Genomic DNA, 72,089 nt, shown 5'->3' with positions numbered 1-72,089 from the left:
TCCTTGAGAATGGGAGGGGCCTTGAGAATGAGCAAGTTTTAGAGAGGAGGAACCCCTAAGAGAGCAGGATAGAGGGATACAGTTAGATAAGGAGGGATGTTACTTGCTATTTCCCTGGCCACTAAGATAAATCCAGAGATCCCAGGTAAAGCGAGAGAGAGAGAGAGAGAGAGAGAGAGAGAGAGAGAGAGTAGGGAAAGAGAGAAGAGAGGAAAGAAGAGAGAGGAGAGGGAGGGAGGAGAGAGAGAAAAGAGAGTAGAGGGAGACAGAGGAGAAAGGAGAGAGAAGAGAAAGAGGAAAGGGAGAAAGAGGGAGAGGAGATAAAGTAAAGGGGACACAGATAGGAGGGGTGGGAGAGAGAGCAGAGAGGACAAAGCAGGAAATCTAAGCAGAGAGAGAAAGAGAGAGAGAGCAGGTACAGTATCCCAGAGAGAGCAGCTGGTGGCTAAGGTCACAATTGCTAGAGGATAACTGGAGCAAGCTATTCCTGATGAAAGCTAGATAGAGCCTGAAGCTCTATCTAGAATGGTTGCTGACTCTTGCAATTAGCTGAAGTCACAGCTGTCCTGGACTCCTGAAACCCTGAAGGTATCCTTAAGAGCTACAGTCCATCCCAGCCTAAGAAACTGCTAGAGAAAAAGGGGCAAACTTCAGGTCACCTGACTTCCATCAGGACCCTCTCCCACCCTTGTTCTGATATGGCTGCTTCTGTTCTAGGATCCACAGGTTCCTGGGAAGGATCAGCTGCTCCACAGGTAGAACTACAAATCCACAACTCAACCCCATGCTCTAAGCTGCTCTCAACTCTGGGAGTCTACACTTGGCTCAGATTTAGCAGATATTGGAGGGATGAGATGGATATTGAACATTTTGATGCCAGGCCCTGGAGAAGTGGGTGACATGGTGGGAATGGGCACAACCAAGCAAGGTATAGAGCACCTATGGCAGAAGTTGAGCTGCTGAGGACTAGCATTACGGGGGTAAAAGAGGGAGATGTGGAATGCATTCTGAGAACAGGGGTGGAGGGAGGACAACACTGGTGGTGGGAATGCCCCTCACTCATTATCACTATGTGCCTCAAATATTACTGTGAGAGAATTGTAATTCACTTTGACTACAATAAAAAAAAAAAGACACGGGAGGATTTGCTCTCCTCCACAAGACCTTTCTTGGGAAGGTAAAAGCTCTGCCCCATGGCATGGTCTATCTATGGCCTCCCTAGACCCTACTAGGACAGACAAGGTTCTCTGGAGGCCCCTTTCCCTCATCTTCTGTGCAGACCCTCAGTTTCCCCCTGGTCCTGCTGGTAAGCCCCCATGCCTTATCCACAGGCTATGTGTCTCTGCAGGACTGTGAGGGCCCAGAAACCAGAGCGATGGCACAATCGGTAGGGTGTTTGCCTTGCACGTGCTAACCCAGGATGAACCTCAGTTTGATTCCAGGGTGTCCCACATGTTTTACCAAGCCAGAAGCGATTTCTGACTGCATAGCCAGGAGTAACCCCTGAGTGTCTCCAGGTGTGGTCTCCAAACCAAAACCCAAAATCAACCAAACAAAAGAAACCCTCTTTTCAGGAGGAACATGAGATTCTCAGCAGTATTCAGAGCCCAGTGTCCAGTTGGTTGAGCTGCCATTTGATGGCTCTGCACAAATTTGGGTGGGTCGGTGTCACATTTCCCACAGGCCAGAGACCCAGTTTCTGAGAGATTGAGGCCTGCAGGGATCCCCTTCCCACTACAATTCACTCATGAGAGTTCCCTCTGAAGAAGGCTGCCTCCTGGTTAAATAACTTTATGAGACCCTTCGTGTGGCATGGGAGCAGCTGCCCCTGTGGGGATGTCTGGGTATGAGGGCCACAGGGGGAGCAAGTGCTGGGAACAATCAAGGCCTGCAACCTGAGACCTTGGGCATATGACTCATTGTCTCAAGAATTCTGTTTCCCCACCTGCTCAATGGAGCTCATGGTAGGGCTAAAGGAGAGTGACTCAGGACCTGGCTTACGCTTCCTCCCACAGGAAAGTTGCAGTCATTAAGAAGCCCCTTGGTAAACCTCACTTTATATCACCTCATTGGTTTCTGGGTTTTTCTGGAAGCTGGGAACATGGTTGGTGGGGGAAATCCAGGTCACAGTGGCTCTAAGAGTTTGAAGTGAGTTACCCAGTACTGTTCAGAGACAATGTGGGATCAACCTTGTCAAGAGCAGAGGCTGGGGCATCTCTCCTGCTGGCCAAAGGAAAGGGGTGAGTGAGCATTTCCAATTCTCATTTCCCACTAATCAAAAAGAGGAGGAAAGTGGGAACAGATCAAACTTAGCAACAATCTGTACCAAACTGGGTACAAATGAAGCTGACATTTGAGGCAGAAAAAACAGTTAAATCATACTTAACACTGGAAAGGCATCAACCACTATGTTTTTAGCTATAATTACTATTTTAAATATAGCAGTAAGTAATGCTAGTGAACATCATTACTGGAAAATCATTTCTCATCCACTGCTAATGCAGATATTAGAAAGGGGAGATAGACTACCTTTGACATTTGTTAATGAGAATGTTTGAATGCCCAGTCCCTGGGATCCCAGAGGCCCAGAAAAGCCCTCCAAAGAGAAACATTCCTTTATAATTATACTCTGAGTTTTCCCACCTTTCCTATCTGTTTTGGGGAAGGAGAATTTTGTCTCAAACTAGAAAATCAGGCCTGGTTTCAAATCATTCACAGCACAGAAGGAAATTTAGCATTTCAACTGTTATCTAGCTACTTGTTAAAATGGTCTGAGAGAGTTACTAATACTGTCTGATTTACAAATATCTTCAGGCCACATTTAAGGGCCTAGAATTTTACATTTGTTCACTCTAGATTTTAGATACAAAGGGAATATTGTATGGGCAGTGTAGGTATAGCTTACTAAATAACCTTAAAGAAAAAATCATTCATTGAAATCCTTTTGGCTCAATTTATGCCAATGGAAACTCCCTTAAATGGGAAAGGAAGACTTATGACCAAAATTAAACTCTTACAGCTTACTCTAATTATACTGTACAATGGAATATAGAAAGATTTTCTCCTCCAATGCTCAGTATTCCATGGGGACCTCAGCATTTAAAACAATGGAGGATCGCTACAGCTTTAAAGTCTATGATGGGGTGCATAGAGAAATTCCAGAATTTTAAAGACGAAGTTCAATCTGGTTTCAGCTTCATAAAAAAATGACTCTCATTATATATAAACTTGTGTAAAAATACCTTATGTTATCTTGATAGGAAAGAAAAAAAGGAACGGGTCCCTACCTCTTTGCAGACTTGCCTAAATTGGAGCATATCATTTAAAGCTACAGATTCCCTTTACTTAAAAGCTTTAAATGATATGCTCCAATTTAGGCAAGTCTGCAGTGGGCTTAAAAAGAAATGCTGAAATTTGATGAAAATTTACTAATTAGAGGTGATTCATTTCTACATTAATGTTTATGCAAGAAATATGTTCTTTCTCCCTTCCTTCATTCCATCCTTCCTTTCCATCCTTTTTTCCTTCATTCCATCTTTCCTTTCCATCCTTTTTTCCTTCCTTTCCATCCTTTTTCCTTCATTCCATCTTTCCTTGTCATCCTTCCATCCTTCCTTTCTTCTTCCTTCCTTCCTTCCTTCCTTCCTTTTTTTTTAATTTTTTTTTTATTTTTTTGGTTTTTGGGCCACACCCGGTGACGCTCAGGGGTTACTCCTGGCTATGCGCTCAGAAGTCGCTCCTGGCTTCTTTCTTTCTTTCTTTTTCTTTCTTTCTTTCTTTCTTTCTTTCTTTCTTTCTTTCTTTCTTTCTTTCTTTCTTTCTTTCTTTCTTTCTTTCTTTCTTTCTTTCTTTCTTTCTTTCTTTCTTTCTTTCTTTCTTTCTTTCTTTCTTTCTTTCTTTCTTTCTTTCTTTCTTTCTTTCTTTCTTTCTTTCTTTCTTTCTTTCTTTCTTTCTTTCTTTCTTTCTTTCTTTCTTTCTTTCTTTCTGCTTGCTGCAAATCTGCTGAGTAACAAATTTAACATTGATTTGTTGTTTCTTGGACCACAATAAACTAACATTTTTGTGCCAATTCTCTACAAAATGGACAATTCGGACATCTTGATGGAGAGCAGTTCCAGCAGTAGCGGCAGTGGTAGTTAATGCTATTAGTCTGATGATTCTCAAAGTAAGCATTGGTATAAATCTTCAGGAGCTTTTCAGTATCTTATCTATAAAACTTTCAATGATATATTTTGAGGGAGTTCTTTATGCCCTTGAAAGTTTAAGGCATCCATATCCTTATTTGCATAGATTTAGTAATGTAGGATCTCTTACTGAAAGATGGTAAAGGGACCTAGGAACTCCAGAATTCAAATGTTAAAGGTTGTCTTACAGAACTCTCAATATTTGTCATATTGGCTTGACTTAAGGTTCAGTTACTCTAGATTGACCTCACATCTGGTACTTGAGGACATGAGAGAAGGGCCCTGGGCCAAACCTGTGGCTTCTGTATGAGTGACGCCAGGACATAGAGTGGCTGAGATGCAAACTACAGGGCCTCACTGGTGACTGATGTGGCCAATGAGGAGGATAGGGAACAGGGTGGAACAATGAGTGTATGCTCTCCTAAAGAGAACCTGGCTCCTTGGCCACATGTTACCAGACCTAAAAGAGGGGGTAAGGGTTTTCTGTAGATAGTACCACCTCTGGAGTGGGTTTGGTGAAAGAGCAGGACCCTTCAAGGAGCTAAGGAGATATCTGCCATAAAGGAATTGAGAAATAAAAAGATAGGCAAACTTGAGAAAATTGAAATCATCTCCAAGCTCAAGAGTGCTTAACTCTGGGGTAGCTACTTTTTTTTTGGTTTTTGGGTCACACCTGGCAGCACTCAGGGGTTACTCCTGGTTCTACGCTCAGAAATCGCTCCTGGCAGGCTCAGGGGACCATATGGGATGCCGGGATTTGAACCACTGACCTTCTACATGCAAGGCAAATGCCTTACTGCTGTGCTATCTCTCCAACCCCAGTAGATACTTTTGAAACCTTTGTCCAATTCATTAAAGCTGGATCTTTTCCATGTTGGCACTGTTGGTTCAGTAATAATACCCTGGAACCCTGGTCTTTGTGACACCAGGGACATATCCCAAAATTATTCACAAAACCGGATCTTTCTATTGATATGACACTGGGGAAATATGTGTTCACAATACATTTTCCAGAAGATGAACACTTTAATTTCCAATATTTGCTCTTTGAATGGGAGACAATACACGTTATCATTTTTTCCCGCCACACCTGTTTGATGCTCAGGGGTTACTCCTGGCTAAGCGCTCAAAAATTGCCCCTGGCTTGGGGGGACCACATGGGACACCGGGGGATCGAACCGCGCTCCGTCCTTGGCTAGCGCTTGCAAGGCAGACACCTTACCTCTAGCGCCACCTCACCGGCCCCACACATTATCATTTTAAAGAAATAAGAGTTCCCAAATGAGAAAAGTTCGAGGTAGCATCAGTTGATTGTTCTGAGGGCTCAGCAACAACAAAACAACTCCTGGAAGTACTTGAGTTTTTCTTTTTCCCAATTAGGTGAAAATACAGCTTAGTATTAGCTGAAATCACAATGATGCCAAAAAAAAAAGGGGGGGGGGTGGGGGCGGACAGGGAGAGCAGGGATTGGAGGCCAGAGCAGTGGGCTTAAAAAGAAATGCTGAAATTTGATAAAAATTTACTAATTAGAGGTGATTCATTTCTACATTAATGTTTATGCAAGAAATATATTCTTTCTCCCTTCCTTCATTCCATCCTTCCTTTCCATCCTTTTTTCCTTCATTCCATCCTTCCTTTTCATCTTTCTTTCTTTCTTTCTTTCTTTCTTTCTTTTTCTTTCTTCTTTCTTTCTTTCTTTCTTTCTTTCTTTCTTTCTTTCTTTCTTTCTTTCTTTCTTTCTTTCTTTCTTTCTTTCTTTCTTTCTTTCTTTCTTTCCTTCTTTCTTTCTTTCTTTCTTTCTTTCTTTCTTTCTTTCTTTCTTTCTTTCTTTCTTTCTTTCTTTCTTTCTTTCTTTCTTTCTTTCTTTCTTTCTTTCTTTCTTTCTTTCTTTCTTTCTTTCTTTCTTTCCTTCTTTCTTTCTTTCCTTTCTTTCTTTCCCTATTACTCACTCCTGATCACCTCTGTGGTGTTTTGGGGAACCAAATGCAGTGCCATGGATTAGGATGGGGACAGTTTGTGCAAAGCAAGCACCTTAAACTCTATATTATCAATACCATCTAAGGCATTTAGAAAACACAGGAAAATTAACAAAGTATAAAGCCATGTGAGATCTTGGGTAAGGTATATTAGGGAGGCTAGAGGTTCTTACCCAGAACCATGTGCATTGAGCATCTACCTGATAAAAATAATTGTTGAAGTGGTTAGAGGGACAAGAGTCACTCGGGAAATGGAATTGGGAAGAGCAATAGAGTACTGGAAAAAAGTCTCAGACTCAGCATGGAGGTGGGGGTGATCAGAGAAGACTTCCTAGAAAGGTGGTAGTTAGATCTAAGTGAAAAGTATAGCATGAAAGAAGGGACAATGGGCAGGCACAAAAATAAAAGTTTAATTTGTTAGGCAGGAGTTTTATTTTTTTGTTCTTAGCAGACCTGCAACAAATAAAGGCCTTAAAGAGCCTTATATATCTATATCAGATTTTATTATTGTCATTAAAATAAAACTATCTCTGAGAAAGTTTGAAAATGTCAGTGTAGAGAACCTTGGGCACTTTGGTAGTGGTGAGATGAAGTAACTATATATGCCAAAACTATAAATACTAACACTATTGTAAACACATAATTTGAATTATAATAATTTTTAAAAGATAGTGATGGAGGTGGTGATGCAATAATGTAGCATATCAAAACTAAAAACGTGTACTATTACATCTATGTAACCTAAACTATCATAACTGTAATTGACTCAATTTTTGTCAAAATTATATATATTTTATGAAACCTAACTATACATTATAAGAACAGAATTAGTTAGAGGAATGTCCCTTGTATTTTTTTTTCTGCTTTGTGCTGGCCTTACATAGATAAAGCAGGTGCTTTATGAGCTACATTCTCAGCCCTATCTATATCTATCTATCTATCTATCTATCTATCTATCTATCTATCTATCTATCTATCTATCTATCTATCTATCTACCTATATCTTATATATATCTGCTAGATTTTCACAAATGCTTGTTATTCAGTCTGCTTCACTATCAATTGCCATCTAGTATTTAGAAAATTCTGCTCTGTACTCCTTATAAGAGAATGAGAGTGAAAGGCAAACAATGTATTTATATTGATTGAGAAGGGATTTGGAACAATCCTGAAACTCTTTGGGGGAAGTTCAACTTAAGGACAATCTTGCACATTTCATATTTTCAGAACCATGGGAAGTTATGGAGAGCTTCTGTGTAAAGGGAATAATCTCAGCTTTTGCGTTTCAGGAATTATTCTGGCAGCTCAAGTGTCAGGTGAATGGGATGAAAGAACTAGATGGATTCAATTCTAGGAGTAGAGTGGGTGGGGACAGAAAGACAACAGTTTTCCAGAAGGGGTTGCTTATGAAAGAGGGACAGACTTTGATAGATTTTCTAAGGCTCTTTTGTGCTGAGCCTTTACCATCCTGAATCCTCATATGAAGATCTAGATTCAGGGCTGAGGCTGAAGTTTCTCATCTCACACTCACTTTGGGAGGAAAAAAGAAGGAAGACACAGTTCTAGAAGAGGGAATAAAGGGTTCATCTTTAGTTCTTTCAAGGTCAGCAGGCAAAGTCAACATTTGCCCATGCTGTACCGCTGACACTCACCATTTTAGCTGACTCTCCACCTGTAGACGTGGCCATCAAAGAAACCAGTGTGCTGACAAAGGTACCTATGCACGAAAACTTCCAGTCATATGACATGACTGTAATTATGCTCCTTGGTATTTACTCAACAAATTTGAAGATTTATGTACCGAGAAAACTTCAAGTAGATGTTAATCACAACTTAGGAGACACCATCAAAGTTACTATTTGATTCTAAAAATGTGACATTTTTGAAATGACAGCATAAAGACATATATATGTAAATAGAGACATATAGAGACAGTAAAAAGATCAATGGCAGGAAAGGAGAAGAAGGAATGAACTGGCAGCACACAATAAGACAATGAAATGGTTCTGTATATGAGGGTGGTGGGTACATGTCACTTTGTACAATACCAAAAAACACTACTGTAAGCAGTGGACTTTGAGTGAAAAAAATGTGTCAAAGCTGATTTATTATTATAAGTGTCCAACTTTGGTGAAGAATACAAGTAATGAGAGAGACTGTGCATGTATATATGGGGGCTATATGAGAGCTTTCTTTATATTTTGCTGTGAGCCTAAAATGCTAAAAATTAAAGTGCATTAAAAACCTTCTTGAAAGGAGACTCCAGGCCTGAAATGGTGTTTTCCTTACAACTGGAACCCCATCCACTCTTTCAGTATCATCAGTTATGGACTTCCTTGCCTACATTGTAAAATGAGCAGGTGAATAGTGATGTTTCAGTAGACATGTCCTGGGAAGACATTTTCAAATGATCCAAGCTAAAAAAAGGTTCTAATTTATGCCAAAGAATAAAAAATGTGCTAGATAAAGTTGGATCATGGTGAAGAACTATCTCTGGGCTTTGCCTCCTGGATGTATATCTTGGCTTTTCCAGGGACTAAAGGTAAATTACTGGGCATCTTGGAGCACAGCCTCTTTTCTGGTAATGTGAGACTTTGTAGTGGATGAAATAATACAAAGTGTACAAAACATGTAGCACCTGACTTGGGAAGACAGCAAAATTTAAACATGACTTCTAAGAGATGACGAATAGGAGACAGACGCTGATCTTCTTAAACCTGGAGCTCATCAGGGAAACAAGTGTCTAACTTTGGGGTCAGATATAGACTTATCTCTACCAGAGAAGCTTGTTAAAGATAACACCAGCGCAAGGTTTTCAAATAGCGCACCATGCATTTATTCATTCTTTATTATAGATTGATGGAGCATTTTCTGTCTTTTAGGCAGCCCACAGAACAACTTGAGCAAAACTCTTGCTAGAGAAGGAGACAGAACATACAAGGGAACAGAGATAACAGTGGAGTTAGGAGATGCTGGGGGATGATTCATGGGAGTCCAGCAGGTCAAGACCCCAGTAGCTATAATTCAGTAGAACTATCTGAACTTTGCCCCAAATGATGAAGCGAATTAAGGTGATATACTGCTCTGTTGTCTCTTCTAGAGATCTGCTACAAAGAGTGTGGTTGGTTGACCATGTATTTACAACTATGTCCATATCTAGTGACAGAAAACTAAGACCGGAAAGAAATGAACCAAAGTGTTGGCAGGTATTGTCTCTAAATAGACTGTTTTTTAAAAAATGTGCACCTATATTTAAAATATATTCCTTTATGAACATTGATGATCTTGAATAATCTGAAACAAATTTTTTTAATTTTTTTCTTTATTTAAACATCTTGATTACAAATATGATTGTGATTAGGTTTTAGTCATGTAAAGAACTCCCCCTTCACCAGTGCAACATTCCCACCACCAATGTCCCAAATCTCCCTCCATCCCACCCCACCCCCACCTGTACTCCAGACAGGCTTTCCATTTTCCTCACTCACTGAAACAAATTTTAATATTAAAAAATAAAATGAGGGACCAGAGCAATAGCACAGCTGGTAGGGCATTTGCCTTGCACATGACCAATCTGGGTTTGATCCCTAGTGTCCCATCTGGTCCCCAGCACCGTTCTGAGTGCAGAGCAGTAATAACTCCCGAGCACTGTTGGGTGTGGCACCCCCAGAAAAAGTATAATGAGCTGAATTTTAAGAACATGTGGTGAGGGGCCGGGCGGTGGCGCTGGAGGTAAGGTGCCTGCCTTACTTGCGCTAGCCTAGGAGATGGACCGCGGTTCGATCCCCCGGCGTCCCATATGGTCCCCCAAGCCAGGAGCGACTTCTGAGCGCATAGCCAGGAGTAACCCCTGAGCGTTACCGGGTGTGGCCCAAAAACCAAAACAAAAAAAAAAAAAAAAAAAAAAAAAAAAAAAAAAAAAAAAGAACATGTGGTGAAGAATATCTTGAAAGCAGAATATCTTGTGAGCAGTAGTTAATCACAAATGACAAGAAAAGAACAAATAATAAATATCTGATTTTGTTCAGTTTATTAAGGCATACACTATAAGCAATATTAACCTGAGTCTTAAGAAAAAGGAGGGATGATATGGGATGCATGCTGGGAACAGGGGTGGAGGAAGGACAATATTGGTGGTGGGAATGCCCCTGATTGAATGTCACTATGTACCTAAAATACTACTGTGAATGATTTGTAATCCACTTTAGTCAAAATAAAAATTATTAATAAAAAAAGTAAAACAGAAAAGGCCATCATATCCCATGATTTGGTCAAACCACTATCAATAACAGAATGCTCCTTAGCCCATGACTTTTTTCAGTGTTGTTTTTTTTTTCCTTCCTCCACTGGTCCTTTATAAATCCCAGACTGAAAGCAATAAAGTTTGGGAGAAACAAGGCCACCAGTCTCACGGTGTTGGCACCTGAATAAACCAGTTTTCCTCACCAACAGGTATCTTTTAACAGGTGTCTTATAGCTCTGAGCAACCAAACCTTGAATTTGGTAATAGACTTTGGCAAGCCAGGCAGGCTCACTTGAGATGGTTTTGCCTTCTCAGTGCCCAATGATTGGAGTAGTTGGCCAAAGCAGGGTGTCAGGGTTTACCCTATCATGTTATCTGGAGTGGCAAAAGCTATTGTGTACTGGCAACTCAAGATTCATTGGGCCTTTGGGAGAAGTTTTTGAGACTCTAGAATTCCCTTGTTCTAGAAACAAGATCCATTTGTATATGGTTTTCTGCTCTTTCTTTTCCTTCTCTGGACCAGCTTCTCTAAGTGACAAATTGGCTTTTGATTTAGAGAAAGTTAACGGGATCTAAATCTAGATTAAAATAAGTACTTGGTGTGCATAACCAGACAACCTCTCCTCCAATGAGCCCTTTATTCAAATTGGGTCTTTGATTTGTGGAACATATAGGAATATAAGTGATTTTGGGACCTCTGCCTGAGACTTCCTGGGCAGTTGTGTGTTTTGAAATCATTTCATTGGTAATTATAATAAATCTCTGTTTTGTCTATGTGTATCTGGTGGGAGAAGTTTCATCTTGGTACCACCTAAGAACTCACTTGGGGTAAGTGTCTTAGTTGATTGAACCATATATAGTCATAAACATTTCCAAGAAAATAATATTCATCATTCGCCATATATTTTCTCTGAGGAAAGATGGACCCTGAGGGGATCTCTAAATTATCATACTTATACCTGCAATCAACTTATCAAAGATCTTATAAATAGGATGAAATACTATAGTTTAAGTTTTTATGTTATTAAAAATAAAATAAAAATCCCTCTTAGAAAAGATCCTTGGTGATGATACAGAGGGGAAGAAAATATACTAAATGTAAAATACAAAAAGAAAATTAATATTATGGAAAATTTAAGACTTATAGAAAGAGTAGGGATAGAAAGATTTGTGGAGATTCTAGGAAAATAAGAAGGAGAAGGCCTGTAATGAGGACTGATGTATATACTGCTAGAGAGACACTGGGGGAAGGAATGTCTCCAATGAAAAGATGAGGAAAGAAAATGAAGGAAGACACAGGAAAAAGGAGAAATAATATATAGCTGAGATTTACAACCTAGAGCTAAGATTTCAAGGATCAGAAAGAAAAAGAAGACCTTTGTGATTGTTTCCCTATAACCCCACAAACTGGTAGTATTTTATAGCCATTTCTAATTAATTTTGTGTTTAGGATTGAATTTGGAGTGCTGGTATCTATTTTAAAAAAGGCAATGATTTGGTTCTTCACTGTCAATTGCATTGTGAACTCCTATTGTGGAATGTCAATGGATCAAAGAGAGATCCTGGGTCTCCTTAGTTTGTTTTAGGCTTAGTAGTGCTCAGGGATCAAACCCTGGTAGGATAAGTGCAAAACAAGCACTCTACCAGCTTTCTAACTCTCTGCACCTAGCCCCAGGTCTTCTTCAAATAATCTGATTCAAGATGCTACATCCCCATCTATCTCTCCCCTCAATTTGTCTCCACTTCACTCATGGTACAGGCAAGGAAACCACTCAGCCAGACTCAGAAGTGAAGGAGAGACTGAAGAACACATCCTCCCAACTCACTCAGTGCTTTCCAAATTCTCTACATCACTTCATTTGTTGACATTTATGATATACAGTTTGAAACTGGTTATTGAATCATCCTTCAAATACCATAAGTGAGTCCCTACTGCCTTAATTCCTTGGGGCCTTTTCTGCAGGAATGTTTGCATTGAGATTTAGATGGACATGGTGATGGGCATGGTGAAATAGAGGGCTTTTCACCAGTTTCCCAATTGTCTATCACCCAGTGCCACGTCCTCCCCAATAACGAGGGTCATCCACTATTTATAGGGACTATCCACTGCAGAACACATTAAGAAACCAGCAACAGAGACCCAACTCATCTCTGCAGCCTGGTTCATCTCTACAGTGTTTGAGTGTGTGAAACCAGGTGAGCATAATGAAAATTCTCTTTAATCTGCCTATTCTTCAAAGACCAACCCTAACTAAAGCTTTTGATAAAGGCAGCTGCAAAGGAGGCTCAATTATTTTAACACAGACCATAAGTAATAGTGATTTAAATAATTATGAGCTGTCTGTAGATAAGGCATTTTTGCAGATGTCATAGATCCTACCATATCTTCAATCAGTTACTTCTGGGTTGTCATTTTTATATTCATGCTAATAAAATAGCTGCAGAACTCCAGACCACATACTGAGATTCATTAAGAAAGGAAATTAAGGGCCCAGAGAGGTGGCGCAGGTGGAAGGGCATTTGCCTTGTGCATGATACCCTAGGATAGACTGTGGTTCGATCTCCCAGCGCCTCATATGGTCCCCCAAGCCAGGAGCGATTTCTGAGTGCATAGCCAGGAGTAAGCCCTGAGCCTCACCGGGTGTGGCCCAAAAACCAAAAACCAAAAAAAAAAAAAGGAACATAAGCTGACTTAGTCCACTCTCAGAAAGAAAAAGATTATAACTTTTATTTTTTTTTATCTCACTGACTATACTAGGTTATAAAGAAAGTTGAGAGATAAACACCACTTCTGCCTTTAAACTTAAAGTAATCTCTAAATAAAAAGGGATAAATAAATACTTTTAGCACTCTAATATTTCATTTCCTGGTCCTTAAAATAGGTGTAGACAGAGCTTACTTTGCACATAGCTGACCTATGCTCAAATTTTTTTTTTTTTTTTTTTTTTTTTTTTGGTTTTTGGGCCACACCTGGTGGTGCTCAGGGGTTGCTCCTGGCTGTCTGCTCAGAAATAGCTCCTGGCAGGCACGGGGGACTATATGGGACACCGGGATTCGAACCAACCACCTTTGGTCCTGGATCGGCTGCTTGCAAGGCAAACACTGCTGTGCTATCTCTCCGGGTCCCTATGCTCAATTCTTGGCCTCCCATATGGTTCCCTACCCAATACCTCCAGAAATAATCCTGAGCACAAAGCCATGAGTAACAGTTGAGCATTGATGGTTGTGGCCCCTTTCAAATAAAAATAAAATAAAGTAAAATAGGTATAGCAATATTTTTGGCCTGGGACAGGATTGTGGCTAAAATTTAGTATAGACCTTAACACTGTGTATCCAGAGATGGCCCTGGTTATATTGCCCTCTGTCAGATTCTATTAGTCTGTGAATCTCCTAAAGAATTTTTAGGGCCAAGGAGGGGAATGAAAAGAAACAACCTGCAACTCTACTTAAAAGTTAACTTAGCTACTGAACTCAACAGTTTTCAGAATAGTTGTTGAATTCTCATAGTAATTTTTTTTTCGTGAAGTTTGGGGTAGAATACAGACAATTAAAAGGTAGAAGACCCAAGTTCTAATCTAAATAGAGCTGGTGATCTTGGGAAATACATGATCCTGCCCTGCCCTTCAATGACTTATCTGTAAAAAATGAGTATTATAATGGGTGGAAATAAGACATGATGAATTTTTTGGTCCCTCCTCTGGCCCCCAAATTTTTATTTGCTACATAGAGAATTCTTCAGAGTGGATCTGAAATGAATTCCACAGGCATTGCACACACTTGTCTCAGATTTCCTTCTCATCTTCCGTGGGATGCTCTCCCAGTTTACTACTCAATATTCAAAGTTCTTAATCACCTATAAACCTAGTCTATATTCTAATTTATTGTTTTTAATCCATTATTCTTTTTTTTTTTTTCAGAAAATCTGTCTTGAATTTTAAAAAATTAAACAAAATGATAAAAAATTGTAAAGGATCTGAGAGATACTATCTTTTTTTTTCCAAAGAGAAAGATGGGAGGAAGACTATAGGTGAACGGATATCATGCTGTTAAGACTTATATTTGAATTTCATTAGGATGGAATTATCTATGTTTTTCTTACAGATCAGGGTGGCTATTAGTTTTAGTTCATAGTTCTTTCTCCTAGAGAATAGGCTTCTGAGTATTAATTGAAAGTTTAAAGTATTTGCTGTCTTGAAGGAGTTTGAATGTGAATCAATGTCTCACTAAATCTTACAGTTGGGTGAGGAAATCTTTGCTTAGCCTCAAAACTTCCAGCTGCCATTTTCTGCTAGATGCTCTCTTTTTTTAAATCCATTTATTCCCATCTAGACAGAAGTAAAACCAGAGAGAAAGACAAGAAATTAAAACAGATGGGAAAAAGACTGAAACAGAGGATTGGAAAGAACATTGTGTAGGGTAGAAACAGATAGGAGAGCAAAAGGAATATAAGAGAAGAGAAAACCAAGAATCAGGGCATAGAACCCAAGAGACAAAAGTGGGGGACAGGTAGAGGGAGTGAAACAAAGACATTCCTTTTTTTTTTTTAATGGTGCTGGGAATCAGATTTAGATTCTCACAATGAGCCATATTTCTGACCCTGATACCCTAAGAACTTTGACATCAACTACAATGTGTGGGATTCCCCTTCCCCCCAAACACCTTTGAGCAATTTTCTGACACCAACTGGTATCCTGCAGTTCAACTTCAACTCAGTCCTGGCACTCTCTGGAAATGCTATCAGATTTCTTAGGTTAAAGATTCAGTCTCACAAGACTGCTTCCTTTTCTCCTGCCAACTGTGAGTCTAGATGGCAACCTGTGCCTCTAATTAAGGCCCCCTCACCCCTCATTCCTTTCCTTGTGTCTGATAACTTCACTATATGACCCAGAGAACTCAAAGAAACATTTTATTTATTATAACAATAGTTTATTATAAAAAGGCTATGCCTCAGGAACAGTCAGATGGAAGAGATGCTTAGAACAAATATTTGGAAAGAGGTGATCAGCTTCTAGGTGCTTAGTGGGTGCACAACTCACCCCAAACAAAGACCATCAACCTGGAAGCTCTTTGGATTTTTATGGAGTCTTTATCACATTTGCACGATTGATTAACTCATTAGTAATTAGTGATCTGATTCCATCTACAGTACCTTCTTTTCCCTTTGCTAAAATAAGTATCCAAGACTGAAAGTCCCATCTCTCTAATTGCAGGTTTGTTTATTTGTCAAACCAAAGTCCATGCTAAAGTGCTTTCCAAAAGGTACCTTGTTAACAAAAGAAAAATTTACCACGTAGGAGATTCTATACATTTAAGGGTCCTGTGCCAGAAATGCAGACAAGCAATTCATTTCTTTTTCTGAACAAGTGAACTAAAGAGTAGTCAAATTGAGCTGAGGAACACTTTTGAGGCTCCTTCCCTGGGGGTATCCTTCTTTGGGGATTTTGCCCTTTAATTCCCAGCCACTTTAGAGGTCCCAATCCTCATCTTTTTTTATATTCCCCCATCCTTGTCTTATGTCTTATGTCTAATGGCACTTTTTTTTGCCTCGACTTTATTTCTCTTTATTGAAAATTGGAAAATGACCTCAGGCAAAAATTTAGATGAAAATGGATTTAATCTTGAAAGATACTCCTTCCTCAGGAAATCATAGGTTCTCAACTATCATATCTATCTATATTCATTTCTAAAATTTATTTCAGTTAGAGAATTGGTTTGATAGCTCTGTCAGGAATGAACTAGAATTTGAACTAAGATCTTGTTGGCACTTCAGAAACACTCATTTGGGACTCAGACATAAGTGAAAAACTTGAACACAGAAAATGTATCTTCATCGAGTACATTTAATTGATTGATATTTCCAGAATACTCTTCCTGGAAGGTGAGCAAAGAAAAACTTTCAGATATTTTCACTCCAGTGCAGTTTAGAATGATAATGGGTTTAATCTTTTTTTTTAATGGGTTTAATCTTGAAAGATACTCCCCTCAGGAAATCATAGGTTTTTAACTACAATACCTATATTCATTTCTAAAGTTTATTTCAGTTAAAGGGTTGGTCTGATAGCTCTGTCCAGCCCCTCCAGATTAACCCTGATCTATGGAGAACAAGTCCTTACAACTAAATTTATTTCCTCCACTCAGGAATTAACACCTCTTAATCCTTAAATAAGATTATCCTAATCACTGCTCATCCTAGTGAACATGATGTACCATTAGCTGCCTGTATGCAGGCCATGACGCTCCATGCTCACAAAGAGGTTGAAGGGAAGGAGTGCTTAGATTTTATTCACAATTTCCAGATGAGGAAATTGATGCTGCGTGGCGAGTGTGTGTTGTCTGTGTTGTCCATTCTACTTAGCAAGAAGGTCACAAGTTGGGAGTCCTTCCTGGTCCTGTCTGTCTTGAAAGCCAGTGCCTATCACCACCACCAACTTCCTGTAAAATGTGTGTAGTATTTTTGCACATAGTGTCAGGGGGTGGCATGAGTAGCCTCTTGGCTTTCTAGCTGGGAAGAGATTAAACAATGCAGAGACTGATTTCACCACCACAACATTCTGCCTCTCCATAGGCAGAGGGCAACTTGATGAGGGCACGGCTGTGTCTTTGCAGAATTGTCCAGCTATCTTAGGTATAAATGTGTGTCATGAGGCTTTAGAAAGGCGACTTTCTCTTTTGCTCTAGATTAGGAAAAAAAAGTGACTTATCTTCTTGAATGGCAATGACCTTAGCAATCAAATAAGTCCCCTTGATTTTGAGGTCACCTAAAATGACAGTCTTAAGGAGACCCTCTCAGTGAATGACCCCCAACTGATGCTCTCTGCTGTGCTCCCCCACAGGTACCTGCCAAGATGCTGAAGGTCAGCAACCTCATCACTCTCCTCTGTGGACTTCTTGTCTCCACCTCTGCTCAACACAACCAGAACACCATAACATCCACGTTTAGTGATGGTGAGACTCTTCTTTTGGGTCCTTCTATCTAAGCCTTAACTAGCTCATATACCTTGCCTTGAAGTCCAAGTCTAAGCTAGTGTTATGTTCTTATTAGCACAATTCCTGGGACAGAGCTAACAATTCAGTGTTAACTCTTTTGAGCATCCCTCCTTTTCTATAGTGAATCCTTTTCTCTCAAGAGTTCTTTTTTCCAGGGATAAAGGTGATAAGACATCAGGTAAGAGGCCAATCTGGGTTTGATCCCCAGCTTTTTGTATGATCACCCAAGCTTGCCAGTAGTGATCCCTGAGTGCTGAGCCAGGAGTAAATCCTGAGCATAGCCATGTGTGGCTCCAAAACTGAAAAAATAAAAATAATAAAAGATTTCTTCTTCTCTTCCTCCTCTTCCTCCTCCTCTTCCTCCTCCTCTTCCTCCTCCTCTTCCTCTTCTTCTTCTTCTTCTTCTTCTTCTTCTTCTTCTTCTTCTTCTTCTTCTTCTTCTTCTTCTTCTTCTTCTTCTTCTTCTTCTTCATTTTTTACCAATTTCCTTTCCTTACTTCATCTACTGAGACCCACCTACAAAGGACCCAATTTTTCTTAGTCAGGTACCTGCCCACCTCTCCTACAATACCACACTTACACTCCATGGTGCCACCTCAACACATTAAATGTAACCCAGGATCTTTGTACTCACTGTTGCTGCTGCCTGGAATACTCGTCCTTTAATTATTTACACAGTTCTCACCATTCCTTCTCTGCTAAAAATTTGTACTTACAGATATAACTTCTTTGACATATTGAATTTTTGTGCACATTTTTTTACTTTGTATTTGAGTCATACCCAGCAATGCTCAGGGACTACTTCTGGCTCTGTATTCAAGGATTACTTCTGGCAGTACCCAGGGGTCACATGTGGTGCCGTGCCTGGGATTGAACCTAGACTGGCTATATGCAAGGCAAGCACCCTGGGACCTGCTGTATAAACTCTCCAGTCACTTGGCTTATTTATCCCCTCCCAGACCTCTCAATTCCTCTCTCAGTCTTTTCCTTCCATCCCTTTCCTTTTCTTTATGGATCTGGCATTGAAACAAATATCATCTGTGTAAGGCAGGTGTTTTTACCTCTGAGTCACTTCCATGGTTCCCTTTATCTTTTCTTTCTCCTTAATTTGTGAAAATAATATTCAGCAAAAGGAACCAGTATGACAAATAGCTAAAATATTTTTAAAAACTTTCCTATGGACATTGAAAAATGACTCCTACTCAGAAACGCATTATGTGCTACCAAAAACTATCCTGGAATCACCTTCTGGCCTGTACCCATCCCATCCCAAATCTAAGGTGTGATCCTCATATCCTGGACACTGGAGGTCTTTTCTAATTGCTCTGTACTCATGTCCCTGGGTGTTGAAATATTTGGAAGCTTCACAGTGCAGTGTTTCTGAATCTTGCCTATCCTTCTTTTCTGGCTCTTGCATGTCTCCTCCTAACCTCCCTGCAGTCAGAACCACTTGTTTCCACTGGCAAAGCCCCATTTTCTGAAAAGGCTCTGGAATAGTATGTCCCTATAAAAATATACTGAATATTTGTGTCTGAATCTTGGTCCTATACTAGGCAAACCAGAAAGATGAAATGAATAAAGAATCCATGTGGTACATGTCTCAGAAGTCATTTGTGTCTAAGAATCTTGGAGGCCCAAATATCTAATGAAATTGTTGCGTTGGGGGCCTGTTTTTCAGGTATGACCCAAGGACTCCTCAGTGAGGGAATAATTTTGGCATTCAAGAGATTTAACCTCCAGGAATCACTGTCAGAAGTCCTCAGGTCTGTCCCTGAGGTCCTAGGCAAGTCGGGAAATAGTGATGTCAGGTGAGTGATCCCAGATGCCCAAGATCTAGATTATGCTAGTTTCATTTTGTGCTCTCCATGTTTTCTGCTCTGGCCCCTCCTCAACAATCACCCTTTGGCTCAGCTGGATGGCTGGGAGAAATGTCCTATGGGCATTGAGGCTGAGACAAGGAGATGCTGAAAGAGGAAGGTTGTTTCCCATCAGTGAGAACATACCAGTCTCCTCCCATATCTGCCTCCACCTCTCCCTTTGAGCCCTGCTTCTGTGGGGGATTAAGTGATCAAATGTGGAAAATGCTTGCATAGCATACCCCCTCCTCTATGAACCCCTAATGGATGGTCACTATGGCAAACACCTCTCCTACTGGGTAGTGGGGAGGGGTGTCATAATCAGTGACAACACTCAGATCCCTCTCTGCAAACCACCCACTCTTCTCCAAGCTTCTCCCTTCACTCCAACTAATGCCCACTATACCCATTCAACTTCTCTGATACCCTAAACTTGCCCTAGGCTTCTCTCTGCCACCCCACAGCCAGCCCGTGTCAACTCTGCTCCCCCAGACATACCCAGGCATCTTGAGCTGTTCTCTGCCTTCTAGATCTAATTCATGGAAGTCTCTGTAAGCACAGACTATAAAGGCCTCTAAGTTTTGTCCTCACCACTTGACCCTAATTTCCTATGCAATGTAGCCCTGGCTACCCTTCTCACCTCCTACTTCCCCACCTTCAGTGTTCACCAACCGTGTCACTCCTGTCATCCTGCAAACTTTCAGCAATGTTTCAGCCTCAGGTTTCTTCATCCTTCCTCTGGCTTCTGCCAGGCTGACCTCATGAGTGGTCAGGACCATCATCAGTGACTCTGCCCAAATGCCAACTCTGATGACAAGTCTTCTTAACTTCCCTTTCCCTCCTCTTTTTTCACTTTCTATTCTTCCCCCAAAATAGGGGGAAATGTTTACATTCATAAGGTTCTATATGACTCAGGCACTTCTACACCAATCACCTGCCACATTTTCTAGGCTTGCAGTGGCTTATTGTTTAACACATAAGTACCATACTCCCTACGGACACATTCTATAAGGCTTTCCATCTTTTACTAATGATAATTTTCCTTATTTTGACCTACTTGATGAGATGCTTCTTTTGGCTTAGGGCTATATTGCCAGTGTTTACAGTACATGATAGCTGTACAATAAATGACATGTTGAATGAGCATGTGGTTAGTGCAAGGTACCTGCCTTTGCATAAAGTGGAGCCCACCTGGGGTGGGAGCCATGACCTTCCTCTGATGTGCTGTTTCTCTGTCCAGGGTAGAGCTGATAGAGCCTCATCTCCGTTCAGTATCATTTTTGAAAAGCTCTTCTGGAAAAGGTGCAGATGTGCTTATACCATTGGAATATTCTATAGAAATGAAGTAAGTTATAGCTGCCATCCACTCTGGTATCTATGGCATCAATGATGTGTGTATGAGAGAGAGAGAGAGAGAGAGAGAGAGAGAGAGAGAGAGAGAGAGAGAGAGAGAGACCCATGCTGGTCTCTATGGTACCAACGGTGTGTGTGTGTGTGTGTGTGTGTGTGTGTGTGTGTGTGTGTGTGTGTGTGTGTGTGTGTGTGTGTGTGTGTGTGTGTGAAGTATGTACCTCCCCTTCTTGATCCCTTGCAGAATTAGGACCCTGTAGAATACTCGCAGGCTTGGGAACACAGGAGAAAGGAGCAGTTTTCTCTTCCCTACTTCATCCAAGTCTCTGATCCTCATTTATTTGGAGGTCACAAGAGTTCTCTCAGCTCTGTGGCAATATGACCTAAAACAGAAATGTAGGTTATGTTCTAGCTCCCAGCCTGTGGCATAATTGTCTGCCACTGCCTAGAGATGGTGCATTGGTGTGTTAGGCTTTGTTTAAGTAATTTCAGAGGGCAGAGGTGTGGGGGTCCTTGGGACCTTGGATTCCCCACCCCTGCTCTCTGAATTTGCTTGTCTACTTCTTTCATATGTTCTTTCATATGTTTCAACTCTGACCTGTGGTACTTGGAGAAAAGCCTTCCCAAGGTTGTGAGAGGCAAACTTGATCATCAACAGAAACTCCATTCAAGTTGTGGATTATTCACTTTGGTAGGGCACAGTACTTGCAATCAACCTGTTCCAGGGTCAATGGTCACAGGTGTCAGTGAGATACTCTGAATGCCACTTACCTGCTGAGCCATAAATTGGAAGTAAGACTCAGACTAAACTATTCTCTTTCTAGTCTGGAATCACATCTTTTGAAAAATAATTCTAAATTTTTAAAAATTATTTTTCTTCTTATTGTAACTGAGGTACAGTATATTTGCAGTTTTGATGTATAGTTAAGCACCTTCACCACCACTCTCATGCCCCTTCTTTTCTGAGGAAATACCTTTAACAGGTTGATTTTATGAGTCCTTTGCAGATAAGGGAGATGCTCATTCTAGAGGGTGTTAATAAGTGCCAACTTTCTCACCAGCCCAAACTCTTTCCTTCCAAAGGTTTCCAGGTATGCCAGCCCTAAAATCAACTGGACGAACAACTATGAGTGTCAGAGTTTATCTGAAGAAGGATTTGAACGGCAAATACCAAATCGGCTTTGAGAACTGCAGACTCCTGCCTGATTCTGTGAAGGTTCACCCAGCTGCTTTGTGAGTTCTTCACCGTTTTATCTCTGGGTCCAGCTGATTATGAAGAGGTCCCAGTGAGTCTTCATCTAAAAGATATGCCAGTAAAACATACAATTCCTTTTGTGAGCAGGTGGTGTATATATATATACACATAATTATATATATTTTATAGAAACATTTGTTCATTTAAATTTTGTTTCTTAAAAGCATAGTTTCAGGAATGTGAAAAGTAATCTATTATATGAAGGGAAAAAGCAGGATCCTCAACTATTAAGTTATTTCTGAATTTTAAAAACTATTGTAGCTAATCATGTGTCTTTGATATCAGAAAGATCTTTAAAAATAAAAGTATTTCCTTATTAAAAAGTATAAAGAATTTTACAGCATCACATTTCAAGGCATATAATTTTTTTGTTTTTTAGTTTTGTTTTTTGGGGGCCATATTCAGCAGCTCTTAGGGCTTATTATTTTACTCTGTTCAGGGGTCTTACCTGGAGGTGCAGACCATATTTGGGGTTTGCTGTATGCAAGGCAAGTGACTTACCCCTCTTTTATCTCCCCATCCATTCTGGCATACATGGAATTCTAGATCACTTACTAAATTCTTGCCAAAAGAACTGAACTGAGGCATGTACTTCTACATGGTGCTGATCAAATTTCCTCACCCAACTAGCAACCATTTTATGCACCACCACAGCTTTCCTCTTCAGAAGAAGGTGCAAGATCCTAGACGAGCTTTTCTCTTTCTCTCCACTCCTAGCAGAGCAAAGACTTTATCATGGGGTTTTAGAAGAGGTTTTGGTCTACACCCAACTCAGACTCATTGATTTCTTCAAGAGCTGCAACCAGAAAGGAAGTGAATTCAGACTCTCCATTCTCCAAGCACTATCTATTAAGCCCCAATTATTCACCCCAAATTACTGTTAAGGAACTTATTTGGACTTATTTTAGTCACAGATATAGTGACAGTGGAATAACCCTAGGAATTTTTTTGTTTTGTTTTGATTTTTGAGAGGGTCACAACCAGTGCTGCACAGGGGTTACTCCTGGCTTTGCGCTCAGGAAATCACTCCTGGGAGGATCATATGAAATGCCGAGATCAAACTACCATCTGTCCTGAATTGGCTACATGCAAGGCAAAGGCCCTACCGCTGTGCTATCTCTTGGCCCCAAGGAAAGCAGTTTTCACTTGTGAATAAACTCAGCCTGCATGTCTCAAAACAAAACAAAACAAGACTTTTATCATGCATACTCCTTTTGTAGAGTATCAGAATTTTCCCCTTTTTATCAGCAATAATTTTAGTATTTTATTCTAAATTTATACTCTCTTATTTTTATAATTACTTTCTGGAAAATTTATTTAGTCTTTATTTACTTCTTTTGGCTTAAGGTCCATACTTGCAGTGTTCTGGGGACTAGGTGATGCTGGAGATCAAGCCCAAAACTCCAGCATGCAAAGCATGCATTAAGCCCAATGTGCTAACTTCCAAGCTGCAAGTTTTATTTTTATTTATTCATTTTTGTTTGTTTTATGCAAGGGATATACCATGTCTTCCTACTTGGGAAGCCTGTGCTTTATTACTGAGTTACCTCCTGGTCCCATTCAAATTTTCTTTTAATTTAGACCCTCATCCATGATGAACTCTAAATCATGGTCACTATTAATCTGTGTTCCATGTTACCCTTTTCATTTATAAATTTTACATTTTGATTCCTCCCTTGATTATAGTTTTGAGCAAGATTTGGATATAGAAGTCATTCTGGGGCCCGGAGAGATAGCACAGCGGCGTTTGCCTTGCAAGCAGCCGATCCAGGACCAAAGGTGGTTGGTTCAAATCCCGGTGTCCCATATGGTCCCCCGTGCCTGCCAGGAGCTATTTCTGAGCAGACAGCCAGGAGTAACCCCTGAGCAACGCTGGGTGTGGCCCAAAAAAAACCAAAAAAAAAAAAAAAAAGAAGTCATTCTGGATTCCTGCAGGTCTGATAATGGCCTTCTGCAATGTTTAGGCATAAGTGGGAATGAGACCAGAGAGGAACATCATGGAATCCCAGGCAGATATCCCTAGGAAGTTAGTCACTATGATGACTTCCTTTGTGGTAGATCAGTTGCTTTATACACAAATTTTTGATAAAATCAACAAACTTTTGATTTGAACATTAAACCAAAAGGCCCTTCCCTATAAAAGTGAGGCACAGGACATAGACAGTTGGAGCAAAAGAATGTATGTGGAAAAGGAAAAGCTGGCGTAAGCCAGTGTTGTTTTAGTATATTAATTAATGAGTCCTAGAGTTGGTAGGGGAACGGTGAAGCCTTTCTGGGCTCTACCTGGCTCCTACAGACCCTACAGCCTGGCAGGTCTGAAAGTTGCAGGGTGAGGGCAGAGAGATTCACAAAGCAGTTCAGATGAAGTTCCAGGAGTCAGCCAGCTTTATTTCATAGTCCCTACCGCCATGGACACCTCCTCACATGGCCTCCATACTAAGCCTTTTCCTAGCAGCTACTTCTCCCCTCTACTCGGCTCTCTTGGCCTCTGTCTCCCTTTCAGCTGCTTTTTCCAGTTTCCTAACTGGCTTCCAGGCTGACCAACTCCCTCTGGTGATGCTACTGCTGCTGAATCTGTTGCTGAATATCATTGTTGATTCTCACTTCTGCCTATTCTCGCTTCTGCCATTCACTTCTCACACTTCTCTCTCTAACTCTCCTTATCCTCACTCTCTCCCCCCATGCAGACTCCTCTACCCACCCATTCCTGATGTGGGCAGTTCTGGTCATTCAGGTGGGATAAATAAGAAGTTAGAGGAAAGGATACACGCAGCCAGGAAGTGTTTTTCAAAGAAAGTCAGATGACTGAACCCAAAAGGGTGGTAGAAAAAAAAAAGCGACCTAAAACACAAGAATAAAATAGGCACAGAGAAGAAGGATTATAGGAAACAATGAGAAAGGGCAAGGTTATTATTTAATTTGAAAGATTAATTTTAGGGAACCCTGAGACTTGGGAGGGAACTGAAGGGAAAGCTGGGTGATGAAGTATTAAGGGTTTAAGAAATATGTATCAGGCAATTTGGAATCAATTGAGAAGCACATGACATAAAGAATGGAGAGTTGGGGATAAATTAACCAATTTTACAAACTACTTTGATTCTTTTATTCAAAAGATTCTCAATTGTGACTCCACCACATGCCAGAGTTGAGAATATTGTGAGAAACTTGATAACACAGAATTTGGGAGATAAAGTAAGTATGTAAATTTGACTTTATGATTTGACTTTTGAATCTGGGACCCAGACCGTAGCAGGTTGAGTCTTCTTAAATAAAGTAGGAGAAAAACTTCCCGGAAGAAGCATTAGAGAGAAAGTGACACTTATTAAGCTCTTGTTCAGAATCACATCTGATTAAATTGTGTTCCAAAAGTATTTAATTTCTTAAGCCAAAATCAATATGTCTGTGACCAGAGGTGTGTTGATAAGCCTTGCCAAGATTCCATTTCTTTATATGTAAAATAAATATAAGTGTTTGTAATTTAATAGCTAATATTCATTAAGCCTGCAGGCACTCATGGTTATTGTTTCATTTTCCACTTCATTTTCAGTATTCTAGGTTCCAATATTATATCCACTTAAAGAAAACTTTTAAAAAGAGCTAAAGTTTTACTAAAGTGGCTATGATTGCCAAATGTCCCCAGGGAAGTCTGCCCCCACTTTTAGGGGCCAACTGTCTTATGATAGTTGACTTAGAACAGTGCTTCTCAAATAGTGGGGTGCGCCCTCCAAGGGGGTGCGAGGCTCCCTAAAGGGGGGTGCATTTGACCTTAGCAAACACTGTCATAACAAGCTAAGCCCCGTGTTTCTGTTTCTGTATGTCTCTGGAGCTGAGAGTCGCTGCTTCCAACCCCGCTTTGAAAAGCTATGCATTGCAAAACATGCTCATCGTAGCCATTAATCCAGACATCATCTCTGATTAAAAAATCAGCTCAAATTATTTTATATATTTTTGTTTTTCTGGTTAAAGTTTTTTTAAATAAAGATACTATTTACAGTTGTGCGGGGGGATTGCAAAAATGTTTTCTTCTTCTTAGGGGGGCATGACAGAAAATAATTGAGAAGCACTGACTTAGAAGAACTTGCCTTAATTACTCCCACTGAGGAGAATTGTGAGTCCTCCCAACTCTGCCTTTTTCTTTTGTCTTTCAGCTATGCCCCATCATTACCTCATGGCTTAATAATCTGACTCCAAGAGTTGCTGGTGAAATGACAAGTAAGTTTCAAAGGAAGGCAAGGTTAGGAATTCGTTGAGAAAACATCTGAACTCTGGCTACATCCTTCTCTTCTTCCTCATGCTTCTCTAAGACCAAGTCTTAGAGGCAGAAAGGTCCCTAATAACAAACCTAATCAATTTAGCTTCCATTTACTGAGTGCAAAGCGAAGCATTTAGCCTGTATTATCCATTGAGATTCCATCACCACTAAGTACAATTTAATCAACAGCTAAGTTCATTCAATTCCATCTGGTCCCCAATGCCTAGAAAAGCTGACGTATGAATGGCAGCTTTTGTATTCAAGAAAAACTAACAGATGTTTTCTTCCTTTCTTCTCCCCCTAAATTGTATGATGTTGCACCATGAGCAGAAAATTGGCCTAAATTTTGCCAAGAGAAAAACTGTTTTTAGTAATCGTTACCTCCAAACACCCAAAGTTTTCATGTCTGGCAAAATCAAAGGCAATGAATAAGAAAGTCTGAAATTCCGCTAGAGGTCTTTGATGAGATTCTGAAAACCAATTGAATTACTGAGTTGAAAGGACTCATCCTTATTCCCTAGTCCTCTCAAGTGTTTAATGTTGAAATTCTTTATTTTTTAAATAATATTTTTATTTAAACACTGTGAATAAAAACATGATTGTAGTTGGGTTTCAGTCACCAAAAACAAAAACAAAAAAACAACACCCCCCTTCACCAATGCAACATTCCCATCACCAATTGCCTCTATCTCCCACCACCCCCCCCCCCCCGCCTGTATTCGAGACAGGCATTTTACATCTCTCATTCATTTACATTGTCATGGTAGTTGTTAGTGCATCATTTATCTAATTGCACTCACCACTCATTGAGGGGAGCCGGTCCTTCCAGCTCTCATCTCTGGGCATTATTACTAAAATGTCTTTTATTCTTCTTAAAACCCATAGATAAGTGAGACTATTCTGTGCATCTCTCTCTCCTTCTGACTTATTTCACCATCATAATAGTTTCCATGTCCATCCATGTATAGAAAAATTTCATGACTTCATCTCTCCTGAAGGCTGCACAATATTCCATTGCGTATATATACCACAGTTTCTTTAGCCATTCATTTGTTGAAGGACATCTTGGTTGTTTCCAGAGTCTGGCTATTATAAATAGTGCTGCGATGAATATAGGTGTGAGGAAGGGATTTTTGTATTGCATTTTTGTGTTCCTAGTTTATATCCCTAGAAATGGTATAGCTAGATCATATGGGAGCTCAATTTCCAGTTAGTTTTTTGTTTGTTTGTTTGTTTGTTTTTGTCACACCCAGTGACACTCAGGGGTTACTCCTGGCTATGTGCTCAGAAATCGCTCCTGGCTTGGGGGACCATTTGGGACTCTGGGGGATCGAATGGCAGTTTGTCCTAGGCTAGCACCGGCAAGGCAGATTCCTTACTGCTCCGTGCCACCGTTTTGGCCCCAATTTCTAGTTTTTTGAGGAATCTCCTTATTGTTTTCCATAAAGGCTGGACTAGACTGCATTCCCACCAACAGTAAATGAGAGTTTCTTTCTCCCTACATCCCTGCCAGCACTTATTGTTCTTGTTCTTTGTGATGTTGAAATTCTAATTTTTTAAATGTTTCTCCAATAAACATTTTCCTGGTTTCTACTTCTATTCCTCCTATCAACAGGGAGTGTCCAGAAAGAGATAAGAAGCTTGAGGCAGTTAATTTGGGCATGTATTACAGCTACCAAATTCTAGTTTCCAGGTTTCATTCAAGGTAAATGTGAGTGGTAAGCTCAACTAACATCTTTTCTCTATTGCTACTGAGCTGCCACTTGGGTATTTTTTGTTTTGTTTTGTTTTGGGGGCCACATCAAGCAATGCCCATGAGTTGCCCTAGGCTCTATACTCAGCATTCACTCCTGGTAGGTTTAGGGGAATAATATGGAATATTGGAGATTAAACCCAGGTTAGCGGCTTGTAAGGACAGTGTCCTACTGTCTGTACTATCACTCTGGCCTCTGAGCTGCCACTTTGGGGAAGGGCCAGAAAACTGGAGACTCTAGCTGCTATAATGACAGCCTCCTCCTTGGTATCATTTCAATGTATTGATTTTAAGTGGTTTTGGAGGAATTAGTTGTCACCAATTTAAGGATGAGGAAACTGAAACCTGGAACTAGTTAGCAAGGTGATCTCTGATCCTTCTACACTTTCACTGTTTTTTTTTTTAAATAATATTTTTATCTAAACACCGTGATAACAAACAAGATTGTAGTTGGGTTTCACTCATAAAAAAAACACCCCCTTCACCAGTGCAACATTCCCACCATCAATGCCCCCTATCTCCTCCTCCCCCACTCTCTGCCTATGTTCTAGACAGGCATTCTACTTCTCTCACTTATTAACATTGTCATGGTAATTGTTAGTGTAGTTATTTCTCTAACTGCACTCACCACTTTTTTTGGTGAGCTTTATATAGTGAACCCATCCTTCCTGCTCTCATTTCTGGGCATTGTTACAATAATATTTTTTATTTTTCTTAAAACCCATAGAAAAGTGACTATTCTGTTTCTCTCTCTCTCTCTCCCCCTCTGAGTTATTTCTCTCATCATAATAGATTCCATGTCCATCCATGTTTAGGAAAATTTCATGACTTCATCTCTCCTGACAGCTGCATAATATTCCATTGTGTATATGTACCACATTTTTTTCAGCCATTCATATGTTGAAGGGCATCTTGGTTGTTTCCAGTGTCTGGCTATTATAAATAGTGCTGCAATAAATATAGATGTGAGGAAGGCATTTTTGTGTAGCATTTTTGTGTTCCTATTTTATAGCCCTAGGTATTGTTGGATCATATAGAAGCTCAATTTCCAGTTTTTGGAGGAATCTCCATATAGCTTTCTATAAAGGCTGGATTAGATGGCATTCCCATCATCAGTAAATGAGAGTTCCTTTCTCCCCACATCTCCACCAGTTCTTGTTCTTTGTGATATATGCCAGTCTCTATGGTGTGAGATGGTAGCTCATTGTTGTTTTGATTTGCATCTCCCCAATGATTAGTGATGTGGAACATTTTTTCATGTGCCTTTTGGCCATTTGTATTTCTTGTTTGAGATATTGCCTGTTCATGTGTTCTCCCCAATTTTTGATGGGGTTAGATATTTTCTTCTTGTTCAGTTCTGTCAGTACCTTGTATATCTTAGACTTTAGCCCCTTATCTGATGACTATTGGGTGAATAGTTTCTCCCATTCTGTGGGTGGCTTTTGTATTCTAGGCACTATTTCCTTTTAGGTGCAGCAGCTTCTCAGCTTAATGTATGTCCCATATGTTTATCTCTGCTCCCACTTGTTTGGAGAGTGCTGTTTCCTCATTGAAGATGCCTTTCGTCTCAATGTCATGGAGTGCTTTCCCTAAGTGTTGTTCAATATCCCAATAAACCTTATTGTTTCGGGTCTGATATCAAGGTGATTAATCCATTTGGATTTGACCTTTGTGCATGGTGTTAGATGGAGGTCTGAGTTCACCTTTTTGCAAGTGGCAACCAGTTGTCCCAATCACCACTTGTTGAAGAGGCTTTCCTTGCATCATTTTGCATTTATTGCCCCTTTATCAAAGATTAATTGATTGTATGTCTGGGGAACATTCTCTGAATACTCAAGTCTATTCCACTTATATGAGGGTCTGTCTTTATTCCAGTACCATGCTGTTTTAATGACTATAGCTTTTAATACAATTTAAAGTTGGGGAAAGTGATGTCCTCCCATATTCCTTTCCCCAAGGGTTGCTTTGGATATTTGTGGGTGTTTATTGTTCCAAATGAATTTCAAGAGTGCTTGATCTACTTTGAAGAATGCCATGGGTGTTTTTTTTTTTTTTTTTTTTGGTTTTTTGGGTCACACCTGTTTGATGCTCAGGGGTTACTCCTGGCTCAGAAATTGCCCCTGGCTTGGGGGGACCATATGGGACACTGGGGGATCGAACCGCCGTCCTTCCTTGGCTAGCGCTTGCAAGACTGCTTGCAAGACACCTTACCTCTAGCGCCACCTCACCCACCCCGCCATGGGTATTCTTACTCTCACTGTTTTAAGAATCTGTTTTGCCTTCTAGACAGACTGCTGCTATTAAACAATTTTCAAGTCACTGAGTAAATATCTTCAAAGTGAAGGAGCTGTATTTGAACCAACCAGGTGAGAGACAAAAGCATATTTCCATTCCTTAGTAATTGTGTTTGACCTTTAGGTTCATTATTTATTTATTTATTTATTTATTTATTTATTTATTTATTTATTTATTTATTTTTGGGTCACACCTGGCAGTGCTCAGGGGTTACTCCTGGCTCTATATTCAGAAATCGCCCCTGGGATGGGATGCCAGGATTTGAACCACCATCCTTCTGCATGAAAGGCAAACACCTTATTTTCATGCTATATCTCTAGCCCCTAGGTTTATTATTAATATGCCATTTATTAATTAATTCATAAGATTTCAGGTAAGTATCTACTATGTGCCAGATGTTAGGGATAGAACTGTAAGAGCCCAAAAACTTCTCTTTTGAAGCTTATATTCTAGTTGGGTATACTAATAAGGAATTAGGAAATATGTGTACAGTCAGCTAAATTCCAGAAGGTGATACAAATAAAACACAGCTGAAAAATGCTAAAAGGAGAAGATAGTGTGAGGGACGGGAAGAAGTTATCAAATTAAGATTATAGGCTGTCTTAAGACTCTTGAAGAGTGTTACAGCTCTTTTAGAATTTGTCCAGCAGGGTTTCTGGTCTCCACCGGAAGCCCCACCCCCACCCCCACCCCCCAAAAAAAAGACTCTTGAAGAAAGTGTTTCAATGGAGGCCTGGAAGATAAGTCAGGGATTTTTGCCAAGACTTGGGAAAACATCCTAGACAAGAGGAGGCGCCTATACAAAGGCCCTGAGGCAGGAGAATAAACTTTCTTTTTTTGAAGAGAAGAGGAAGAGGAAGCAATACCTTTGGAGTATGGAGTACTTCATGATAGTAGGTTTTAGTTTTTAAAGGATGCTTTCTGCTGGCAAACAGAAAGTTTTCTGTAAAAGGAAATGCTATTGTTCATTTATCACACCTTCGTTTGCAATTCTTTTGTTAAAATACCTTCCAGTCAATCACTACTACCTAGATCTCCATTCTTTCCAAAAAGGCACAGTAGTCCCCACCCCACCTCATTTTACTGTTTTATTATTCTTTCTACTTATTGTTTACTCACTGATTCTACTATATCATTTCTTGCCCATCTCCACTACTAGAATGTAGACCTCATGAAAGCAAGAACCTTACCTTTATTTTCTGGAATCTTGCAGGTGTCAGGATTATAAAAGTAAATCAGACATGGCCCCTGACCTCAAAACACCTAGCCCTGTTAATGACACAATAGGCAGTTTTAGGTGCTGAAAGCTGTTCTGGTTGAGATTCTGTGGAAGTGGTTAGACCAGATCCAGAAAGCTTCCAAGAAATGAAAGGATTTTCAAGGGCATTGTGAGGAAAAGCATTAAAAGCAAAGGCCAATACTGCTGTATAAGGACAGGTGGGAATGAGAAAGAATCTCTGCTTTGGGTAATGGAAATAGCTTGGGTAACATCAGAACTGCAGTGGAGCCTGAGGCTTCTCCTCTGAGGGGTCAGAATACATTATTAATAAACTGCACTCACTCATGTTTTCTGAAGACAAGGGTGCATTTGGTAGACTGGGTCACATAGAATATAGTAGAATATTGTACTCTCCAAGACAGGGGCATAAGAAATTGAGTAGCCAACAGCATAATTGAATTTACATCCTTGAGTTGATTAGCTTAGTTTTTTTTAACACTCTAAACCAATAATTTTCAATAGAAATATAACATGGAATGCATGTCTAAGTGTCCCATTAGCAATTGTCTTTGATATCTTGTGTGTAGTAATACATATAACACATTTTGATTTGGATGAGATGTATGTAGCAAGTGCTTGATACTCAAATATGAATAATTGCTGCTGTTTTATACTAGCAACTCTAATTTGGTACTAGTGAAACTTTGGGAGGCCTAGAACATTTAATTTTACCCCTATCAATACTTCTAGATTTCTACCAAATCACAGAAACTCCTAACTATGCTCTCTGACCATATTCAGTTCTTAATAATATATGATTCAGTCAGGAATCATATTGTAAATATGAATGAATTATCAATGTTGACATTGAGACACATTTTTGGGTTAACCAGGATATCTGGCAGCATTTGACATCTGGCCAACATGAAGTGTAAAACCTATATAGTTTATGAAAGGGGATCCAGTGAATTATTATTATCCAGGGGTAGGCCTCATAATGACCAGCTAGAGAAGTGTTCAGCACCATGTATGGTACCATGTGGAGAGGGAAAGTCTCTCAGCCTCACTTACAACCTACTTAGAAAGGCTATGAATAATTTGCATGAAGAAATATAAGTAATTGGGGCTAGAGCAATAGCACAGTCAGTAGGGCATTTGCCTTGCACACGGCTAATCTGGGTTTAATCTCCAGCACCCCATATGGTCCTACGAGCCTACCAGAAGTGATTCCTGAGTACAGAACCAGTAGTGATTCCTAGCGACGCCAGGTTGTGGTCCAAAAAACAAATAACAAAAAAAGAAAGAAATATAAGTAGTAAAAAGAAGGAATGCCTAGATCACCTTTGACCCCAGAGATTATAGAGAAGGACTGAGGAGAAAGGAAATCAAGGGGGAAAGGAAAATGAGAAAGGGAAGTAATGGGCGAACAGGGTTCAGGCCTTAGGTTATATTGATGATATGGAATAGTAGTATAGCTATAAATCTATAGACTCAACAATACTGAAAAAATGAGATCTAATTCACAACCACCAATTTTTTGTAATGTGCCTCTCAAGGTGGCAGCCAGTGGATGGAGATGATGGAATATGGGAATACTAGTGATAAAAGTTGACATGGGTAGTAGGATTGGTGTTGAAATATTAAATGTAAAACACTCAAATACCAATAACTCTGTAAATCATGCTTCTTTAAGTTTAAAATTTTTAAAAAGGCTATGAGTGTACTAATATCTTTATTATTTATATCACACAGAATTAAATCCTCCTGACTGGTCTCCTGCCTCAATGGTTGCCACACACCACAGTTTTATAGTGCACATGTTTATTATTTAGTTGCTTCCTCAAATTTCATCATTCACATTGAATTTGAAGAGGTTCTACCTTTCCGGATATCCAGGTTGTTCAACTGTAAATCCCCACCATGATCCATGTATTGATTCATTGTAATCTTCCTACAATAAATTTTTTTGTAGCTCTAATCCATGGACTCTCCTGTTTCCATAGCACTGAGTGGAGTGAGATGATAATGAATGCCTGACATGATGGTAGTCCTATATCATTATCTTTTGTCTAGAATGACAAAAGTTTGACAGTTGATGGAGGATATCTGGAATGAGTTAGCCTTTATCTCAGAAAGATTAAAATAATCAAGTCCTTGATAGTTGGAACTGATCACTCTGGACAGGACAAGAACTGTGTGCTGAAAGGTGATAAAGTGATAAGCATGATATCCCTTCTTTAGCAATAGTGCAAATCACAATGTCAAAAAAAGAATAGAGAGAGAAATAGAGAGATAGAGAGAGAAGTAAAATGCCTACCCCAGAGGCAGAGGAGGAGGAGAGGAGGAAAAGGTGGAGGGAAAGTGGGATCACTGGTGGTGGGAAACGTGCACTGGTTGTGTATATGTATGACTGAAACTCAATCATGAACAAATTTTTATAATCATAAACGATTTTGTAACCATGGTGCTTAAATAAAGTAATTATATATTGAATAACCTGAGCCCATTGTCTCAGTTTCCCTCAAACTAAATAATGGGCATCCTGTCATGTCTGACTTGCTTTCTGAACTGGTTTTTTTTTGTGATATGGTTGGCTGACCCTGCTTGACCACAGTTCCTTCACTGTAAAGCGAGTGTTGGTCTCATCCTCTGAGACACAGCAGAGAAGAACTCTTTACATGATTGTGGTTTATGAGAAAAAAAAAAAACCTACTTCAAGGTAGAAACCTACCTTGCAAGGTAGAAAATCTATCTCAGCTTATTCCCTTGTACTACCAACATTTCCAAAAACATCATGAGTCACAGCTTCTATTTCCTCAGCACATTTTTAGATAATTAAGCCCCGCTTTCTTTAAAACAACTTACTGTCAGTTAATCTAGAACGTATTTTGTGGTCAGCAAACCCTCAATCAGTATTCATGATCAAGTCTTAGCAAAGAACACTTCCAACAGTCATTTCAGCCTACTTTCCTCTGTTCTTCTTTATTTTTATCACTACCTTGATTCCTATCTCATAACTTTACATAAATTATATATATTGCATTACCTTTAAAACAACTGCACTGCTTATTAATCTTTTGTCTCTTGGTTTCTTTGTCTTCCTATAATCTGCTTGCTGGAGCTGAGGTTGGTTCTCAGCAAAAGACATCTTTGTTAGTTTTCTCTGATAGCCATGGCCAAATTTAGGCTTCATGTATGAATAGTTCTCTCTGTGATTAATTAGTAGTCCTGCTCTCTACAACAGGAGCCTGCTAGATTCTTGACTAGACTGTTCTCAGAAAAAGTTTCCAGTACATTGTTAGCATTATGCTCATTAGATTCGAGAGAGAAGAACTTAGCAAAACACACATTAGCAAGCAGGCAAGAGAAAACTCTCAAACACTCAGGGTCCTAGCACTTGGATGAAATTTGTGGGAATCCAGTGGTTTAGAGAAATTCAGCATAAATGCCTGTTCTAACAAAAAACAAAAAACAAAAAGAGACACAAAGAAATCTTCAAGGTTTGTATTTTTCTTCTAATCTTATTTTCATCCTGTGACTCTCTGTCCTATTAACTGAACTTTCATTTGTGGCTCTGCTTGGAATATCCTTGGACCTTATGGGACCGTATGTGGCTCTTAGCTTCTAAACATTGCTTTAGACCACCAAGGCCTTCACTGCCGTTCATTGCTTCCTTCCCAACACATCGTCATTATTGCCTCTCATAAAGAGATGGTTTCTTACAGGTCTTATGCTTTTGGTGATCCCAACACTCACTTTGGTTCTTCATCCTCTGGGACCATCCACACCACCCTCTCCTTTGGTTTACAGGTGATGAAGTGAGGTTCAGAGAGGTGAGGGATGCCCTTTGATCATGGTTCTGAGCTTTAAATCATGAATTCAGACCTGAGCTTAGTGCTATCATCCTCTTCCTACTCGTGAGAGGAACTATGCATAGACTGTACACAAATAAAGAAAATGTACCTAGTTTAAATGTATCTAGAAAATGTGATCCACAGATCTGCAGACCAAGTCTGCCCAGAGCAGAGGGAAAGCCATCATCCCTCTTGGAATCTGAATGATACAGAAACCCAAGCATGTATAATCCACATGATGTGTCATCGAACTGACTCCCACTCTAAGCCACCCCTCAGCCCCAACAGTTCTTTCCTGCTTCCTGGTCTTGCTTCAGATTCTGAGAGTTTACAGCTCTGCATAGTCACTTATTTAGATTCAGTGGCCCTGAGAACAGGACCTGAGAGCTCATCCACCCCCCAAAGAGCCAAAGACAACAGGCCTGCTCCTCCCTACAGTATCTACTCTTCTGTTTTCTTGACAAGAAAAATAGCAAAATTCCAACTGGTTACACAAGACCAGGAAGACTAGAAAAGTACATTGCAAAGTAACTGATATTCTACAAACATCCCCCAGTGGAGCGTGAATCCTGAAAAAGGACCTGAGATGGGGAAAAGCCATCACCCTGAACTAATGCTTTCTGTATACTATCTTAAGAATCCCAAAGCCAACCCATGCATCAGAAACAAAGAAAAACAAAACAAGAAATCAAAGGCCCAAGACTGCTGCAGAGCTTTGTGAAAATTGCAAAGGACCCTATACACCCCACTTCCTGCCAGGGAGAACAGTAAAATAAAAGGTGGCTTATGTCTCAAAACTCACAATAGATTTGTGGGGTCCAGACCCCTCCCCACATCTGTGTCACTGCAGAGGATTGAGTCAGGGATAGAGTGAGGGGTGAAGTCAAAGAAGCTACAGGGGAGCTTGCTGGGCCAGAGGCATCACCTGAATTTTGCTTAGGGTCCAATGAAAAGCCCAGGGAGTTTTGAGCAGAGCCTTGCCAGGATCTAACTTTGGTCTTAACATGATCTTTCAGACTGCTGGGTAGAAAAGAGATTGGAAGTGATCAGAGAAGAAACCAGGCAGGAGTTTCAATCGTAATTCAAACCAAGATAATGATGGCCATAGACTCTTCAGATGTGTTCAAATTCTAGATATGTGGGATTTCCTGGAAGATGGATTGAGGGAGATAAGGAAAGAGGATTCAGAGTGGCTCTGAGAGGTTTGGTAGTAGCCATTTATATAGTTGTGGTGCCTTATCTTGAGATGGTTAGGACAGAGGGAGCTGAAATGACCCTCAGCCCCAGAACATCAAGGTTAACTGATGCATTCTCTTCAAACTTCCTGTTCTCTCTAAACCACATCTAAAGCCAGCCAGCTAATCAGCTAGTAATTCTCTTATTCTGTCAGAGATAGTGGGACATTTTAAGCATGTAGCAAAAACATTTTGTGTTTGTGGAACACATTCTTTTCCAGAACTCCAATGATCATAACCATAAGCAGGCTAATTCCCCATAGAGACTCCAGTTCACTCAAGACAGACTTGGTTTTAGCCAGACCCCGGGTTTTGATACTATGCACTAGGAGCTCTGAGTCACCCTCAGGAGTCTTAGTAAAGCATCCCACCCACTCAAAAACTCATACGCTTAGCTTTCTAAGAAAACCATGTTGTGGATATGCAAAGTGTGAATATGCATGAATAATCAATCACTGCTTTTATACAGTAAAGACCTTCCTCACTGAGGACTGATATCTTCACCCTAGCCCTGGCTTATGAATTTCAGCAGAATATATAAATCTCCCTGGAAGATTGGGACTTCTTTGAAAGTGATTTCCCATTTTCTTACTTGTAGTCAACAATAAAAACTTTCCTTTCAACAACTCTTTGGTTCTACTTTTCAAACTCACTCCCTTATGTTCAGTGGTACTTGTTTCACTTAAAAAACCCTCATGAGGATTGCCATGTAGTCAACATGGGGAGGGGATGGCCACCGACAACAGGATAATGAATATGATCAATATATTGTCCTGAAGAAACTTCCAAGTTGATGGGAGATTTAGAGAGAGACTCCTCATAGTGTCAACTGCCTAGTCACTCCACAAATGTTCAGTAGGATTTAATGTATGGTAAGCAAACACTGAGGTGGTTTTGAGACAGATCTTCCCAATAAAGAGTTCTCATACAGTCAAAGGCTTTGGGTTACTTATCTTCATTCATTCATTGAAGAGTCACAGGCATCTAGCAAGAGCAGTATTTCAGAGAAGACGCTTGCTAGATGACCCAATAGTGGGCCCCCACTGGGTGTCTAAGCAACAAGGCCTTCCTCTGGAGCTCTGTCCTCTCCCTGGTTCCACCTGCCACCCTCACTATGTGAGCACACCCCAAAAGCAGCTGCCTATCAGGATAGCATGCTAGGGTCCCATTCTGGTGTCATCTTCCCATAGAAAACCATGGGCACATCTATCTGGGCAGTCACCCCAGCAGCTATCTTCCTGGACACAATCTGATCCTTTTTGACACCCACAGGTCCCGGAACTCAAAATGCATCTACTCTGGAGGCTCCTGGTTCTCATCAATGTGCTGTCCTTGCTCTCAACACTGCAAAAGCAGCCCTGGGCTGGCCTGATGGACACCCAGATAGACAGAAATTCTGCCCTAGTGAGAAGTAAGCCAAACCTATGCCTTGCTCATCATCACAGGGAGGGAAAGGAATCATCTGGCTCCCATCAGACCCTTGCTGTGTGGTATCTGGCCAGCCTTTTCTTCTTCTTTACTTAGATATCAATTAGGTTTTGTTGCTGCCATGCCAGCTCATGCTCACTCTCATGAACCACAGAATGGTACTTCCTTGTGCTTTATTTTATTTTTATCTCGTTTATTCATCATTTCACTCCCCTGAAGGAGAGACAGGCCCTGCACTGTCTTTCTGTCTAAAATGTGTCTAGATTATTATTTTGTCACAGCTGCAATTTTTATTACAGTAATTTACAGGCTTAAAAGACTATTGTAGCGTTACATTGGTAGCACACCAGTTATCCAATAGCCAATATCCCCTCAATACAATCTACTAGACTCACCCCACTATTTCAATTCAGGCCCCCGCTCCATAATTAACCTCAGTCATAGTGTCAGAGTCTAAGATTTGCTTGCATTTGACTTTTTGTTTTCTTGATTTGTTTCTTTACAATTTGGCATCTGGTGATTGTATTTCTCCTTGCACATATTCCTGTTCAGATCTGGGAGAGGATGATATCCAGAAGGAAATGCTTACTTACTTTAACTAAATATTTTCCAGATTGTTCTCTCGGATGCTGTGGTCAGGCCAGATTCATTCCAGTAACAAAACAACATAGCTCTCTCTCTCCAATTTCCTATCATGAGGAATATCCGTTTCTGTTAGTCTGCTTGGGCTACTATTGCAACTTATCACAAACTGGGTGGTTTAAACAACAGGCATTTTACTTTCTCACAATAAGAGGCTGGAAGGCCAAGATCAAGTTACCCAGAGGTGTTGGGTCTGTTGAGAGCCTCCTTCCTGACTTGAAGTTGAATGTTCTACCTCTTGCTGTGCTGTGTGATTTTTATTCTGTGTGTGCATAAGTCAGAAGCCCAGGCTTCTCACACAGACAAGAGATCCTTTGAATTAGATTCCTGCCCTCTGACCTTTGTCATAGGCCCTTTTCAAACTGTCTCTCTAAATAGGTCACATTCAATATGAATTTAGGAGTGGAAAGGGGACATAGTTCTCTACAGAGTATTGTCTTTCTAATTTTTTCCAGTCTCATGTGTTTTTCTTAGACTATATCCTATTAGTGAGATGTTTAAGCATCACATTACTTGTTGTCCACTCTATTATCCACTTTAGGAGATATAATTTTGGGGGGCGTCCATACCTGAGTCAGGGGTTACTTTTGGCTCTGTGTTCAGAAATTGCTCCTGGCAGGGTCACGGGACCATATGGGATGCTGGGAATCGAACCCGGGTCTGTCCCAGGTTGGCTGCATGCAAGTCACATGCCCTATCTCTGTTCTATTGCTTCAGCCCCATGAATTTATTCTTGACTTTATTCCCTTGCAGTCTAAGCATTAATAAGATTCCCCCAAACTGTTATTTGTGAGTTCTTCAATAAAGAGTAAATTCTTGTGGGGAGGTGCAGTTAGGGTCACATCTAGTGGTGCTCAGAGGTCAAAATGTTTAGGATACTATATATGATCGCTGGGGATCTAACTAGGGTTATCTGCATGCAAGGCAAATTGCCTTAACCGTGTAACTATCTATCTGGTCCCAAAAATATTTTTAAATTATTTATAATTTCATTTTGAATCTTATGAATGTTTTGTTTTGTTTTGTTTGGAGGGGGAGACCTACACCTACATGTATTTAAGGTTTACTTCCTGGCTCAGTGCTCAAGGGCCACTCTCTGTAGTGGCTTGGAGGACTATGTGATATTAGGAATTGAATCTAAGACTCTTGTATAAAAAGCATGTACTTCAACGTACTGAAGCTTAAATCCTTATATCTTTAGCATATCATGTTAAATTGATTCCAACTAATTTAAAGGTTTTTGTTATTACAGTAATAGCACTAGTATACGTTGAAGTTGGTATTGATGGTATAGACAAGAAAAAACTTGATTTTTTAAAAAATTAATCTTTATTCAAAAGTCTTACTACTTATTAGTAGTACTTAATAGTTGAATTTCCCAACCACTTATTAGCTTATATTATTTATTATATTTGTGTTTCTATCTGGGATATTATTTAGTCTACAAATAGTGAGGTTTAGCTCTTTATTTTAAACCTTATTCTTCTACCTTTTATTTTATTCATTTATTTATTTTTGTTTTTGGGTCATACCTGGCAGTGCTCAGGGGTTATTCCTGGCTCTATGCTCAGAAATTGCTCCTGGCAGGCTCAGGGGACCATATGGGATGCTGGGATTCGAATCACCAACCTTCTGCATGCAAGGCAAACGCCTTACCTGCATGCTATCCCTACGGCCTACCTTTTATTATTTTTAATTTAGCTAAAACCCACTATTGAAATAGGGAATGTAACTAGAATTTTCTACCAAATTTGATACCCTTTGTAGAGTTTTGAAATATAGTTTTTATTATGATAAGGATCCCCTTATATTCCAAGTTTTAATTTTTTTCTTATTCTTCATTAAGTTATTCTTTATTAACTTTAAACAAAGTTTTTTGTAAGAGCCTGTCTCAAATACAGGCAGGGGTGGGTTTGTAGTTGGGTTTTATATATATCATATATATTTTATATAAATATATAAAGAATACCTCCTTCACCAGTGCAATGTTCCCACCACCAAAGCCCTCCATCTCCCTCATCCCCCATACCTTGCATGTATTCAAGATAGGCATTCTATTTTTCTCATGCACTACCATTGTCATGGTAGTTGTCAGTGTAGTTATTTTTCTAACTGAACTCACCACTCTGTGGTAAGCTTCATAGTGTGGGCTGGACCTTCTAGCCCTCATCTCTATTGTCTCAGGGTATTATTACAATAATGTTTTGTATTTTTCTTAAGACCCATAGATGAGTGAGACTATTCTGTGTCTATCTTTCTCCCTGTGACTTATGTCACTCAGCATTAGAAAACTATTAGGTTTCCATGTCCATCATGTATAGGAAAATTTCATGACTTCATTTTTTCTGACAGCTACATAGTATTCCATTGTGTATATGTACCACAATTTCTTTAGCCACTTATTTGTTGTCAGGCATCTGGGTTGTTTCCAGATCCTGGCTATTGTAAATAGTATTGCAATGAATATGGATGTGCAGAAGGCATTTTTGTGCTATGTTTTTATGTTCATTAGGAGAGGAATTGCTGTATCATATGGGAGCTCAATTTCCAGTTTTTTTTTGAGAATCTCCACATTGCTTTCTATAGAGGCTGAACTAGACCTCATTCCCATCAGCAATGAATGAGAGTTCCTTTCTCTCCACATCCCTGCCAGCACTGATTGTTTTTATTCTTTGTGATGTGTGCCAGTCTCTGTAGCATGAGATGGTGCCTCATTGTTGTTTTGATTTACATCTCCTTGATGATTAGTAATATGGAACATTTTTTCATGTGACTTTTGGCCATTTGTATTTCTTCTTTGAGGAATTATCTGTTCATTTATTCTCCTCATTTTTTGATGGGATTAGATGTTTTTTCTTGTTCTGTCAGTATCTTGTAAATCTTAGATATTAGCCCCTTATCTAATGGATATTGGGGGAATAGTTTCTCCCATTCTGTGTGTGGCCTCTTTAGCTCTTTTATCACCATGGGTTTATCCTTGGGATTCTGGTTCCCAGTGTGGTATAAAAATTATGATCAGTGAAGAATGTCCTTATCAGTAGGAGTACAAAAAAGAGACCTTTCCCTAGAATATAAAGACTAATTATCTAGGCCCTCCAGTTTGATTCCACAGCAACTTGAACTTGAAAGAACCACTACACAGTGATGGCACAGATTATCAATAGCCTTAGCTGAACAGGAGTTAAATAGTGATTGAATCCAAACAGGATCCATATAAAAATGATAGGGTGGATGAAAGGAAGGTGGATAAAGGTGGATAAGTGGGAAGCTGGAGCAATAGGCATTGGTCCTCAAACTTTTTAAACAGGGCACCAGTTCACTGTCCCTCAGACAGTTGGAGGGCTGAAGTATAGTAAAAGCAAAAACTGTGAACAAATTCTTATGCACACTGCATATATCTTATTTTGAAGTGAAGAAACAAAATGGGAACAAATACAATCTGTGGTCTTCGGGCCATAGTTTGGGAACCACTGGGAGGATCAGGTACTTGTTCTGCAATTGGGTAATACAAGTTCTACTCCTGGCACCACATGTTGTCAATCTAGCTTCACCAGGAGTAATACTTCTTTATAGAGCAAGGAATGAGCCCTGAGATCCACTAAGTATGGCCCTAAAACCAAAATAAAGGTGAATGTGTAGATGGGTGGATGAATGGATGGATGGATAGATGGATGGATGGATGGATGGATGGATGGATGGATGGATGAATAGATATATAGATGAATGCCTGGATGGAAGATGGACAAGTGGATGGACAGATGGTTGAATAGGTAGATACTAGTTTAATCTACAGTATCTGCTATTCACAAATTCTCAACTGTTAATCATAACCAAGAGTTACTAAGAATTTCAGGTATACTTATTTATATGTTTCACTATATCCTTGAACTTTGGTTAATGTATGTCTGTCTCTCCTACTAGACAGAAAGCTTGTTTGTGTCTTAGTGCCAGCACAGGTGTTGAAATTCACTTGAAACTTAATACTCTAGAGGAATGACCTTGGAATTACCCATAAGCAATATCTAACATAGATATTATCATTGCCGTTAAGACATAGCAGACATTATGACTTAGAGAGCTGACAAATCTAGGGTTTGAAATAAAGTCATGACTCCATAGCTCTTGTTTGTTGTCCACAAAAATCTTAGAGTGCTAAGGTGGCCTGTGTTAACTAGCTCCAGAGGAATGAGGTGAGAGGTTTCTGTTACTCTTCAGTCACCCACAGTTCTCAGTACAGGACTCCATTAAAATTGAGGTTGTCAGTAAAATCAATGTGTCCTTTGGTGAGGTTCAGCAGAGCTGTTAGTCACCCATCTTGGGCCGGAGAATCTAGAAGCAGAAAGACAGGATTTGAGCATGGCTGTTGCCATTAAAATCTCCTTCCTTTTTTGGAATCCATTCTGCTCTGTTCCATTCAGACTCTGGTTCATTCTGGATTTCTCATGAGAAGAATAACACTTATTCTTTCTGTACCTACCCACCTATTTTCCCCTTCAACCAACATTTATTATGATTTAATTCATTACATCAGGCTTCTGGGTTCCAGATGAATAAAATACAGTCCTTTCAAGATTGATCCCCTTCAAGTGCCTACTGCCTTCCCGAATCTCACTCTGCGTCCCTTCTCAGCCTACAAAGTGGGATGAAGATTGTGTGTCAGCGAGGGAAGAGGGAGGATGATATGCTTCAATCATTCACTGGGAAGTGGGAGCTCCAGACTTTGACCTGGCTCCTTCTCTCTTTCCCATGATGCTATTCAACTTTCTTGTCCACTTTCAGTTATTGCCCAGGGCCTCATGAAGCACAATGCAGAGCACCGAATCCAGAACCTCCGCCTCCTGGACAGTGTGACTGCCTCAGGGCAGATGACCAATGGGATGGTAGGATGGCTGATTAGCAGCATAGTCCTCCAGAAGCAGCATCAAGGCAGGTGCGATCTGAAATTCTCCCTGGCTCATTTATAAAGCCCATGTTTGAGGACAGAGCTGAAAGGTTGGAGTTGCCAAAACTACAAAGAGTGGAAGGAGGAAATAAAGGAACAGTAGAGCCCAATACAAGCATAAGTGGGAGGAACTTAGAAGAAAAGAAACCCCCAGAAAGGATTTTAGGAGTGGTGTTAAAATATATCTATTTAAATCTTGGCCCTGCTACCAACCTTGGGGGAAATTTCTGGACTTGTAAATTTTCATTTGTAATATAGGGACTCATAACACAGTGCAGATAAATATCTTGGCTACCACCAAGAGAAACTGGGGCTACAGCCAGTTCACAAGCCCCACTTTCATTCTGGATGGTTTTGTGAATCTGGGCAGGGCATTTGAGTTCTCTGAGCATCAGGTTGAGTCCTCAACAGGGAGATGGACATAATTGTCTCCAGAATTTAGTAGGAGCTTTCTCCACTGCACATCTCTGACGTAGGAGCCCTGGGTTTCCATCAACCTTGCAGAGCTGTGCACACCATGCTTATCTATTTGAATGAGAACCCCTATTTACCTTCAGAAATTCTCAGATGTGAAAAACTGCCTTTATTTCCTTGTCAGCGAGTTATATACTGACTCCTTCCTATGTAACAGCACCTCAGCAAGACTATGCCCCAAAGGTTCCTGCCTGTTTGGATCTTATGTTGTAATGAGTAAGTTTGGCCATGAAAAAACTCATTTTAGGTGGAAGAGAGATATTATAAAGACAAATTTAGCAAAATGAAGGTGAGTATAAGAGGACACTTCTAGAAGTTAACCCTAAGAGGCAACCATCCCAGCAAAATGTGAATTATGAGAATAAAGCATGAAGGAGTCGAGAATAGGTCACAGTGAGTGTAAGGCCCTGAGGTAGGAGAATAACTGCTACATTTGGGAAAGAGAGGAGAACTCTCAATTGCCAGGAAATAAAAAGAGAGAGGTTAGTAGCAGATGGGAATGTGGGGCTGGGTGAAGCCAACTCCAAAGATCATAGGGACCCTGTATAGCTTCTAATTTTTTTCATAGAGTAATGAGAAAGCAATGGAGAAAACTGAGAAATAGGAGAATGTTAGAGTCCCCTTTGATGCTCCATGAAGTAGTCTATAAGGAGGTCAAGAAGCCTAGTAAACTTTTTGATAGTGCATCTCCAGACAAGAAATGGTGACCATCTGGATCAAGAGGATAGAAGGTTGGATAGGCCAAACTCAGACTATCTTCTCTGAGTAGAATCAAACTGCTTTGCTCAGAGATATGAGATCATGGATATACTTTTTGATATGAGAATTGAGAGAAGTCAAAAGATTCATCCTGGATCTTAGGTCTGGGTACCGGGGCAGATGAGAGATGAAAAATGGTTTGTGAGTAGACCCAGGATCTGGTTTCCAGTTGACTGTGGGTTACACAAATTAGTTGTGGGAATCTTTAGGGATATGCAGGGGTAGCCTCTGTTCTGAGATTCTTCAGCACATCTCTAAAAATCCCTTGTCTTCCCATTGTATAGGAAGACCTTACTGGTTAGCCCTCAGCCTTGACCTCTGAGATCTCTGACCTGTCAAGTTCTCTGATCTTTCCTGTAGTACCAACATCACCAACATTCATCTGGACTATGAAGGGATCTGGATATCTTTCCATGAAGACTGGTTCTCAATGAATATCACCCATGAATTTGACATTGACTTGAACCAGTGAGTTATACAGAAGTGAATTCTGAGAATTTGGCTACTTTTACTGGGAACCTAGAGACTTGGGGAATATGTGGGACATTTGTCAACTCTTTTTTGGTCTGAACCCGGACACAAATTGGATCTTCAAAATCAATCAGTTTGTAATCTTGAGCAATTTATTTTATCATGGTGATCCTTGAAAGCTATTATATCTCATCAAATGTCCTTTTTGGTTTTTTGTTGTTGTTGTTTTTTGTTTGTTTTGTTTTGAACCACATCCAGTGGTGCTCAGGGGTTACTCCTGGCTCTGAGCTCAGAAATCGCTCCTGGTAGGTTTGGGGGACAATAGGGAACATGGGAATGGAACCCGGGTCCCTGGGGGTTGGCCGAATGCAAGGCAAACTCCCTACCTCTGTGCTACCACTCAGCCTCATGTTTTTTGTTTTTTTTTTGCTTGTTCTTAAACACAACACCCACTGTCCCAGACAAAGGTCACAGATAAATAATAATTTTTTTAAATAAAGCTGAACTCTCTCAACTTTTGGATTTATGAGGGCCCTAGATCTGGTCTAATAAAGAATTGACTCTGGAAAAGTTATGCTAAGTTATGCTAACTGCAGAAATTGATGTGCTCATATTGTGGTCCTACAGGCTAATTGTTGGAAGTTACTAATGTGGGCAGTGTCCATTTACATGGAAAGCCTTTCTTCCTATTGACTGCTTGCATCTTCTTCCATTATGTGTTTCTTCTCTCTCTCTCTCCCCCCCCTCCTTCTCTATTCTCCCTCTCTCTTCCGTGTCTTGTCTTGTCCCCAGGGACTTCAACAACAAGATCACAAAGATGCATGTAAGCCTAAACCTCACTGTGGAGTTCTGGCTGGAGAAAGATGAATTTGGCCGCAGAGATCTGGTGATAGGCAATTGCCATGTGGACCCCAACAGTGTCAGCATTACAATCCACAATGAGTAAGACCCATATCTCCACTTCTTCCACTTGAAGCTTCCTCCCTATCTTCACCAGTGAACTCCTGTATCTTTTGCCTGATTTGCCTTCCAGTGCCCTCTAAAGGTTTTTCACCAGCTGTTCATGCAATATGTACTATGAATGTATAATATGACAACCTCTAAGAGTACTTGATGCTATATGTAGGAGAGTTAAAAAGACATTAAAAAGAGAGTTAAGTGGCCATCTATATTCTGACTCACCATGTCTGACAGTTCCAACAGACTGGGTATCCTTTGAGGACAAGATTTGTGTCTGATTTCCCTGTAACTTTAGGATTGACAAAAGAAACAAAATACTCAGTGAATGTTCATTCATTTATTCATCAGCCATTCTCTGAACATCCAGACCTTGCTATACATTGAAGAAGAGGACAGAATAGGGGAAAGCACTACTCAATTGGTTGTAATCTAAGCTGTGCTAACTAGCTATGCTACTTGGTGTCTCTATGACTGTCACAGGGACATCTCTAGTTCTGGGCTGGATGGGAAGTAACCAGGCCATGTAAACTCATCATAGAACCCTTGCCCTATGGCCTATTACATATCTCTTCTGTCTCCATATCTCTTTCTAGAGATTACACACCAAAGATGAGGTTTTTTCTCCATAATTTCAAAAATAAACTGGACAATGTTATCCCACACCTGGTAGGAAGTCAGGTAAGTAGTTTATTTGGACATCTTGATCTGGAGGTCATGATGTATATAGATTTATATATATATATATAATATACATATATAGGGATAGATATGGGTTGTATACATAGACATGGACATAAAATAGATGGATATAGATAGATAGATATAAATATATATCTAGATATTTCTGCCATCTAGTGAAAAATGTCAAGCCTAGAACTCTAGAACCTTGAAAGATTTCAATTAAGTTTCAGTGTTGGGGCCAGAGTAATAGGACAGTGGGTTAATAATAGTACAATAATAGTACAGGGAGTTTGCCTTGCCTGTAGCTGACCCAAATTCAATCCCAGTATCCCACAGTCCAGAGTACCACCAACTGAGTGCAGAAACAGAAGTAAGTCATGAGCACTGCTGGGTGTGACTCCAAAAACCAAAATACCCCCTACCGCAAACAGTTTCAGTGTTGCCCTCTCCTGGCTGTGTCCTTGGGCAAGTGGCTCAGCCCAGTGGTAGCCTGGGAACCACCACAGTATTGGATTATTGGATTGTCTTGAAGCTTCAGGGAGAAACATACAACAGTGTTATGCATGATACTAACACAGAGCTGGTAGTTAAGGTAAGAGAGCCATGTTTTCACATGACTCCAGACATCTGGTAGTGCCTGAGCTTATCTGCCCTATGGTTCTCTTTACATGATCCCTGTTCTGACCCTTTGCTCTCTGCTTTTGGCTCAGATGTGTCCTCTGATTGAAGAAATCCTTAGGCAAATGGACGTGAAGCTCTTAAAAAGCCTCATGGGTAAGTGTGTGTGTCTTCTCAGGAGGGGACCTAGTGGTGGGCAGATGGCTAGCAGTGGTGCCCTTATTTGGAGCTCTGGTTGAGGCTTACCAGGTGGAGGCAGGGTGAGGGCTCTGTCATAAGTGCTCTGAGAGTTCATAAAGATGGCAATAGTCATTAGTCATTATTATCTGCTGCGGACTGTTTTATCCTAATGGGATAAAAAGTCCCTAAGCATAACCTTAGTGGATTCTTATCCCACTGAGAGTCAAACGGGAGCACGAAGAGGTGAATATGAAATAATGAATTATGAAATATGAAATGAATGAGACCACACAGAATGCATGGGGACTTGCGTTTAGAAAAACGAAGACAAATTTATTTTTTGAGCTGGGTAGCTTTTAAGGTTGAGGTTTGGAATGCAGGGTGTAATTTTTGACATCAAAGAGAGTGGGAGATAGTTAGGGAAAACAGAATGAAAGACCATGGATAAAATTTGCACATTAAAGAACCGATACTGAAGTTGAAAAGAAGTTTTGTTTTGGGTTAGCTTTGTTTTGGGTAAGCAGAGGAAAACCAGGTAATTTTCAGGGAAGTGGGAAGAGAGAGGAATGTTTTAGAGTTTTTGGGGAAAACTGAAAATTGTTTTACTGTGAGCTAAGTTTTAGGAAAAAACATGATCTTGGCACCACGGTAGCAAAGATCACAGGGAGCTTGGTCAGTGGAAGACTTTTGGCGGGATTTGTACTGTCCTTCTTTGTTAGAAAGAATTACTAAGGCCTGATTTTTAGTAATGGTTAAAAATAAAGAGAGAGATAGTTACAGCCACTTTAGAATTATGGCCAAACACTCCACGCAAAGGGTCAACTGATTTTGACTGCTCTAAGCGGGCCTTTTTGGCAAATAATTCTTTTTCAGGAGTGCAACACTTTTAATGTGTGCCCTTCCTGAGTGGGGCGCAACAATTATCCCCCCAAAAGAGACCCGACCAAGAAGATCATGCTCCACAAGGGTCTCTCAACCCTCCAGGTTATCAGAGATTGTAACTATCCAACCCAGTCCTTAGGAGCACAAACGCCTTTACCCTCACCCTCATGCAACTCATACATAGTCCAGGGTTAAGAGGACAGATGCATATAATTAAATACCCCCTGGAAAGAGTTTTGATATGAGTGCTTCTGGCATCAGCCCATAGTTGACATCAATGAAAGGAGGTCCCCTTCAATGTGAGTGTGGTGTGGGGAGTGGCAGGCAAGCTAGTATTGATGCAACCTCTTCTCCTTACAGAACAGGCTATGGCTCAAGAGCTCAACCAACCATGTACCTTGCAAGCACCAAGCTTGAATCCAGCTGTTCACTGATGACTGGAAGAAAAGACCACATCTGAAGACCTTAGTTTCCCTTGGATAGAGGTTTTGTTGCCCCCATAAACTGTACTCACAGGTCATATGAAATCTAATTATCTCATACAATTGCTTCAAAGGGTACAGGAATGCCACCAGCTTGGCAAGGAGGTCTGGGTTCCCAAGATCAGACCTGATAAAAGCCCATCACAAGACTGACCTGGACCTGATGATCAACTGGGGAATATCAGGGAAACCTCCTTTTATTTCCCCTGGCATCTTAGTGCCAGATGTCACTCAAGGATTGGCTCATCCATGGCAGCAGCATCTTGTTCATTCAACTAATATACACTGAGCACCAATTCTATGACAAGCCTAGGAATATAGACACAGGGTGGCAAAGAGTCACACATAAATGGTGGTGTGGAACAGAGCTGAGTTCAAGTTCAGCTCAGTTCATGAGAAATCACATAGTTGGTGTGCTTTAGGATCATGACTGACACCAGTGCCCAGTGTAGGGCTGGCACAGAATGTGAGTGGATGAATTCTAATGGGGATGAGTCACTGGACCTCTTGGTCTTCATCCTCTGTAAGGGGATCAGACAACATGCAGGATGTTAATAACATGAACCATCACCTAGCTGCAGGGAGGAAATTGTACAACATCTTGAATCCTGGAGGTTCTTTTTTTAAAAAATTTTTTATAATTTTTATTTTTAATTATGAGAATAAAGATGCAAAGAAAGAGAACAAGGTAAAGTTACAGTGGAAGGACAATCACCCATAATATAATTCTCAGAAGAAGTCCCCTTGCTGCTAACTTAACTTTGAACTTTCAGCCAAAGAACATTAAGACAAACAAAATAGAATCCATGTACAATTACTTTGTCCCTCAAGTCCCCAGATTGTAACACATTATAATATTTCTTAACAGCACACAAGGCAATCTAAAGCCATAAAACTTACATAACTCCTTAAACATTAGAGGCATAGTATTTTTTTACATTTCCCTGTACATGCATATTAGCTTAAGTTAACCTCAAATTTTAAGTGTGTGTGTGTGTGTTTTTTTTAAGGATTAGAGTCAAAGGAGCACAGTAAAAACGGTGTTAGAGTGGCAATTGTTGTTTGCATAGGCCCACCAAAATATGAGAGGCATGGAAAGGAATAACCTTGGCCTAAATACAAAGAGACCCTAACCCTGAAGTTTCCTGGCATAAGACCAACTTTAGGTTCCAGGCAAGTTAGATCGTCCAATTCAAGACATTGTCTGTAGTGCCAACACACTTTTCATAAGTCTCTGTTGTTGGTATCATGTTTCTGTATTAAAGATCCTGGAATATGCATATCCTACATAGAAGTCAGAATCCTGGAGGTTCTAAAGCAAGGATGAGACTACCCTGGGAGCCTTTTCCCCATCCCCAGGTCTGTGCTCCTCAGAAATGCCTACACATGGTCCCCTAAGACCTGAACAGTGTTGCGCAGAAAGCAGTGCTAGTGAGAACCTCCAAAGAGAAAACCCCTTAATGCCCAATGAAAGAATGGCTATTTTTTCCTTCCTTCCTTCCTTCCTTCCTTCCTTCCTTCCTTCCTTCCTTCCTTCCTTCCTTCCTTCCTTCCTTCCTTCCTTCCTTCCTTCCTTCCTTCCTTCCTTCCTTCCTTCCTTCCTTCCTTCCTTCCTTCCTCCCTCCCTCCCTCCCTCCCTCCCTCCCTCCCTCCCTCCCTCCGTCTCTCCTTCCCTCCCTCCCTTCCTTCCTGCCTGCCTTCCTTCCTTCCTTCCTGCCTTCCTTCTTTTTTTCTTTCATTTTTTAAAAAAATAATATCTTTAAGTACCTCGAAGGAATGGCTATTTTGAATGAAAGTTTTGTCAGAGTCATCTATATAGCATTGAAAATGACCTATAGCCATTGTTGCATCTCTCATGTATAGAAAGCTAAAAATCAAGTTATCCTGTTCTTACAAAAATAGCACTGCTGTGACTGAAAGCAATTGAATCTTCTCAGGTGTGACCAGATTACAGGTCTGAAAACCCTAGAACTATTTTAAAAATGAAGTTGGGCCAAGCTCCCCTTCCCTGCCTCATCACTGAAAAACCCAACAGCCTCAGTCCACTATCTTCCTGGTAGAAAAATGGCCCAGTTATTCTACCAAGTTCCAAAAGAAAATAATGGTCCCCAATATGTCCAGTGTAGTCAGTTCTGGCTGATTCCTATATGGCATTCTCAGAAAGGGTGGTAGCAGATTTCTGTTTTTACCTGAACCACAGTAGCCTAGCTTCACATCTTACATGCTCCAACAGAAATGACCCAGTTTCATGATTTAACCTTATCAAACTTCCAAATCACCAAATTTGTTTCAAATCTATAAATCCTGGACCATGCAGCTACAGTCAAACATACAATACCTCCAAATTTTACAGTAGTTTCAGTCCAGTGTATTATAGAAAATTTGATAGTAAAATTACAAAGTAATCTACCAAGTTCAGTGAGCCTAACTAGAAATCTCAACTAGCACCAACCACAGCCCAGTAAATCCTTAGACACTGACTTTAGTAACACAATGGAGAGTTACAACAATTATTTTAAATTGACCATTGTTGATCTAAGTTTTAATAATTTCATTTGCTTTTGTACTACAACAAATAATACCAAATAAATTTGTACCTATAAGGAGATAAGCTCTGGTGGTAGGTGAGAGATTGGAGGTATGATGAAGGAAAGGTCACACTGGTAGTAGGATTGGTGTTTGAACATTTAATGTCTGAAACGACTGTATTGTGAACAACTTGGTAAATCATTGTTATCATAAAAGTAAAAAAAAAAGATATTTAAGGTCAAGTTAGTGGCTATCATTGGAGAAGTTGTTAGTGACCAGAAGTTCTCCAGCAAACTTAAGAACACTTGTCATGGTGTTTCTTAATATGAGTACCGGACATGGGGAGAACATTAAGTTTGTGAAAATTTCTAGAGCTATTTGTCTGTGCATTTTTATTCTGTGTGCAAAATTATCAGACCAAACAAACATTATTATCTTGAAGAGCATTTGTTAGGTGCATGTCAAAACCATATATTTAGCAGATGCTAATGGGATATGCTTATTCAAAACATCTCATTCATTGTTATTTGTTTGGAATGGTCAGTTATTCAAAACAAGTTTCTTTTCTCCTCCACCCCAAGGTAGGGAGAACATCTTGAGAAGTTAGGGAACAAGAACACAAACACTAAGAGTTGTGGTAGTACTCATATAGGTGACACAGCTTGAGGTTTTCAGAATACAGGCAACCTCTTACCAACACCATAGCAACTCCAAAGGACAAAATTGCACACCTATAAACCTCAAACCTCAGAGAGACAGAATCACTTGCCCAAAGTCACACCATGAGGAAATTCTGTCAATAGCATTCAGGCAATCCAACACAAAGTCACATACATACACACATTCACATATGCTCATACACTCATGGACATGCAAAAACACCACACACATACTCATAGATACATGTACAATACACATTCAACACACACCATACTCACACATTCATTCATGCATTCTCACAGGAATACATACACAAAACAACCACACTCACATTTATACCCTCACACAAACTTATATACACTTTCCCACACAGAACACTCACACATATACACACAATCACACAACAATCACATTCACACATCATACACATTTATATGTCTACCTTATACACACTGGGTGGAAATGATGGAGCAGGCTTTCAGCTGGGTTGACAAACTCAAACAAGGAAATGCCCACAGTTCAGAGGCTAGAATAGGGCAGGAGCACCTCAAGTCTCAATCTTTCAATGCGTCTCTCTAATCCGAAATGCTTCACTGGGGATTTGCAACCCTAAACTTCACTAAATGATTTATCATGACAGCCTTGAGTAGGGAGGGTGTTTCCTGCTCAGGATACCAAGAGTAAACAAGAGGGCTGGGCCCCATCCTTAGACAAGGCAGTCTGTCCCTTCAGTAAAGACAGCTTTTGGAGGGCAAGTTGGAGGTCTCTTTAAGGAGCCTTTCTGGGTTCCTCTGCACAGTTTTTCTTTTTATTTTAAGGTTTATGGAGCTGTGGACTCCCATACTACTACTGACAGGGATGAAAGTACATGAATAATTTACTAAGATCCTTGGGTTTAGGATGGAGGGGGGGTGTAAAATGGGCTTGGCTCTATTTGCTTGTGGTTTCCTCTACAGAGCTCAGACTGTGCTAGGTACTAGGCTTCATGCTCTTTTCTGAAGCTCATTTCACCCACAAGCACATGAAATGCTTAATTCTGTGGTATAATTTAGGAAACTGAAGCTGGAAGAGAGGGACCATCTTGTATAGATTGATTGGATCAGGCATAGAACTCAAGAGTCTGACCTCTCAGTGATTAGAGATCAGAGTTTCAAGAGACCATGGGCTGGCCTCTTCTGCTTTGCAAATCATGACAGAGCTGAGATTCAAATTTGGACCACACTCCTGGTGTTGCTTCTTCCCAGTGGACTGACACTGGAGATAGGAAGTCCTCTCTAAATCTCAGTTTCCTAATACTGGAAGGACAAGACCAATCATTCTTGACAAAGATGAGGTTCAACTAGTTGAGCCCCTGGCACCCTGGACGAAGGTGATTTCAAATTTCTTTCTCTCTCTACTTCTACTGACAGGGTGTGCAGTGGGAGGGCTGCTTTAATAGTCCCAGACCTCACCTCTTTGTACCCCTGCCTCTTCATCTGAAATGAGTCCCAAAGGCCCCATGGGGGAAACAAAAACCAGTCACTTTCTTTGAGGAAAGGAAGAAAGTGTAATAGTGAAGGGCAGAAGCAGCAGGATCCTTGGGCCTGTGAGCCTAAAAAGATTTCCCAGGACAGGAAAGGAAATTTTGTTAGAGAATGAAATTCATGGTAGTGACCAAGCAAAATGGAAAAGAATGTGGAGAAGCATTTTTTCCACTTGGTGCTGTGCTCCAGAATGGGAAGCAGAGTGGGAAGGTCTCATCTCCTGGCCCACTGTATAGCTCTAAACACCATCATATTCAGTGTTTCAGATTATTGATTAAGTGGGATGTGTGTTTACTCCCAGCCCACCGCTGTACTAGCAAATGATAAGCTGGATGTGCCAAGCAATGGGTCCTGGAATTTAGCACGGATGGTACCACCTGACTCACCAACCTAGGTTTTCTTCTTGGCCAGAGAATCTGGCCAGCTACTTCTTTCCTTGGTTCTGATGGAGGTGGTTTGCCCCAGTATGTGGCTGTCATGTGAGGGGGTTTAGCAAAAAAGGGACCCTTCCCCTCAACTTATGGGATACCCCAAACATAGAGTAGCAGTGAGTTTTCTTCACATTCAGAGAATCAGCTTGGTGTTGTGGAAAAGGAACTGGACCCGTGGGAGTGAGGCTTTCCCTGGGTTCTGGTTGAAGGCCTTTTTGGGTGTTCCAAATTTGATCTACCAAGCCATCTTGGGGCATGGGTCCTACTTTCAGCCCTGCTCACAAAACCATGAAGTCTTGAGTAACATCCCCATCTCGAATTCTTCTGTTTAACTTGCTGATCAAATGGCTTAACTGTCACATCTACTAATATAATAGGTAATTATTTACTTTGGAGAGCCCTGAAAGACACCCCCAGAATTCTGAGTTATCTAGAAGCCCATCATCTGATGGCACATTTCCTGATTCTCACACTATAAAAGAGGCTTTCCTCAAAGAAGCTAACAGAAGCTGGAAAAGGAGAGTTGGAGAGTCACTGAACCTCTGAAGACAGGTGAGACTTGCTTGATCTGCTCCCCCTCTGCTATCCTGGGTGATCAGGGATGGGAAGCACCAGAGAATGTGGTGGTGACAAGGATCCTGTGGCTAAAGTTCTCTTCTAAGTTTCTTTTATAAGTTTCTTTCCTACTCTAAATCAAGTTCTTTACTGTGAGAGTTGAAACGAGACTGCCATTTTAGATTGGGATCATTATATAACAGCCTTCTAAAACCCACCCAATTTCAAACATTCAGATATACTTGGGGGAACTATGGTTTTTTGCTTCCATTGGATTCAGAACAATTGTTTTCCCAGAGAGATTCAAAGTCTTCAACTCAGAGTCTTCCTACTCAGGGAGGCCAATGTTGGCTTTTTTTGGACCAAAAGTTGTGTTTATTCCATTCAGATCTCAGCCATTAGATGGAATTTATTCCAGAATGACCAGGTTTACTCAAAGTGTAGGCACCAGCTCTGGCTTTGAACAGTTCTTCTGGCTTCCAAGTTGGCCTGTGAGAAGGTTGATCAGGTGCAAAAGGTCACCAGATATCAAGAGTTGCCACAGGATTTGCCCAGAACATCTTGAAAGAGAAGGCTGTAGAAAAGCAAATGAGTGGGTAGGGTTGAGATTCACTGTCTCCACAGTCTGGTCACCAGTTTGCAGAATGACTGTTAGGGAAGTAATTTTCTTGTCTGATCCCCTTTGTTCACTGACTTTTATGATATTTCTAAGATTTCTTCCAACAGGCCTGGAGTTAGTAAAGAATTAAGGTGTGTGGCCAATATGTAGTAGGCCTTAACTCATGTTCTGGCACTACAGAGTCCTCCTAAGTATCAGTGGATGCATCTCTGGACACTCACAGCAGGAGTGTCCTCAGTAATCATTGGCACTACAGGGGCATCCTTAGCTTCTCACACTGAATCCCTAACCTATTGACAGAATCACCAGGAGACTTGCCAGGGTTTCCTGAATACCAGCTTGGGAGATTCCCCTTTCCCCCAAAAAAACATGGTCAAGTGGTGGCTACAACTGTAGGACCTCCTGCCATTTGGCAACTTGCCATTACTTTCAAAATCATCAAAGGCTAAATTTAGGGGGGATGATGGCAGCAAGGTTTGTGACACATGATTTGGGTCATCAACCACTAGCAAGTAGAAGCTGTTTCATTAAAACCATTGTGAGAAAGCCTCACTGGAGAGCAAAGCTGAAGACCAATTACTAAACAAAGCCTCTGGATTAGAAATATCTGACTTCAATCTTTCTTCATTATAAACTTCTGCCTTGTGGGAAGGGACTTGAACGCACCAAAACCCATTTTCCTCCTCCAAGTATTCACACCTATATGGGGTGGTGAAGGTGAGCTCAGTTCCCAAGTATGATACACTCAGCCTGATGTGTTGCTCCCAGCAATTAATTACTGGATGCTAGGAGCTCTTATATTTCTCTCCCAAGTGCACTGAGTGCATTCTGGGGAGACATAGATTTCTTTCTAGGTTTCATGACACATTAAAGCATTATTCTTCCACAGACACCAAGATGTTCCAAATTGGAGGCTTCATGGTCCTCTGTGGGCTGCTATCCCAGGCCACTGCCCTGCCAGGAATCCTACCATTGCCTAGTCTGGACCAGAACCTGCCTTTGGCTATTACTCCAGCCCTACCCCCGGTTCCTAAAGATCTTGGTGGAAACTTGATAGATGGTAAGTGAGTCTATACAGCTTATTTTAGGTGTCTTTTTGTGCTTTTGTAAGTGTGTGTATGTGAGTATGTGTATGAATGCACATAAACATCCAAATGAGGGAAAAGGTCCAAGATGGATGGGGGAGAGGAACTAAGGTTCTGCATGTGCCCAATCTGACTGCTAATACCCCTGTATTCACTTCCAGCTCTTACCAATGGCCTGCTCTCTGGGGGTCTGCTTGGAATTCTTGAAGGCCTTCCCCTCCTTGACATCCTGAAGTCTAGTGGAGACAGATCTGGTGGCCTGATTGGGGGACTGCTTGGGAAAGTGACTTCAGTGCTTCCTATCTTGAATGACATCATTGAGTGAGTAACCCTAAGTCAGGGCCTTAATTCTGTTGGAGAACTTTTCTTGGAAATATGACAGCCTAAAGTAACAGCCTTGAGATGGGTGGGAAGGACAGGCCCAGGACTCAGTTTTGAGATTCTTCTCACAGTTTGGCAGCAAGAAGCATGATAACAGCATCCCAGCATTATCAGGATTCCTTATGGCAACCCTTTCAGGCCAACTCAATAATTGAGAGCTTCCAGATGGACATACAGACAGAAAGAAGTATCTGAGTTCACACTACTGGAGTGATGGTTGGACGATATCTAGACTAGTTTAGTTAAATGCAAAAATCAAAGATTTTCTAACTATACCATTGTAACTCTGTTGTACTTTATAGACTTTATAGACTCTACAGACTTTCCTAGAATGTAAGTGAGATAGCACAGCTGTACGACATTTGCCTTGCATGTGACTGACCCAGGAGGGACCCAGGATTTGTTCCAGCATTCCATATGGTCCCTCAGCCTGCCATGGACAATTTCTGATGGAAAGTCAGGAGTAACCCCCTAGTGCCACTGGGTGTGGTCCCCAAACCAACCAACCAATCAATAAATAAAGTTTAAAACTTTTTTTTAAAAGAATGTAAGTGACTTTTGATGTAAACAAAAATATATAAGCAACTCTACTCAACTATAATATCAAAGTGATTAAGAAAATTCCATGTCCAGAGAGTGTTCTAAAATCATCTTTCCCACAAAACATTTTAGAACTCTCTAAACAAGAAGCAATAATGGAAAGTTTAATGCCAAGAAATTAGCAAAGGCTGAGTCCTAATAGAACTGAATTAAAGTAATTTCCAAAATCCTGACTCATCCAACTGCTTGTCTGTGACTTAAAAATAAACTGCCTTGAGTTTGATTTCAAATGCACAACGTACCTCAAAAATGAGTTATTACTGGACTTGATTTCTCCATCAGCGAAAAGGAAGTTTTTAATACCCACAGACAAAAACTTGGAGGACATAACAAGAGGTATATCACATCGCTCAGTGGCTGGCTCATATAAGAGACTTGTTTCCACTCCCCTCTTCTCCCTGACTCCCTCCCCTCAGTCTCCACGATAAACATTGTATTCCTTGACCTGCCTGTCAATATGGTGTAGCTAATTTCTTTGCAAGACTTATCTAGCATATAGAACACAAATGTAATTCCAACTGTCAATACCCTGGAATACCTCAAGTATCTCATAGACTTGGGATGGAAAGAGGGTCTGACCCAGGATCTGTAGGACTTGTAGCTCATGTGGTTTTCTTTAAGATTCCCTTCTATCTCCCCAGCCCACCTCAATGAGTAGAGTAGTTCCACCTCAGGGGTGGATTATATTGGGTTAAATTTGATCCTAGATTTAAAGATAAAGAAAATAATGTTTCTACCTTGACTTTTGCTTTCTGGGCAGCTTGAAGATCACTAATCCCCATCTGCTGGAACTTGGACTTGTGCAGAGTCCTGATGCCCATCGTCTCTTTGTCAACATTCCTCTGGACATGACTCTCAATGTTAAAACGTGAGTAATCCAAGAAAGGATGTGATGGCTTATCAAAGTAGATTCTGATGACCTTAAGTAACCCAAATGGGCATTTGGAGTCTAATAGACATGAGACTGTAATTGCAGTGCCATAGTGAGGGATCATGGTTATCTAGGAAACTCATTTGACTTACTTGAGACTTAGCTCCTATTGGGATGTGATATAGGTACAACTGTGGGCAAGATGAAGTGAGGAGATGCTGGTATTTCTAGCAAAATAAAAGGCCTTTTCTCTTGAAATGGAATGTGCACAGCTGTAACAGACTCTCTCCTATGTAGGCCATTGGTTGGAAGTTTGTTGAAACTAAAAGTGAACCTAAACATCACTGCAGAAGTCAAAGCTGTGAAAGATAAACAACAGAATATTCACCTGGCCATTGGTGATTGCACTCACTCCCCTGGAAGCCTGGAAATCTCCCTGCTTGAGGGGTAAGGCCAAAGAAGTAGATACTTCTTCCTGGAGATAATAGATGAGATAACAAAGAATTGGATGAGATGATAAAGCGATAGGAAAATGAATGAATGACAAGATACATAGTGGAAATATGGATATGAGGGTGGGAAGAAGGGAGTAAAAAGGGAAGAAAAGAAGGAAGAGAGGAGGGGAGGGAAGAAGGAGGGCGCAAGAATGAAGGGAAGAAGAAAGGGAGGAAATAAAGAAAGAAAGAGACAAGGGGGAAATAATATAAAAGTGCCAGTGAATAACTAAAATGTCCTTTTATACCTTAGACTGGACTAAATAATGCTCCATTAGTCAACAGTAACTAGAATTTCAAGTCTAATCTAACACAAGTAATTAGAGAGAAGTAGAATAGTCACTGTGTGAATTTGTATAGTGTTTCCTCAGTTTGAGTCATTGCTTAATCAGATAACTGAATATGAGCTGTGCTGAGCTTATTAGTAAATTCCTCTAAGATAATTGGTGAGAATATATTTTGTCTCTAAAAGAGTTAATACAGCTGCATAGCTCACTTGGCTTTCTTAGAACTACACATTATACATGCTAACACATTCAAAACCTATATTCATGTACATATATTTTAATGTATTTATAAAATCTACATACTAAGCACTGTTTATTTAAGTATGAGTTATACCAAGTTCCACTAAGTACCTAGTGTCCACTGCAACTAGATATTCTTCCCTGTGTACCTACTGTTATTCTGCTATGGTTAGGTCCCTTGGTGTTGACTATGCATGTGGATGGACAAGGACCAGTTTCAATACTCAGGTTGAGGCTGTGGTGGGGCACGCACAGTAGCCCCCCTGATGGATGTGCCCTAGCCAGCCCCAGACCTTGTATGCCACATGATTTTTATCTTTCAGACTTGGCCCTCTCCCCACTCAAGGCCTTCTTGACAACCTCACTGGAGTCGTGAACAAAGTCCTTCCTGATCTGGTTCAGGGCAAGGTGAGTAAAAATGGTGGAAATCTCTATATTGGCTTTTTGAGCTTCTGGTGATGAAAAGAAATCCCTGGGTGAGCCTATATATATATGAGATCCTTTATTTGATAAGGATCTTGTACCATTCACTCTATCTGTCCAGGTTTCATCTTTGATATTCAAAGCGCATAGATTGACTCTTGATCTAGGCCATGCCCTGTGCTTGTCCATACTGCAGGTCACACAAAGCAGTCCCTTTCCTGAGCCACTTCCAGTTCATTCCCCCCAAACCACCTCATAACTGCACACAAACTCTCACAGCCTTGTGGCTGTTTCTTGTAACCAGAAACACACCTCTGTGAGAGCTGTCCTTTCTAGTCATATCACTGAGTGATCACATGCTTCATATGTGACAGGACTCTTCCCATTTCAATTTCTCCTTCTGTCCAACATAGCTGTGTGAGCAAGCCACTCAGGCACAGACATTGAGGGAGCATTGCCTCCGAGGCAGTCCTGCAGAGGCTGCTGCTCCAAGGGTCCCCAATAGGCATCTAACTGCTTTCTTCACCCTGGCACAGGTGTGTCCTCTGCTCAATGAGGTTCTCGGTGCCTTGGACTTCACCCTGGCACATTCCATTATTGGTAAGTTTTACTTCCCAGCCCCTCAGTCCCCTTTGCAGGAGTGGAGGTTTCCCTGAAAGAGTTCTGTATCTGTGTCCCAGGCAAGACAGCTAAGTCTCTTCAGTCTCAACTCTTTCCATTTCCAATTTCTTTTTCGCCTTGAATCATAGAGAATTGCAGGAGAGACTGCCACTCGCAGTAGTGCTGACCCTGACCACAGTGGGGTTGGTTAGCAGAAAGAGGCAACCTGGGTTCTCTGAGACAGCTTGAATTTCTAGAATTGCCTTCTCTGCCTCTGCTTCTCAGGAAGAATGTGGGTTGTTTCTTGACTCCTTCACACTAGCATCATTTGATCTGTATTTTTAAAATGTTCTAGAATTGCTGATCCACGGAGTGGAATTTGTCCTGAAAGTGTGAGCTTTCGGAAACAAAGTTGGTCTCTGCTGAGCTGGTGAGTGCTGTTTCCCACTCTTCAGAATTTTAGAGATAGTTATTCTCTACTAGAAGGAGGCAGGAGGGGGTTTTGGGACAATGACACCTAGAAAAAGACAGAATCATAGATGGGCACAGGAAAACACAGAGAAATCTACAGAAATGCCACAGAGGAGAAGAGACAGAGGCAACATTACAAGACAGAGATGAAGAGAAGCACACATATTCGTGGAGACATGAACACTTGCCCAGACAGACATGGATACACACATCTCACTGAAGCACACATTTACTCATGTGCAGACTTATGCAAATGCACCATACACAAGTAAACATACACACTGAAACAATCATATACACACATACCACCAAGGATGTCTGTGCTACTTGTAGCTGAGCTAAGACCTCTAGTCCTGGACCTTCAGCCTATTTCTTAAAGGCACATTTTGATGGGCAGTGCCCTTGGATCTCATATGATTGTGATTTCTTCCCAACAGAACATTTCCTGCTGTTCAGTCTACTCCCTCTCCACTTTCTAAAGGCTCATAGAGAATGGCTATGTCCTGAACATGACACAGTCACTATCTGGGAACCAGAACTGACTTCTTCCCAAGAAAACCACTCCCTCCCCTTTCCCACCAAGCATGTAGTATCCTATCTTCCTAAAGAAATAAAACTGCTCTTCCTATGCATGAGACCTTGGTCATTCTTTACCATCATTGGAACACTCATGAGACGGAAAGAGCACGGCCCTGGTGGTTAGAGTCATAGGACAGAGTTCAGACCTTACATCAGAGGTTTTAATTGTCTTGTTTTAATTTTAACAGGTTTGGATGAGGGTGGATTTCAGAGACAGTGTTCTGATCTCCTTGGTCAGACTAGACAAGGGAGCTGGGAATATCTGTCCCATTGTAGGCTAAGATGACACACAAAGCTGCCACGCAAGTGAACATAGCAGCTGAGAGAGTAGTTTGGAGGGTGTACTTGGAAGGGTGTGGGTGAGGGAAACTATGAATCTGTTCCATCAGTAAGATTATACCTGTGCTCAAGGGGCCATATGGGATGTCATTATAAAATCCAGGATAGCTGCATACAAGATAAATAAATGTCCTACCTGTTGTACTATCGCTCTAGTCCCTGGTTTTTTGTTTGTCTGTTTGGATTTTTGGGTCACACTCGATGATGATGCTCAGGGGTTACTCCTGACTATGAGCTCAGAAATAGCTACTGGCTTGGGGAATCCTATGGGCTGTCAGGGGATAGAACCATGGTCTGTCCTAGGTTAGCGCGGCCAAGGCAGGTGCCTTACTGCTTACACCACCTCTCCCCTCTCACCCTGGTTTATTTTTATTTAAAGAAACAACCTTTCCCTATCCAAGGAGAGACCCCATTCTTCCTCTTGCATCCAATGTTTCATAAATTTTATCTACATCCCATATGCCCCCCCAAGCAATTCAAAGAGTAATTTCTAAATGCAGATGCAGAAGTAACCACTGAGCATTTCCAGGTGTGGCCCTCAAACCATATAAAAATACATACATTATATAAAGTCACCAAGTGACAAAAGGACAACTATCAAGAACAAAAATATTCAGACTTTCAGAAACTTTGCTCTTTGGGAGACTCAGCTGAGCTATGTCAATATGTAGATTTAGAATGGGGTAAAAAATAATGGAAAGTGATTGTACAAAAGGTGGGCCATTTGCTTTGCACACAGCTGATCTGGGTTTGATCCCTGGCATGCCATATGGTCCCTCAAGCCCACCAGGAGTGATTATCATGTGTAGAGCCAGGAGTAAGCCCTGAATACCTCATCAGATGTGGGTCAAAAACAAATAAAACAAAGCCATAACGACAAAAAACAGGCTGGAATTTCTCAGCAACTGCCAACACCTATCAGGTCACACCCACCGCCATTTCCACAGTGTTGCTGTTGCTATAGCCAACAAGGTAGCACACTCCTACAGCTGAGAGCTGCCAGAACTTCCCAAGCAGCACATGTGTCAAGAGGAGTTGAGGAAGAAAATTTCTTTTATAGAAGTAGAAGAGCCTGGAGAGTAAGCTAGAAACTAAACTCTTGAGCAGTTGTATGACTGTCAACGGCTATCCAGTCATGCAGTGACCAGATGAGTATGCTTCCTTCTAAACTAGAAATTGGCAATCAGTCTGGACCTGTTGGCTGGGCAGACGTCAGGGATTTTGTCATCTTCATGACCATTCTGGGCATCCATTAGTTCAAGGTTGGGTTTTCCGAAACAAAATGGTGAGGACAGGCACAAATAATGGATACCCTCAGCTCCCTGTGATTGTAGCACAAATAATATTGTTTCTCCCTGGACACTAGTTACTGCCCATGTATGTGTCCTCTTTTACCCTCTGCTCCCCTGGGTCTCTTCCTAAACCTCCATACAGAGCCCCCCTCCAATCATGTCAATTGTTAAATAGCAGCCCCCAAAATGCACTGGGAACTCACCTGACAGATGGCAGTGGATAAGTTAACCAGAACACACGTATGACTTCTTTGTGTGTGTGTGTGTTTTGGGGGGGGGTCACACCCGGCAGTGCTCAGGGGTTATTCCTGGCTCCAGGCTCAGAAATTGCTCCTGGCAGGCACGGGGGACCATATGGGACGCCAGGATTCGAACCGATGACCTCCTGCATGAAAGGCAAATGCCTTACCTCCATGCTATCTCTCCGGCCCCTTGACTTCTTATTGTTGGCGTTTTTTGTTATTTGAGCCCCCTTGAAGAAATCAGGGACCGCTTCTAGCTCCATACTCAGGGTGTGCTCCCAGGGGTGTTCAGGTGCTGGACGTTAATCCTAACTCCTGGCATGCAATGTGTACAGACTATTGAGCCTTTATTCCAGCCCACAAATTTATGACTTTTTAAAGAGGGACAAAATTTACTTATTTTCACTCTCTGTATGGAGACCAGTAACCATAACAAATTCAGAGCTTCAAAAACACTCCTAGGGAGTGAAGAGATAATACAGTGAATTAACCTGTCTCTCGTGCATGCCACCAATCCAGATTTCATCTGCAGCACCACATATGTTCCCAGAACCCCAAAATGACTCATCTGAGTGCAGAGCCAGAATTAAGCATTGAGCATCACTGTCACCCCACCCCCATCTTCTGCAAAACCTTACCTGATGGTAAGACCAGCCTATATCTGGGAGGGTTCTTTGGAAGGTAACAAAAGGATTGCCTCAGGGGATTCGGAAAAGATTCAGCAAGAAAGAGAGCAGGAGAGGTTGGCAACATGGAGGGATAGAGAAGGGTTGAGATGCTGGGCAGCTGAAGAATGCATGCTTACATAAGTTTAAGATTATAGGCCACACATGTTGGCCAGGGCTTTAATAAAGTTGATGTCTCCTGAAACCTGACTGTCTGTGGATCATTTCCTCGAGGCTATCCTGAACCTTCAGACCTGCAGGCTGGAAGGAAGGGGTTGCAGGCACGTGTCCTGGGCTGGCGGAGAAAGGCCCATTCATCCATCTCATCATCATCCACGTCCATCCAGGACTGTTTTTCTACACACTGCCTCATATGTTTCCCCCTCTCCCCAAAAAATAAAACTCCACTCCCTTACATAGGCAAGCACAAAAAACCTGTCAAAATGTAAATATCAGAAATGACTTGAAAGTTTGTATAGATGTGACTTTAATAACAATTGCTGGATTTGGGGAAGAACTGCAAATTCTCTGCTCTTTTGATTACTGGACCAGTGTTTCTCAACCTTCTCATTTTTTTTTGGTTTTGTTTCATTTTATGTTATGATTTTAAACTATAGCTGTATATTAATCTGGAATAAAAGGCAAAGTGTAATACAATAAAAATAAAACAGATTCCAAAAGGAAACACATATATGGTCAATTAATTTATGACAAAGAGCAAAGAACACACAATGGGAAAAGGTTTGTCTTTAAATATGTTGGGGAAACTAAAACACCATGTGCAAAAGAATAAAATCAAAGCACTACCACGAAACAAAATAAAATTTTAATCATGGGAAATTAAAAAACTTTTATTTTGGGGCCGGCGAGGTGGCGCTAGAGGTAAGGTGTCTGTCTGCCTTGCAAACGCTAGCCAAGAAAAGGACCACAGTTCGATCCCCCGGCGTCCCATATAGTCCCCCCAAGCCAGGGGCAATTTCTGAGCGCGTAGCCAGGAATAACCCCTGAGCATCAAATGGGTGTGGCCCAAAAAACAAACAAACAAATAAAAAACCTTTTATTTAATCACTGTGCTTACAAAAATGTTCATACTGGGGTTTGTCATAGAATGTACACCATCTTTCACCAATGTGATCTTCCTACAACCAATGTCCCCCCACTTCCCTCCCCACCCCAATTCCAGGCTGTCTCTCAGACAGGCATTCTGCCTCTCTCCCTCACTATCATTGTTAAGATAGTGGTCACTGTGGTTAGTGCTCTAGCTGCACTCACCACTCTTTGTGGCAAGCTTCATGACATGAGCTGTGGTCCTCCCAGAATTCAGCTCTATTTTCTCTTATTGCCATACTGTCTTTTACTTTACTAATATCCCACAGATGAGTGAGACTATTCTCCCCCCCTCCTCTGAGACTATTCTGTGTCTATCTCCCTTTGGCTCATTTCACTCAGGCCTCAGAGGTTTGGGTATTTTCCAGGCACCCCTGAACTAGGGGAGCCATCTATGAAACATCCAACGTTGTTTATGATATCACCTGGAAGCAATCTCTACCAGGGAAGACCCTACTGCTGCTCTGACATCGATTTACTCAAAAGAGTCTTCCCTTAACACTGAGAAGATTTAAACAACAACAACGACCTACATACTGGACAGGGCTTTCTGCATTGCCCGTTAATTGCAAGTTGAAATTTTTTTGTTATTGTTGTTGTTGTTGTTTCTTTTTTGTGTGCTTTGTTTTGTTTTTATTTCAGGACTGTGGTTATCGTTTGGTTGTTGTCTTTATTGCTGTGGTGCTTTTCAGGTTCTTTTGTTAATTTTTTGTATGGTTTTTATGTTTTTCTTCCTTTTTCCTTTTGTTTTCTTAAATTGATTTTTATAGCCTCCAGAAGGACTCCTCCCATTTCTTTCTTGTTTGAATTTTACCCCTTCCTTTTTTTCTCTTTCTTTTTTTCTTCCCTCCAAACATACTTTGAATCATCTTGTCCTGCCTCACAAATTGATGGGGAAATAATGGAGGGTACCAAGACCAAACAGGTGTATGAACATTGAGTAGACATTAAAAAAATGATCATACTTAAACACTAAATCCAAAGCCAACAACAACAAGCTAGACACAGAGGGGGGTCAAAGGAGGGGGATATGGGATGCATGCTAGGAACAGGGGTTGAGGGAGGACAAGACTGGTGGTGGGACATTCAGGTAGTCCAGGAGGAAGTTCTAGTTCATCATTTCTCATGTCATGGCAGCTTTACATCTTTAACAAGCCCTTGAGACAGACACAGTTCTTCCCAAGCTCCCTTTGGAGGCATGCAGAGAGGACATTTGTCCTTTGCAGAGTCATTCAAGGGAGTTGAGTGGTTATATCACAGGCAGCCTCTCATCAAATTCTTCATCCCACAGTACACAGGCCTGTTCCCACCCTTAATTCACACCCCAATAAAAGCACTATAAAATGAAATAGCAGAAATCAAAGCAGCAGGCTAGGTTGTGTTTCAAATAGGTTTTCAGAAATTCTTGATAGACTTTAGACATATTCTTCCAGTTTCCTTGTAGTGCTGTTATTGTCCCAGTTCCCAGAGGTAAAACCAAAATATGAAGAGATAGAATCACTGGCATGGAGAGAGTTCAGGCCTAGGCTGTCTTGTTCTAAGAGCTTAGATCTTGTCTTTGGGTCAGTGTTCTCCCATACTGTATTGATCATCTGAGGCCCTGCGAGTCTAGTCAAGTAGTAAGTTTTCTCATACTTTACAGAGACCACTCAATACTGGAACACACATGGCAAATATCAGAATGTCCAGGAGATGGAGTGGTTTCACCAGGGGGCGTGAAGCCTGAAGGTATGACCTTGACCATGAATGATCTTTCCACTAGGGGCAGACAAGCCCAGGGTCCTTCTAGGTTGAGAAAAAGGATTTCTGCTTGAGTTCTTGCTCTTACAGGTGCACTAGGTCTCTATTTGACCATTAACTTCAACTTTTGTTTGTTCATTGGTGTTGCTTGTTGTTGATTTTTTTTGGGGGGGCAATTATCTGAAGTGCTCAGGACTTTACTCCTAGCTTTAATGCTAAGGGATCCCTCTTGGAAGGATTTTGGGAAATCATATAGTTATCAGGGTTGGCCACATACAAGGCAAGTACATTAATCCTTGAACTATCACTCCAGCCTAAAGATTTTAATAAACAAGGAGCAAAATATTGGGGATAGTGTGTTTTTGGTTTTTATTTTGTTTTGTTGTTCTTTGTTTGTTTTTTTGGGCCACACCCAGTGACTTTCAGGGGATACTCCTAGCTTTGAGCCCAGAAATAGCTCCTGGCTTGGAGAAACATATGAGATGCTAGGGATTGAACTGTGGTCCATCGTAGGTTAACGAGCTCAAGGAAAACACCCTACCACTTGCGCCACTACTCCGGCCCCTGGAATAGTGTTTTTTAACGTTAAGCAAGACTATGGACAGAACTTAAATTTGGTAGAGAAAACTAATAATTGAAAAAGGGAAACCAAGTAGAGAGGGGAATGAGCCAATAGATTAATAATGTGTAGGTGGGAATATTCACATCACTCATAATGAGAAGCTCACTCATGATGAGAAGTTACAGGTCTCATGAGTGTATGCATGTAGTGGTTAGTGTTTTGGGGGTTTTAGGAAGAGATTGCACGGGTTGGGTATTCAATCTTCAAATACTTTAGTATTCCCTAATAAAGTCCCCTTATCCTGAGCTCTTGTTCATGGGAAGACTTTTGATAATTGTTTTAGTTTCTGTGCTAATTATGTGTTGAAGGTATCTCTTCCTAATTTATCTTATAAAATTCTAAAACCGAGTCTATTTTTCTCTAAACTGTTATTTCATTTACATGTAGATGATCATAGTAGTATCTTGTGATCCTTTGCAGCAGGGATTTACTTTTATTCCATTTTAATCATTATTAATATAAGTTACATAGGGGATAACTTTATTCCTGCCTCTCGCCAATTGTTTTATCCCTTATATTTGCCCTTTTCCTCACCCATTATGTGAAATGTGGCTTTGCATCCTAGGATCTTACAGTCTTTTTTTAGTTATAGCTCAGTGACAACCTCTCTGGTGGGGAAATACTCCCAACCAGTTGTGCCATTCCCATTTCCCGCTGTTCACATTCATTTTAGATAGAATGCCTTGTTCTTCCTTATTCTTCCTGGCAGCTTTGCCAATTTTTCTGACCTTTGCAATCTCCTCACCACCTGAACGTCATCATCTTTTCAGATGACCATGGATGAAACATTATTCTTGTCTTAGCTCTTTGGAAAGGGAGAAAGATGATCTTAGGAAATGCCTCTATGGTTCTTATTCTGGCCAGAAGCCACATGGGACTAACCTTTATTTTGGCTGCTGGCACTTCAGCCATGGCTGCAAAAAGGAAGAATGTTCTTATTCTCCTTTGTATTTCTGAAGAATCCGTGGTGACTTTGTATTCTTCAGGTCTATTTTTGGTGGGGGTAGAGAGTGCAAAAGTTTCTCAAGCTGTGCTCAAAAGATCTGGGGCCCCCTTTGACAATTCTCTGATATGAGGCTAGGGATTTGATGCAAGGGCCAAGGATGTGATGTTAGTTAGGCCTTTAGGTGCCTAGGATACCCCAGCAGTGCTGGGTGCTTCCAGAACCACACTCAGTGGTACTCAGGGAGAGAGCATGGGAATAAAACTCAGGTAAGGTGCATGCTGAGTTTTTTCACTAGCCACTGTGCTATATCCATCAGAAAGATTATTGGTTTGTTTTGTTTTAATCGCACAAAGCAATGCTCAAACTCCTGGCAGGTTTGGGGACCATATTGGTGCTTGTGGATCCAATTTGGATTGGTGGCATGCAAGGCAAGCCTGCTGTGCTACCTCTTCAGCCCCAAGAAAGATTATTTTATTAGCATTTCTATTTTTCTTGGAGGGATTGATTTTTCTTGGGGGAATATTTCTTGAAGCATTTTATTGATCCTTTCAAAGAATCTGCTCTTGGTTTCATTGACCTTTGTATATTTTTTTTGTTTCTATTTCATTTATTTCTGCTCTAATTTGTATTACTTTCTTCCTCCTGATTTCTGGCTTTGTTTTTTCCTCTTCTATATTACTTTTGGCCATAAGGCTTATTGTTTATTTAAATATTTTTCTGTTTATTTATGTAGAGTATATTATGAAAAGCTTCCTTCTTAAAACATTTCCTTTTGAAATGCTACATCTTTGTACAATGCTGTTTTCTCAGATAAATCTTTTATAATTTTCCCAAATAAATAATAGCGTGCTCTTTTTCCTTAAAAGATAAGAAACTTACCTGAAAATTTGAGGTTGTGTGTGTATTATTCTAGAGAGAATGGATATTGTTATGGCAGGTACCCAAACCACAAACTTGGTAAATTTTTTAAGTTACTCAGATTAATTTAACATTTCTTGTAGTATTTTAAAGTTCTGTAAGTATCTTGAGCATGTTTTCTTTTCTTATTGAGCATGTTTTCAATTTTTTTCTCTATTTTTTTCTTAAATTGATACCTAAAGAGTTTAATTTTTCTTACCACCACAAAAATCACTTAATTTCCTATTATATTTGGTGTTAAAATTACTGGAACAGATAAGAGGAAAGCTATGATTTTGTAAAATTGTGCTGTGATCCAAAAGTCTTCCTGCTCTTGAATTAGTTATAACATTTTTTAAATAATATCTGATTTATTTTCACATTCTTTAGTATTATTCAAGTATATGTATATAACTTTCAGTATTTTTATTATAATAATAATTTTTATTTTGATCAAAGTGGATTACATATCTTTCAAAGTTATATTTATGTACATATTAACATTGAACCAGGGGATTCCCATCACCAAAGTTGTCCTCCCTCCATCCCCTTTCCCAACATTTTATCTCCATTATTTTGTTGGATTTTCTATGTTTAGTCAGCTTTTCTTTGTTTAGCCTTTATACTATACAGACATTTGGGGCTGGAGAGGTAATATTGTGGATAGGGCTCTTGCCTTGCATGTGACCAACCTGTGTTTGATCCCTGGCATCCCATGTTGTCTCCTGAGCACATCAGAAGTAATTCCTGAGTGCAGAGCCAGAAGTAACTATGAGCACTGCTGGGTGTGGCCTAAAAATCCAGTAAACTATGCATTTATACATGTATAATATTTACTATATATACATGATACTATATGTGTGTAAAATATATAATTTTCAATACAGCATACTATTTATGTTATTATTAAATTTGCTAGTAAATCATTTATTTAGCAGTTACGCAAGTTTTCCAGTCATCCATTAATTTGTGACTTTCTTTATGTTGTCCTGAGTCAAGACATGTTGTAAAAGCCTCTGATAAAGACTTTTTAACTCTTTGTATTTTCTGTTTTTGTTTTGTTTTGTTTTTTTGTTTTTGTTTTTTTGTTTGTTTTTGGGTCACACCCGGCACCGCTCAGGGGTTACTCCTGGATCTACGCTCAGATCCATCCCTTGCACTGGGAGAGAATTAGCCCCTAACCTGGAAAAGCCTCAAGAACTTATAGAGAATTTTTATTTTATTCTGTTTTTGGGGCCATGTCCTGCTGTGCTGAGGGCTTGCTACTGGCACTGTTCTCAGGGATCACACCTTGCAGGTCTGAAGAGGACTGCAGTGTTAAAGATAGAACCTGTTTGACTGTATGCAATGCCAGCGCCATACTGGCCTTCTTATCTCCACTATGCTGAACATCACTTTGGATGTGACACTAATGAACAGAGGCCCCAAACAAACAGATTTTCCTCTCAGTGAACTCTCCAGACTCACTGGCTATAGAAAAGGCTGCAGTCTAGTGTTCACCATTTAAAACATGATTGTTCTTGCTTCTTATTTCAGAAATGTTCCCTTCCATCACATTCAACTCAGAGAGCTGTAGAAATATTCTGATCAAAGAGGAGCTCTGAATCCATTGAGCATCTCTCCCCTCAGCCATGTTCCCCTTGTGTGGGAAATGACCAAGAAGATGAGCTGAACTGATAAACCAAAATGTTTGTAATTTAACTATTGACTCCTCTTTGGAATTCTTCCACTTCTGAGAGCAGCAAAAAGAAAATGCCCTTGGATTAGATCTTTGACACCACCTGAGCATGGAGCATAGCCAGTGTAGTCCACAAATATATATAAGTAAATAATATATGAGGAAGTTTTCCTATGTATGAGAAAGAAAAGTTATCACAAATGTATAACATATAAATTTGTTAAATACTAAAAAATAAAACAAAAAGTAAAGTGCCCTTGGGAGCTTACCTGTCTTCAACTTCGGAGTTTCTGCAACATTCTATCAAGCGCATTGGTTGCCTGATATGCTCTTGTCTTTTCAGGTGGCCTGAATCTGGAGCAGCAGGTATTGAAACAGGTGATTCCAAATAGAGAAGAGGAGGAAAGTGATCACCTCCCAACCAACAAAGTTAGAGCTACAGGTTTCACAGAAATGTTGACTATCTCTAATCACTAAGGTGGCATTAACAAAATACAACTGAGTGTCTTCCACCACAGAAATTTATTTTCATGGGGCTCTTGGGAGGTTGGAAATCTAAAATCAAGTTATAGTGGGATTGGTTTCCTCTGGGTCCTGTCTTCTTGCTTTATAGCCGCTTGACTTCTCCCAGTCACTCATGCTCACCATCTCTGCTGTTTTTTTGTGTATCCCATCAGCTTCTGCCCTGATCCCAGAACCATTTAGGAATCAGAGACAGTAAAGAACCAAGAAGCCAATACACAATGCACAGTGGGAATCTCATGTTTGAGAGGTTATTGGATGTTGAATGGTAGAAGAATTAGAAGAAGGCCTTTGAAGGACTTGAGGAAACCAATCCCACTGTAACTTGATGGCAACAGTGCAATGCTGTTAGTATAATGCTCGTCTCTGACTCCTTATGGCTCTCGGGAGAAAGGCTAAATGTATAGCCTGGCAACAGAACTTGTTGGTGTGGGAGAGGAGTACTCAGAAGTCTCATGCAAGATAGGTAAACCACTTGGGAAAAGTTCTAGTTCCTATTAAACTAACTCTGCCACCCAAAAGAATAATAATTCCACTCCAAAAGAAATAAAAATATTCATTGACAAGAGGATATATCTAATAGTGTTCTATTGAAGGATATTTCTTATAATTCCAAACTGAAAGCATCTTAAATATACATCAAGGAGGAAGAAAAATAGACAAAATACTGTGCACTATAAACATTAAAACCTTACCAACAGCAGGTAGAGTGT

The 72,089-nt window shown here is 40.6% G+C and overlaps 2 protein-coding genes and 1 non-coding gene across 3 annotated transcripts; all 3 read left to right on the top strand.

Moving 5' to 3' along the window:
• The first annotated feature begins 30,767 nt into the window (after positions 1 to 30,767).
• LOC126019211 (U7 small nuclear RNA) lies at positions 30,768 to 30,829 on the top strand. The gene has a single exon (XR_007498955.1). It is a non-coding gene; the product is annotated as a U7 small nuclear RNA (small nuclear RNA).
• Positions 30,830 to 37,746: 6,917 nt separating this feature from the next.
• On the top strand, positions 37,747 to 48,930 carry BPIFA3 (BPI fold containing family A member 3). The gene is made up of 7 exons (XM_049779500.1): positions 37,747 to 37,870; positions 43,309 to 43,459; positions 45,065 to 45,172; positions 45,968 to 46,117; positions 46,729 to 46,813; positions 47,527 to 47,590; positions 48,857 to 48,930. The coding sequence occupies exons 1-7, from the start codon at positions 37,747 to 37,749 to the stop codon at positions 48,928 to 48,930; spliced, it is 756 nt and encodes a 251-aa protein (XP_049635457.1).
• Positions 48,931 to 56,192: 7,262 nt separating this feature from the next.
• On the top strand, positions 56,193 to 60,672 carry BPIFA1 (BPI fold containing family A member 1). Its single transcript, XM_049779381.1, has 7 exons — positions 56,193 to 56,355; positions 56,542 to 56,701; positions 58,122 to 58,229; positions 58,530 to 58,679; positions 59,577 to 59,661; positions 60,213 to 60,276; positions 60,632 to 60,672. Exons 1-7 carry the CDS (start codon positions 56,193 to 56,195, stop codon positions 60,670 to 60,672), a joined length of 771 nt encoding a protein of 256 aa, XP_049635338.1.
• The last annotated feature ends 11,417 nt before the right edge of the window (positions 60,673 to 72,089 follow it).

This window comes from Suncus etruscus, chromosome 9 (genome assembly GCF_024139225.1).
Source record: "Suncus etruscus isolate mSunEtr1 chromosome 9, mSunEtr1.pri.cur, whole genome shotgun sequence".
Classification (NCBI taxonomy): Eukaryota; Metazoa; Chordata; class Mammalia; order Eulipotyphla; family Soricidae; genus Suncus; species Suncus etruscus.
Note: the sequence above shows the minus strand (reverse complement) of the source record. Positions and strands in the feature narration are given on the sequence as shown.

What these genes read in the sequence shown, in the direction of transcription:
- BPIFA3 (XM_049779500.1), top strand. Translation starts at nt 37,747, where the DNA reads ATGCATCTACTCTGGAGGCTCCTGGTTCTCATCAATGTGCTGTCCTTG. An exon ending in CAGAAGCAGCATCAAGGCAG is followed by an intron (nt 43,460 to 45,064) that starts GTGCGATCTGAA and finishes TCTTTCCTGTAG; the next exon opens with TACCAACATCACCAACATTC. An exon ending in TTTGACATTGACTTGAACCA is followed by an intron (nt 45,173 to 45,967) that starts GTGAGTTATACA and finishes TCTTGTCCCCAG; the next exon opens with GGACTTCAACAACAAGATCA.
- BPIFA1 (XM_049779381.1), top strand. Translation starts at nt 56,193, where the DNA reads ATGTTCCAAATTGGAGGCTTCATGGTCCTCTGTGGGCTGCTATCCCAG. An exon ending in TGGTGGAAACTTGATAGATG is followed by an intron (nt 56,356 to 56,541) that starts GTAAGTGAGTCT and finishes ATTCACTTCCAG; the next exon opens with CTCTTACCAATGGCCTGCTC. An exon ending in ATGACTCTCAATGTTAAAAC is followed by an intron (nt 58,230 to 58,529) that starts GTGAGTAATCCA and finishes TCTCCTATGTAG; the next exon opens with GCCATTGGTTGGAAGTTTGT.